Source organism: Ranitomeya variabilis, chromosome 4 (genome assembly GCF_051348905.1).
Source record: "Ranitomeya variabilis isolate aRanVar5 chromosome 4, aRanVar5.hap1, whole genome shotgun sequence".
Lineage (NCBI taxonomy): Eukaryota > Metazoa > Chordata > Amphibia > Anura > Dendrobatidae > Ranitomeya > Ranitomeya variabilis.
In genome coordinates, this window is record NC_135235.1 from 598,063,623 (window position 1) to 598,135,711 (window position 72,089).

Sequence of the window (72,089 nt, forward strand, 5' to 3'; positions counted from 1 at the left end):
ATTCTGAAAAATGTAGTCACAGAAGAGAAATAAAAAACGAAAGGAGTCAAAATGACTCCATCAGTAGTTCTAGTGTTAACTGTTGACAACTCAGCAAGCTCCAGTATACGATTTGATAACTGGACTGTCACTCACAGCGTTCCTTGACCACAGTCAATTTAGAAACCAAGAAAATAATATTATCATGGATGCTCTGACCGCGCAATTGCAGTTTTTGTCTTTGAAAGTGACAGACATCAAGCAGCAACAACAGCTTGCATTTTCTGCCACTCCGCAGGTTCTACTTGACCCTAATCAGTCATCTGAGTCTAAGGTAAAATTACCAGACTGTAAGTTTTTCATCTTTTTTGCTTCATGTAAATTGTATTTCTGTCTACCTTCCTACCTCACCCGTTGGAGAGCGTCAATGTGTGGGTATTTTTTTGTCATTGCTTTGTGGAAATCCTCAGATTTGGGCATTTTCTTTGCCTGAGGATTCTCCAGTGTTTTCCTCTGTTCAATCTTTTTCCTCTGCTCTGGGGCTTATTTATAGCAACCCAGATAAAGTTGCAGTTTTTGAATCAATGATCCGTAGGTTGGTGCTATCAGAGCAGACTCTAAGCAGTGTAAACCTCCTAGTTCTCCACAGTCAATTCTGCCAGGGTCTCACTAGTGAAATACGTGATATGATGGTTTATAGTGCCGCTCCGTTGTCCCTGGATGAGGCCATATCTCTGGCGGTTCGCCAGGACCGATGTTTTAGGGATAAGGACACATTTGAGACTGTTTCTGTGATTATTCCATCTAATGTTTCTGTGATTATTCCATCTAAGAAAGGCCCCGTCACACTTAGCGACGCTGCAGCACCCCGTCACACTTAGCGACGCTGCAGCGATACAGACAACGATGCCGATCGCTGCGGCGTCGCTGTTTAGTCGCTGTGTGGTCGCTGGGGAGCTGTCACACAGACAGCTCTCCAGCGACCAACGATGCCGAGGTCCCCGGGTAACCAGGGTAAACATCGGGTTGCTAAGCGCAGGGCCGCGCTTAGTAACCCGATGTTTACCCTGGTTACCAGTGTAAAATGTAAAAAAACAAACACTACATACTCACCTTCGCGTCCCCCGGCATCCGCTTCCTGCACTGACTGAGCGCCGGCCCTAACAGCAGAGCAGTGACGTCACCGCTGTGCTCTGCTTTCACTTTACGGCCGGCAGTCAGTCAGAGCGGGAAGCAGACGGCAAGGGACCTGACGGACACCGGAATGTGAGTATGTAGTGTTTGGTTTTTTTTACATTTACGATGGTAACCAGGGTAAACATCGGGTTACTAAGCGCGGCCCTGCGCTTAGTAACCCGATGTTTACCCTGGTTACCAGTGAAGACATCGCTGAATCCGTGTCACACACACCGATTCAGCGATGTCAGCGGGACCTCAACGATCAAAAAAAGGTCCAGGCCATTCCGACACGACCAGCGATCTCACAGCAGGGGCCTTGTCGCTGCTACGTGTCAAACATAGCGAGATCGCTACTGAGGTCGCTGTTGCGTCACAAAACTTGTGACTCAGCAGCGATCTCGCTAGCGACCTCGCTTAGTGTGACGGGGGCTTAATCCTATTGATGCAGATGAACCCATGCAAATTGGGGCCTGCACAGAGTCCAAGGAGGGAGTTGTATTTGAAGCTCCTGCTCGTTTCTGTTTATACTGAGGTCAAACTGGTTAGGTAATGATTCAGTGTTTCAAATTCAACAATGAATTTCTTAAAGGTAAAGCGTATTAAAAAGAAAAAAAACATTAAGATGTAAGGACACTGATCCTAATAGTTTGAAGTTATCTCTCATGTATACTACTGGTTGTTTTTACAAGAATCTTTGGTTACCAAATTTGGAGTTATAGTTAATTCTGCATTTCATGGTCTTTCCTTCATTGCCAGCTAAAGTTGTGTTGGGTATGTAAGATGCCCAAGCGAGTTAGCCATGACCGAGCTCTGGTCCCTATTCGATCTGGCATCCTACAGATGAGGGGTGTCTCAGTCCTGGTGTGCTGCTGTGTATGTGGTGCTCTCCACTTACTTCTGGCCAGAGGGCCTTTTCTGAGTCCAGGAACTCTTCTTCTGGGACCAGGACAGCAAACAGTGCAGGGGACACATGGTTCATAAAAAAAAACTTTTACTGAGAGAATAGCAGTTTGTACAATATTTACAAGCAGGTTTAAAGGATAAGACCCAATGAGTTGACATCTTTCCCACAGATACCGGATTCAATTTCAGCCCTGGTTCTTGGGATAGGTGGCATATCCCCTTTTCTGGATTTCCTGGCCCTTGGAGATTTTCCTCACCTCTAGCAGCATTTGTGGATTGTGATACCTTCCCCCATGTAGTCTGAGTCCATCTTTCTATCTTATTTCAAAAACTGTGTGTGCCCTTGGCCCCCAACTCCAATCTCAAGGTTGCCCTTGGCCATCAGATGGAATCACACGGAAGGTATTAATGGCAATCTGCTGTCCCGAATATTGAGCTTGCGTTGTCCTTAGCAGCCTACTATTCCTGCTCCATATGCGCTCCTGCCTTCACATTAACCGAACTGTCACTTCCTGCCTCTGCCTATAGCACTCAATTCCCCCCTCCCATCTGGGTTGGCCACTACAGTTAATCCTGTTCCAGCTAATTGCAGCCCGATGGGGTATTCTACCTGTACCACATACAAGTAAATAAACACGTTTAACTCTTGGGGGTCTGGAAGCAATCCATGAGCTTCCACGACCATTACAGGTATGCAACGTTTTGTAAAACATAATTCTTCCATCAATTGGAAGAGTCACGAGTTTAAGTTTTGGGGGAATTTTGTGCTTTTCCAATTGTTTGTCTAAATCCCTGGCATCTATGAGATCTCTTCTTCCAGATTGTATTCAGGATTTTGAGGATGTTTTTCTAAGACTGAATGTAAAGTTCTTCCCCCATACATGGTCATATGCTTAGGTCATATGATTGTGCTATCATATTTAACCCAGGGGCCAAATTGTCTAAATCTCACCTGTTTAACCTCTCTCTTCTGGAGAGAGAGGACATGAAAGAGTACACGGAGCGCCCCCAAGGGCTAGGGGTACTCGGTACCGGGTCCTTCGGTTCTCAAGGGGGATGTCACGGTGGCTGACCCGGTCCGTGGCCCTCGGGAGGTCCGTGTAAAAGGGGGAAAAGTCTTTAAAGGGGAAATGTTCGTGACGCCACCTGTGGTATTCGGTCAGGGTGACCGATGCTGCTTTAAAGGGGTCCGCTGGGGTGATGTTACGGCAGCTAGATGGCATACCTTCCCACAGGTGAAGTATGTCCACAGGGCTTCACAGTGTGTAGATGGTGGATGGTGTGAGGCGCAGTGAAGAACGAGGACACAAGGTTGCAGTCTCTTTACCTTTTTACTGAAGGCTTCAGCATCCACAGTCCAGAGCACCAGATCACAGGGCAGGTAGAGTCCGGCCGGTTTGGAGGCAAATCCAGAGTACCCTTATCCAAGTGGAAATCAGTAGCCTTCCTCTAGCGCCTGGGTGTTGTAGTGCCTTATTGCTGAGCCTCTCATAAGGTCCTCACAACTGTTGTAGATGTTCTAGATGTTATGTCTCTCTCTCTGTCCCCCAGATGGATAGGACAACCCATATGACCGGTGGCCTGAGGCTTTTTACAGGGACTCTATCATGCCCCAGCCTCTCGTGGGTGCCACCTTGCCTCCTGGGTATGGGGCGGATCAGTAACGTGAAATTAGCTGTCCTGCCAGTCTCTGAAGCAAGGCATAAAGGCGGTTGCTCCCTCGGTGTTCCAGCTACCGGGATCCTGCGCCTCAGAAGGAAGCAGACTGTGCAGGGCAGAACTCTTTCTGGTTTCCACTCCTTTTGCTATGACTTCTTTGCTCACCCTCTCTACAATACAGTTCTCTTTCATGTCCGTTCTTAGGAACTGCCGCACGTGGGGCAGGCGCAGCTCCGTGACCTTCTGTCTAGGCCTCTGACAGGATCCCACCCCTGTCAGGGACCAACTACCTGAGCTGAAGCTCAGCCAGCAACTGCCTAACTTCCTCTCTAGGCCACCAGTTTTACCTAAGTGTGAAGAGTACCCTAATAAATAGGAGCATAGCTTCCCCTGATGGACTGGAGTATGAAAATGTGTTGTATGTTTGTGATACCTGTTAAAGAGATCTCCTTTATTGCCTCCAAACGTAACATCACTTCCCCCTAGAGGAGAATGATATTACTACAACTACCAGGACCCTGGGGCCCTGCACTCATTCAAAAGAGTCTCTTCAAAGGTCACATAAAGCCTTCCACTTCACCAGTCACAGTGGGATTTTTCTTTAAGTAAAAAAAAATGAAGGTTTTACTCCTTGTTTGGATTTTAGAAAGATTATTATTTCTGTATGTCACCCATACCTGTTACCTCTTATTCCTGATCTGTTTAATCTACTAGCGGGGACCAAATGAGTTGTACTCTAAACTGGATCTGAGAGGGGTATATAAGCTTATACAGTTATATGAAAAAGTTTGGGCACCCCTATTAATCTTAAGCTTAATGTTTTATAAAAATTGTTTTTTTTGCAACAGCTATTTCAGTTTCATATATCTAATAACTGTTGGGCACAGTAATGTTTCTGCCTTGACATGAGGTTTATTGTACTAACAGAAAATGTGCAATCTGCATTCAAACAAAATTTGACAGGTGCATAAGTATGGGCACCCTTATCATTTTCTTGTTTTAAATACTCCTACCTACTTTTTACTGACTTACTAAAGCACTTTTTTTTGGTTTTGTAACCTCATTGAGCTTTGAACTTCATAGCCAGGTGTATGCAATCATGAGAAAAGCTACTTAAAGTGGCCACTTGCAAGTTGTTCTCATGTTTGAATCTCCTCTGAAGAGTGGCATCATGGGCTCCTCAAAACAACTGTCAAATGATCTGAAAACAAAGATTATTCAACATAGTTGTTCAGGGGAAGGATACAAAAAGCTGTCTCAGAGATTTAACCTGTCAATTTCCACTGTGAGGAACATAGTAAGGAAATGGAAGAACACAGGTACAGTTCTTGTTAAGGCTAGAAGTGGCAGGCCAAGACAAAACATCAGAAAGGCAGAGAAGAAGAATGGTGAGATCAGTCAAGGACAATCCTCAGACCACCTCCAGAGAGCTGCAGCATCAACTTGCTGCAGATGGTGTCACTGTGCATCGGTCAACTATACAATGTACTTTGCACAAGGAGAAGCTGTATGGGAGAGTGATGCGAAAGAAGCCGTTTCTACAAGCACGCCACAAACAGAGTCGACTGAGGTATGCAAAAGCACATTTGGAGATGCCAATTTCTTTTTGGAAGAAGGTCCTGTGGACTGATGAAACCAAGATTGAGTTGTTTGGTCATACAAAAAGGCGTTATGCATGGCGGCCAAAAAACACAGCATTCCAAGAAAAACACTTGCTACCCACAGTAAAATTTAGTGGAGGTTCCATCATGCTTTGGGGCTGTGTGGTCAATGCCGGCACCGGGAATCTTGTTAAAGTTGAGGGATGCATGGATTCCTCTCAGTATCAGCAGATTCTTGACAATAATGTTCATGAATCAGTGACAAAGTTGAAGTTACGCAGGGGATGGATCTTTCAGCAAGACAATGATCCAAAGCACCGCTCCAAATCTACTCAGGCATTCATGCAGAGGAACAATTACACTGTTCTGGAATGGCCATCCCAGTCCCCAGACCTGAATATCATTAAACATCTGTGGGATCATTTGAAGAGGGCTGTCCATGCTCAGCGTCCATCAAACTTAACCGAACTGGAATTGTTTTGTAAAGAGGAATGGTTAAAAATAACTTCATCCAGGATCCAGGAACTCATTAAAAGCTACAGGAAGCGACTAGAGGCTGTTATTTTTGCAAAAGGAGGATCTACTAAATAGTAATGTCACTTTTCTGGTGAGGTGCCCATACTTATGCACCTGTCAAACTTTGTTTGAATGCAGATTGCACATTTTCTGTTAGTACAATAAACCTCATTTCAAGGCAGAAACATTACTGTGTCCAATAGTTATTAGATATATGAAACTGAAATAGCTGTTGCAAAAAAAACAATTTTTATAAAACATTAAGCTTAAGATTAATAGGGGTGCCCAAACTTTTTCATATAACTGTATGTGTTTCCCAAGGTGATGAGTGGAAGACTGCCTTAAATACTCCCGAAGGTGACTTTGAGAACTTGCTGTTGCCATTCGTGTAAGAGAAGGATTTTTCCTAGTCTGAACAAGGATCTGTCAGATTCAGGTATTTTTTTACCTGGTTTGTAAGTTACCCGTGTGACCCATGGGCCAGGGCGTGCAGGGTTTCCTTCATGTGTATCCTGTTCATACTGATTACATGGCTATTTAGCTGGCTCTCAGCCTCCAATTACTGCCAGGTGTATTTTAACTCAAATGGTATGTGTTTGCTCCTTGTCCTGAGTCCTTACATTCTGATCTTTGTTGCCCGACCTTTGATTTGTCTTTGACCAACCGTTTGCCTAGCCCCTTTGTCTTGATCCGCTACCTTTCTGGAATTCTGACCTAGGACTATGACCTGACTACGCCTCTGTCTTTCCCCTTAGTTTATGATAACCTCTCTTGATATCTGACTCCAGACCTTTTGTCTACCTTGGCCTACGTCACGGCTTGAGTAATAACTAGCATCGCAGTAAGTACAGAATGCTGATCCTTTGTGTTGCCTATCATTTGTGTGTTCTGTTTTGTGGCTCGTTTGTGTAATGTAAAGTCTATATTCTTTGCTTATTATGGCATAATGTAGCAAACATATTGAAAGGCACAAAATAAAGACATTTTTCATGTTATTTGTGCCAGCTCACAGCTGCTCTCCAATACTCTTCATCTACGCCTCCTTGCCAAGCATGATTCCTTGTGGATTGCTGAGGTCCCCATTCTTCTATAATACATATATAACCAGCTTTATGCACTACAGCTTCTGTAAAATACAAATCTGTCAGTTAATCTCAGAAAAGTCAGAACTGAATAATTTCTTCCATTCATTAACGGGCACATTTCTCTTTCCTTGGCACACACTAGAGTGGCACAGCTCTATGTTTGTATGCTTAAGCCACTACATGAAAAGCCAATTGCTTTGCTGTTTAAAGGTCCTGGAAAAAAATATGACACAATCTCTTATGATAGAGAGGGGTGAAGGAAAGTTGCTAAGTAACAGCACTTCCTCAGACCCTACCAGATACGCATATTTGCTTGTCACTTTAGACTATTTTGATCTGCTCACGTCAGCCTCCAATTTAAAGTGAGTCAACAGGGGAGTCAGAGGCTCAATTTGACAGCACATAAGAACCAATTGGTCCAATCTACGAAACAAGCCAAAGTCTATTTAAATTCCTTTTCAAAATAAGACATTTAGAATTTTCTATATATTATGAATAATCAGCACTTCACTCCCATTCAGAGACTCATATTGTACAGCTGAGGGTGCCCAGACCCAGTACCCAAGACAAAAACATCTAGTCTATCACTTATGTAGGCTCCTAATATTGCTGCAAATGATCATTTCAGAGCAAAATCATTCTCTATTTTTCTAGCTTTGTTACAAAAAATACACACAGCATCCATTATATAGGAGTATGCCAGATGGGTGATGATGACTGATCCCAGGTACTATCTATAGAATTGAGACACGTAGTTATTATTCACCAGGGTGAAATCAGAAATATCTTGCCAGTGCAACTGTTTCTTTTTTTGCATACCTCCCCTGTACTTGAAATTATGTTAGAATTATGTGTCATCCTTCTCATTCAGCAACCTGTAGTTTGTATTCCCCTGCCTGCAAGATCCCTGGGAAAACTCACAAATCTCCCAAAGTCACCTAAAATCCATACATTGAATAGAAAACAAGGATGAGGGAGGGTATAGCAGATTATCTTCCTTAAAATGAATCTGTCACCAGGTTTTTGCTACTCGATCTAAGAGCAGAATAAAGTAAGGGTAGATACCAATTTTAGTGATGTGTCACTTACTGGGCAGCTTGCTTTAGTTTTGATAAAATCTGTTACATCTGCTTCAGATTTACCACTTCTCTGAATGCTGAGCCCTGTGTAACCCCACCCACACCACTAATTGGCTGCTTTCTGTGTACACTGTGCATAGGCAGAAATCTACCAATCAGTGGTGGAAGTGGCTATACAGAACTCATAAATATGGAAGGCTTCATGGCAGGTTTACTAGTCCTGTAATGATAATCTCCTGCTGATAAAACTGTGATTTTATCAAAATTACAGAAAGCAGCCCAGTAAGTGATACATTAGTCAATACATTATGCTGTTCCCTTTATGCTATTCTCTTAAAGTTGAAGTGTAATGCATGATGGGAAAAGGAAGGAGCAGCAGGAAGGGGATATCTGATTAGCTCAGCATGCACAACATGGCTATTATAATACACAGGGTATTAAAGCACCACTCCAGCATTTTTCTTTCATTTCACCCCCACAAAGTGGCATCAATAATGCATCTTCCCTGTCCCTAGTTATATACTCACCAGTCGACATCTTCTTCCATTATAGGCGCCGCTTCGGTCTTCATCTATATTAATAGGAAGGATTGCATGGTTTAGTGCTACAACTCCAGTAGCAAAATAAAAAAACACTGGAGTGGTGCTTTAACAGCCGATTCAATAGGCAGGCATGGAAAGAGAGCAAATCTACAAAAAGAGGTGCAACTTTTTTATTTCCAGTACCTCTAAAGCACATCTATAGTGACTAGTGTTGAGCATTCCGATACCGCAAGTATCGGGTATCGGCCGATACTTGCGGGTATCGGAATTCCGATACCGAGATCCGATACTTTTGTGGTATCGGGTATCGGTATCGAAACAACATTAATATAAAAATGTGTAAAAGAGAGAATTAAAATAAAAAATATTGCTATACTCACCTCTCCGACGCAGCCTGCACCTTACCGAGGGAAGCGGCAGCGTTCTTTGTTTAAAATTCGCGCTTTTCTTTCCTTTACGTGAAGTCCCGGCTTGTGATTGGTTGCGTCGCAGTCACATGGGCGACGCAACCAATCACAGCAAGCCGTGACGTAATTTCAGGTCCTTAAGGATTTTAAAATTACGTCCCGGCTTTGTGATTGGTTGCGTCGCAGTCACATGGGCGACGCAACCAATCACAAGCCGTGACGTCACGGGAGGCTGGACAAGCGCGCATTTTAAAATGCGCGCTTGTCCAGCCTCCCGTGACGTCCCGGCTTGTGATTGGTTGCGTCGCGGTCAACCAATCACAAGCCGGGAGGCTGGACACGTGCGCATTTTAAAATGCGCGCTTGTCCAGCCTCCCGTGACGTCACGGCTTGTGATTGGTTGCGTCGCCCATGTGACTGCGATGCAACCAATCACAAAGCCGGGACGTAATTTTAAAATCCTTAAGGGCCTGAAATTACGTCACGGCTTGCTGTGATTGGTTGCGTCGCCCATGTGACTGCGACGCAACCAATCACAAAGCCGGGACGTAATTTTAAAATCCTTAAGGACCTGAAATTACGTCACGGCTTGCTGTGATTGGTTGCGTCGCCCATGTGACTGCGACGCAACCAATCACAAAGCCGGGACTTCACGTAAGGAAAGAAAAGCGCGAATTTTAAGCAAACAACGCTGCCGGTTCCCTCGGAGAGGTGAGTATAGCAATATTTTTTATTTTAATTCTTTCTTTTCCACATTAATATGGTTCCCAGGGCCTGAAGGAGAGTTTCCTCTCCTTCAGACCCTGGGAACCATCAGGAATACCGTCCGATACTTGAGTCCCATTGACTTGTATTGGTATCGGGTATCGGTATCGGATTGGATCCGATACTTTGCCGGTATCGGCCGATACTTTCCGATACCAATACTTTCAAGTATCGGACGGTATCGCTCAACACTAATAGTGACCTACATGATGAGCTGATTCAGGATCTTGCTTTCTCCCAGCCCACACCACCTCTGTATTTTCACATTACACTATGTATAGTCTTTATAGGATTTACATCGCAGTGCAGTAAAGACAAAATGAAACCAAACTGATAGAGTTAATAAACCTCAGTGAAAATAGCCAGGTTTCTGAAGATTTATTGGTCCAGTGGGAAAAATAACAGGATCTGTAGGCTAATAATTCTGCTAGTGGAAGTTACAGGGAACTGTAGGACAGTGTTACAAGCACACATGGAAATGCAAATTAGCAAAGAACTACATAAAACTTGTAATAAGTTTTATAAAAGTAGTTGTAGCATAGTTATTAGTATGTACAGTAGCTATCTAGGTAATTTTATAACTTCCTCTGAAGAATTCTTTAAACAGAAATGACTATTAGGTTTAACCAGCATTTTAAAATATGTAAAGAGCATTTCTAAAAACTAGTGCAGCACAAGCATTGAAGTTAGACTTTATGAAAAGGCACGAGATAAAAAAATAATTATAGAATTAACATTATCGAGTCCTTCCAGTGACTTTTGTAGAATGCATCATACAGTGGCTTGCGAATGTATTGACCCCTTGGCATTTGACATGTTTTGATACTTCGCAACCTGGAATTAAACTGTTTTTTGGAGGGTTTGGAGAGTTAAAAATCCTGCCCACAACAATGAACATTTGGTTTTATTTTTTGAGTGAAGCAAACAACAAATAGGACAAAATAACTGAAAATATCAGTGTGGATAACTATTTATCCTCGTAAAGTCAGTACTTTGTAGAGCCTCCATTAGCAGCAATTACATCTGCAAGTTGCTCTGGATAAGTCTCTATGAGCTTTCCACTGGGATTTGTGTCCATTGCTCCAGGCAAAACTGCTTCAGCTCCTTCAAGTTAGATGGTTTCCTCTGATGAACATCAATCTTCAATTCTGACAACAAATTCTCAATTGGATTAAGGTCGTCTCGGCCACTCCAAAACATTTACACGTTTTCACTAGTGTTGAGCATTCCGATACTGCAAGTATCGGGTATCGGCCGATACTTGCTGTATCGGAATTTCCGATACCGAGATCCGATACTTTTGTGGTATCGGGTATCGGGTATCGCAACAACATTAATGTAATAATGTGTAAAAAAGAGAATTAAAATAAAAAATATCGCTATACTCACCTGTCCGACGCAGCCGGGATCTCAGCGAGGGAACCGGCAGCGTTGTTTGTTTAAATTTCGCGCTTTTACTTGGTTACGTGAAGTCCCGGCTTGTGATTGGTCAGGGCGGCCATGTTGCCGGGACGCGGACCAATCACAGCAAGCCGTGACGAAATTACGTCACGGCTTGCTGTGATTGGTCCGCGTCCCGGCAACATGGCCGCCATTAACCAATCACAAGCCGTGACGTCACGGGAGGCTGGACATGCGCGTATTTTGAAAAGCGCGCGTGTCCAGCCTCCAGTGACGTCCCGGCAACATGGCCGCCATTAACCAATCACAAGCCGGGACGTCACGGGAGGCTGGACATGCGCGTATTTTGAAAAGCGCGCGTGTCCAGCCTCCCGTGACGTCACGGCTTGTGATTGGTTAATGGCGGCCATGTTGCCGGGACGCGGACCAATCACAGCAAGCCGTGACGAAATTACGTCACGGCTTGCTGTGATTGGTCCGCGTCCCGGCAACATGGCCGCCATTAACCAATCACAAGCCGTGACGTCACGGGAGGCTGGACATGCGCGTATTTTGAAAAGCGCGCGTGTCCAGCCTCCCGTGATGTCACGGCTTGTGATTGGTTAATGGCGGCCATGTTGCCGGGACGCGGACCAATCACAGTAAGCCGTGACGTAATTTCGTCACGGCTTGCTGTGATTGGTCCGCGTCCCGGCAACATGGCGCCGTGACCAATCATAAGCCGGGACGTCACTGGAGGCTGGACACACGCGCTTTTCAAAATACGCGCATGTCCAGCCTCCCGTGACGTCACGGCTTGTGATTGGTTAATGGCGGCCATGTTGCCGGGACGCGGACCAATCACAGCAAGCCGTGACGTAATTTCGTCACGGCTTGCTGTGATTGGTCCGCGTCCCGGCAACATGGCCGCCCTGACCAATCACAAGCCGGGACCTCACGTAACCAAGTAAAAGCGCGAATTTTAAACAAACAACGCTGCCGGTTCCCTCGCTGAGGTCCCGGCTGCGTCGGACAGGTGAGTATAGCAATATTTTTTATTTTAATTCTTTCTTTTACACATTAATATGGTTCCCAGGGCCTGAAGGAGAGTTTCCTCTCCTTCAGACCCTGGGAACCATCAGGAATACCGTCCGATACCTGAGTCCCATTGACTTGTATTGGTATCGGGTATCGGTATCGGATTGGATCCGATACTTTGCCGGTATCGGCCGATACTTTCCGATACCGATACTTTCAAGTATCGGACGGTATCGCTCAACACTAGTTTTCACCATTCATCTTCCCCTTGCCTAGGACCATTTTCCCTGTCCCTGCTACTGAAAAACCTTCTCACAGCATGAAGCTGCCACCATCATGTTTCAATGTGGGGATGGTGCTCTTGGGGTGATAAGGTGTGCTGGTTTGGCGCCAAACATAACGTTTACCTTTGTATCCAAAAAGTTTAATGTTGGTCTCATATGACCACAGCACCTACCTCCATACATTTGGGGAGTCTCCTACATGTCTTTTGGCAAACTCAAAATGAGCCTTACATTTTTATGTGTATGTAAAGGCTTTTTTTCTGCCCACTCTTTCATAAAGGCCACCTCTATAGAGTGTACAGCTTATTGAGGTCATATGGACAGATAGTCCAGTCTGTGTTTGGAAACGCTGCAGCTCCTTCAGGGTTATCTTTGGTCTCTATCCCGCCTTTCTGATTAATGCTCGGGCTGAGAGTTTTTGTGGGTGGCCCTGTGTTGGCTGGTTTGTTGTGGTACCATGTTCTTTCTGGAGCGCCCCCATGTGTAGGGCAATGGGGTACACAGTACCGGGTCTATCTCTCTCGGTTCTGGGGATGTCACGGTGGCCCAAACCGGTCCGTGGCCCTTCTGAGGGGCGTCCAATTAAAGGTGAAGTTTGTTGTACGGTGTTCGTGACGCCACCTGTGGTATTCGGTCAGGGTGACCGATGCTGCTAGGGGTCCACTGGGGTGATGGAATGGCAGCTAGATGGTGTACCTTCCCACGGTAAAGTATGTCCCCAGGGCTTCCCAGATGTGTAAGTGGTGATGGTGGACGTCGTAAGGCGCGGTGAATAACGAGGACACAAAGGTTGCAGTCTCTTTACCTTTTACTGAAGACTTCAGAGTCCACAGTCCAGAGTACTGTTCACAGGGCAGGCTGAGTCTGGCCGGTCCGAAGGCACATCCAGAGTTCCCTTATCTAGGTGGAAATCAGTAGCCTTCCTACTAGCGCCTGTGTGCTGTAGTACCTCCCTGCTGAGCACCACGGGATAGTCCTCTCAACTTTCGTGGATGTTTCTGATGTTCTCTCTCTCGCTGTCCCCCAGATGATATGGATAGGACAACCCGTATGACGGTGTAGGCCTGGAGCTATTTTATAGGGACCCTAGAGATGCCCCTCTCCCACAATTTGCCTCCGTGTCTTCATAGGTATTAAGGTCGGGCAGCCAACTTGGAATCGACTGTCCTGCCAGTCTCTTGTTATGGACTGGTGATTTAGGAGCGACATGCGAATAGCTCTGAGCAGGTGGTAACTATACTGACCGCAGTTCCTGATCTTAACACAACACTAGCAGTAGCCGTGGGATGTTCCTGTCACTCCCTGGACACCTCGTCACAGCCGGAGAACTAGCTACCCCTAAAGGTAGAAACAGGAAAGCTATCTTGCCTCAGAGAAAATCCCCAAAGGAAAGACAGCCCCCCACAAATAATGACTGTGAGTGGAGAAGGAAATGACATACATAGAATGAAACAAGATTTAGCAAAGGAGGCCACTACTAGCTAGATAGATAGTACAGGACAGAACACTGTGCAGTCAGTAATAAAAACTAGAAAAAGTCCACCGCAGAGAAATGCAAAAATCTCCACACCTGACTAAAGGTGTGGAGGGCAAAATCTGCTGCCCAGAGCTTCCAGCTTAGCTGAATAGATCCATACTGATAAGCTGGACAAATGAGCAAAACATAGAATGTGCTAAACAATAAAGTCCACAACAAGAGGACTGCAAAAGGACAAGCAAGGACTTATCTTTGCTGAACAGGTCAGAGTGTCAGGGAAATCCAAAAGAGCTGTGACTCCAAGCAGGAACAATTGACAACTGGCATTGATTGAGGGATAAGGCCAGACTAAAATAGCCGAGCCGGAAAGACGATCAGTGGAAGAAGCTGCTGATGCTAAATCCAAGAAGCAGCCATACCACTCAAAACCACCGGAGGGAGCCCAAGAGCAGAACTCACAAAAGTGCTACTTACAACCACCGGATGGAGCCCAAGAGCGGAATTCACAACAGTACCCCCCCTTGAGGAGGGGTCACCGAAATGTCACCAGAGCCCCCAGGCCGATCAGGACGAGCCAAGTGAAAAGCACGAACCAAATCGGCGGCATAAACATCGGAGGCAACCACCCAAGAATTATCCTCCTGGCCATAACCCTTCCACTTGACAAGATACTGAAGCCTCCGCCTCGAAAAACGAGAATCCAATATTTTCTCAACCACATATTCCAACTCCCCCTCAACCAACACCGGGGCAGGAGGATCAACAGAGGGAACAACGGGTACCACATATCTCCGCAACAAAGATCTATGGAAAACATTGTGGATGGCAAAAGAGGCTGGAAGGGCCAAACGAAAAGACACTGGATTGAAAATCTCAGAAATCTTATAAGGACCAATAAACCGAGGCTTGAACTTAGGGGAAGAAACCTTCATAGGAACATGACGAGAAGATAACCAGACTAAATCCCCCACCCGAAGCCGAGGACCAACACACCGACGGCGGTTAGCAAAACGCTGAGCCTTTTCCTGAGACAACGTCAAATTGTCTACCACATGAGTCCAAATCTGCTGTAACCTGTCCATCACAGAATCTACACCAGGACAATCAGAAGGCTCAACCTGCCCTGAAGAAAAACGAGGATGGAAACCAAAATTACAAAAAAAGGCGAAACCAAAGTTGCCGAACTGGCCCGATTATTAAGGGCAAACTTGGCCAACGGCAAGAAAGCCACCCAATCATCCTGATCAGCAGACACAAAGCATCTCAAATAGGTTTCCAAGGTTTGATTAGTTCGCTCAGTTTGGCCATTTGTCTGAGGATGGAACGCCGAAGAAAAAGACAAATTAATGCCCATCCTAGCACAAAAGGCCCGCCAAAACCTGGAAACAAACTGGGAACCTCTGTCAGACACAATACTTTCCGGAATGCCATGCAAACGAACCCCATGCTGAAAAAACAATGGAACCAAATCAGAGGAGGAAGGCAATTTAAACAAAGGTACCAAATGGACCATTTTAGAGAACCGGTCACAAACCACCCAGATAACAGACATCCTCTGGGACACAGGAAGATCCGAAATAAAATCCATGGAAATAAGCGTCCAGGGCCTCTCAGGAACAGGCAAAGGCAAAAGCAACCCACTAGCGCGGGAACAGCAAGGCTTAGCCTGGGCACAAGTCCCACAGGACTGCACAAAAGAACGCACATCCCGCGACAAGGAAGGCCACCAAAAGGACCTAGCAACCAAATCTCTAGTACCAAAAATCCCAGGATGACCGGCCAACACCGAACAATGGACCTCAGAAATTACCTTACTTGTCCATCTATCAGGAACAAACAGCTTCCCCATAGGACAGCGGTCAGGTTTATCAGCCTGAAATTCCTGAAGCACCCGCCGTAAATCAGGGGAGATGGCAGAAAGAACCACCCCTTCCCTAAGAATGCCAACCGGCTCAAGAACTCCAGGAGAATCAGGCAAAAAACTCCTAGAGAGGGCATCCGCTTTAACATTCTTAGATCCCGGAAGATATGAGACCACAAAATCGAAATGGGAGAAAAACAGGGACCGTCGAGCCTGTCTAGGGTTCAGCCGCTTGGCCGACTCGAGGTAAATCAGATTCTTATGATCAGTCAAGACCACAACGCGGTGCCTGGCTCCCTCAAGCCAATGTCGCCACTCCTCAAATGCCCACTTCATAGTCAACAATTCCCGATTGCCGACATCATAATTGCGTTCCGCAGGCGAAAACTTTCGGGAAAAGAAGGCACATGGTTTCATCAAGGAACCATCAGAATTCCTCTGTGACAAAACGGCCCCTGCCCCAATCTCAGAAGCGTCAACCTCAACCTGAAAAGGAAGAGAAACATCCGGCTGACGCAACACAGGGGCAGAAGTAAATTGGCGTTTAAGCTCCTCAACAGCCGCAGAGGACCAATTCGTCACATTAGCGCCTTTCTTCGTCAAATCGGTCAGGGGCTTAACCACACTGGAGAAGTTGGCAATGAAACGGCGATAAAAATTAGCAAAGCCCAAAAATTTCTGAAGGCTCTTCACAGATGTGGGCTGAATCCAGTCATTAATGGCTTGGACCTTAACAGGATCCATTTCTATAGACGAAGGAGAAAAAATAAACCCCAAAAAAGAGACCTTCTGAACTCCAAATAGGCACTTAGACCCCTTCACAAATAGGGCATTATCACGAAGGATCTGGAATACCATCCTGACCTGCTTCACATGAGACTCCCAATCATCGGAAAAAATCAAAATATCATCCAAATACACAATCAAGAATTTATCAAGATAATTGCGGAAAATATCATGCATGAAGGACTGAAATACAGAAGGAGCATTAGAAAGCCCGAAAGGCATCACAAGGTATTCAAAATGGCCTTCGGGCATATTAAATGCAGTTTTCCATTCGTCACCCTGTTTAATACGAACAAGATTATATGCCCCTCGAAGGTCAATCTTGGTAAACCAACTAGCCCCCTTAATCCGAGCAAACAAATCTGAAAGCAAAGGTAAAGGGTATTGGAATTTGACCGTGATCTTATTAAGAAGGCGATAATCAATACAGGGTCTCAAGGAGCCATCCTTCTTGGCAACAAAAAAGAATCCCGCTCCCAATGGTGACGAAGACGGCCGAATATGCCCCTTCTCCAAAGACTCCCTAACATAGCTCCGCATGGCGGCATGCTCTGGCACAGATAGATTGAAAAGTCGGCCCTTAGGGAACTTACAGCCAGGAATCAAGTCAATAGCACAATCACAGTCCCTATGTGGAGGAAGGGAACTGGACTTGGGCTCATCGAATACATCCTGGAAATCTGACAAAAATTCAGGAACATCAGAAGAGGGGGAAGAGGAAATTGACATCAAAGGAACGTCAATATGTACCCCTTGACAACCCCAACTAGTCACAGACATAGATTTCCAATCCAGCACTGGATTGTGTACTTGTAACCATGGAAAACCCAGTACAACAACATCATGTAAATTATGCAACACCAGAAAACGGCAATCTTCCTGATGTGCTGGAGCCATGCACATAGTCAGCTGAGTCCAATACTGAGGTTTATTCTTGGCCAACGGTGTAGAATCAATACCCCTCAAAGGAATAGGGCTCTGCAAAGGCTGCAAAGAAAAACCACAGCGCCTGGCGAATTCTAAGTCCATTAAGTTCAGGGCAGCGCCTGAATCCACAAATGCCATGACAGAAAAGGATGACAATGAGCAAATCTGGGTCACAGACAGGAGAAATTTAGGCTGTACAGTACTGATGGTAACAGATCTAGCTTACCCTCAGAAATAGCATGAGCAGAATCACCACAGTAAAAACACAGCCCATTCTGACGTCTATATCCCCTCTGTTCTGCTCTAGTCAAAATCCTATCACATTGCATAGGCTCAGGACTCTGTTCAGAGGACGCTGCCATATGATGCACCACTTTGCGCTCGCGCAGGCGCCGATCAATCTGAATGGCTAGAGACATAGATTCGCTCAAACCAACAGGCGTGTGGAAGCCCACCATAACATCTTTAAGGGCTTCAGAAAGACCCTTTCTGAAAAATGCTGCCAGAGCGTCCTCATTCCATTTAGTGAGCACAGACCATTTTCTAAATTTCTGGCAGTATAATTCTGCCGCTTCCTGACCCTGACACAGGGCCAACAAGGTTTTTTCCGCATGATCCACAGAGTTAGGTTCGCCATACAATAATCCGAGCGATTGAAAAAATGCATCTACATTAAGCAATGCCGGATCCCCTGACTCAAGGGAGAATGCCCAGTCCTGAGGGTCACCACGCAGCAAAGAAATAACTATTTTAACTTGCTGAATGGGATCACCAGAGGAACGGGGTTTAAAAGCAAAAAACAATTTGCAGTTATTTTTAAAGTTCAAAAACTTGGATCTATCCCCATAAAACAAATCTGGAGTAGGAATTCTAGGCTCTAAAGCTGGAGTCTGAACAACATAATCTTGGATACTCTGTACTCTTGCAGCAAGCTGATCCACACGAGAAAGCAAACCCTGAACATCCATGCCCGCGCCCAAATCCTGAACCACCCAGAGATTAAGAGGAAGGAAAAAGACAAAACAGACTAAAGAAAAAAAAAATGGCTCAGAACTCTTTTTCTTTTCCTTCTTTTGAGATGCATTCAACTCATTTTTGGCCAGTTGTACTGTTATGGACTGGTGATTTAGGAGCGACATGCGACTAGCTCTGAGCAGGTGGTAACTATACTGACCGCAGTTCCTGATCTTAACACAACACTAGCAGTAGCCGTGGGATGTTCCTGTCACTCCCTGGACACCTCGTCACAGCCGGAGAACTAGCTACCCCTAAAGGTAGAAACAGGAAAGCTATCTTGCCTCAGAGAAAATCCCCAAAGGAAAGACAGCCCCCCACAAATAATGACTGTGAGTGGAGAAGGAAATTACATACGTAGAATGAAACAAGATTTAGCAAAGGAGGCCACTACTAGCTAGATAGATAGTACAGGACAGAACATGGCTTGCGGTCAGTAATAAAAACTAGAAAAAGTCCACCGCAGAGAAATGCAAAAATCTCCACACCTGACTAAAGGTGTGGAGGGAAAAATCTGCTGCCCAGAGCTTCCAGCTTAGCTGAATAGATCCATACTGATAAGCTGGACAAATGAGCAAAACATAGAATGTGCTAAACAATAAAGTCCACAACAAGAGGACTGCAAAAGGACAAGCAAGGACTTATCTTTGCTGAACAGGTCAGAGTGTCAGGGAAATCCAAAAGAGCCGTGACTCCAAGCAGGAACAATTGACAACTGGTATTGATTGAGGGATAAGGCCAGACTAAAATAGCCGAGCCGGAAAGACGATCAGTGGAAGCAGCTGCTGATGCTAAATCCAAGAAGCAGCCATACCACTCAAAACCACCGGAGGGAGCCCAAGAGCAGAACTCACAAAAGTGCTACTTACAACCACCGGAGGGAGCCCAAGAGCGGAATTCACAACAGTCTCTGAAGTAATGCGTAGAGCCTATTACTCCCTCGGTGTTCCGGCCACCGGCTACGCGCCTCAGAAGGAGGCTGACGATCTTGGGGCAGGACTCCTATCGGTATTATCTCCTTGTGCAGTGACTTCATTTCTCACTCTCCACAATATACTTCGCTTTGTGTCCTTTCTTAGGATGCTGCCGCAATGAAGTGCAGGCGCAGCTCCGTAACGTTCTATCTCGTGCTTGGCCTCTGTCAGGATCCCACCCCTGACAGGGACCCTCTGTCTGCAGCTCAGATGTTCCGCCTTCTCCCCCTGTCTGCCTGACTGGTCCTCTCTGGGTCTAACCCAGGCAGCTTCTGACTGACTTCCTATCCAACCCACCAGTTTTACCCGTGTGTGAGGAGTGGCCTAGTAAATAGAACCTTTGCTCCCCCTGGTGGACTGAAGTGTGAAGTGTAGTGTGTGACTGTGATACCTGGTCAGGTGAACTCCTTTAGTACCATCAGACGTAACATCACTCCCCCTGGTGGAAGAGCGACATTACTGCAACGACCAGGACTCTGGGGCGCTGCATTTCCATTTGATGATAATGGACTTGATGGCACTCCGGGAGATCATCTATATATCTATAGTCTATAGTCTGTACAATAAAGTTATATAGCTTTTAATAAGCATCTTTTGTGTTTACTCTGCCCTTGGCTATGCTAAATCAGGAGACAGACAGGTGAGAACAATGTATAAATATATGAGAAGACAGTACAGAGATCTTTCTAACGATATTTTTACACCTAACCCTGCAACAGGGACAAAGGGTCATCCTCTACGTCTAAAGGAAAGAAGGTTTAATCATAATCACAGATGCAGATTCTGTGCTGTAAGAGCGGTGAGACTATGGAACTCTGCCACATGTTGAATTGGTTGATTCACTAGTGAAATTAAGAGGGACATGGACGCCCTTCTGAAAAAAATATAATATTATAGATTATGGGTGCTAGATTCTGTGATGGGACTTTGGTACAGGGAACTAAAAGTGAAGCAAGCACTGAAATCTAAGGGCATCTATGCACCGGCTTGTCCACAGTAGGAGCTTCTTTTTATTGCAAATATTGGGGGATCCTGATTTCCCTCTGTTAACTCAATTTGTCCTGAAAGGAAAATAGTTGCACCACCTTGCAAACATCAGCATGGATTTTCCTCTTTTATTTAGATCTTTTTCTGCTCTTGCTCTTTAGTCTGCTCAATTCCGGGTCCAATTAGGAAATACATCAGAAAGATGGGTCTAATTGGCTTAGTTCCAGGGTGATATCAGAGTACACAGTTCACTCCAACTGAACTCATGAAAAGCTGCTCTAATCTATGGAAGATCAAAACAACTCGGGGGATCAATACTATACTGCTTTACTATCTGACCCGTGACCTTGTTGTTGAAGATTGACAGCATCAGCTCTGTTATCTGGTGCCTATCAGCCCCATTTAAATTAATCCAGTGAGTAGAAGCTGCTAATAATGACCACCCAACTATGTAACCGTAAAGTGTCATTGATACATTGTTACCATGGAATGGTACAAAACTCCTCTTATTATTGCATATTACATGTCGCTCACAGATAAACAGCAGAACTATGCTATTCATTGGTGCCCATAATGGGGTTGTACACTACTTTAAAGCCTTCCTGCATCAACCAATTTTTGTATTTGCATTTTTGTTTATTCTTCCCCTTCTTCCAGCGATATACTTACGATCTCGCTGTGTCTGACACGCTACTGCGATCAGGGACCCCGCTGAGAATCGTACGTCGTAGCAGATCGTTTGAAACTTTCTTTTGTCGTCAGATCACCCGCTGTCATCGCTGGATCGTCGTGTGTGACGCCGATCCAGCGATGTGTTCACTTGTAACCAGGGTAAATATTGGGTTACTAAGCGCAGGGCCGCGCTTAGTAACCCGATATTTACCCTGGTTACCATTGCAAAAGTTAAAAGAAAAAACACTACATACTCACCTTCTGATGTCTGTCACGTCCCCCGGCGTCCACAGGGTTACGCGCTGCTGCCGAGAACTTCCTGCACTGACTGTGTCAGCGCCGGCCGTAAAGCAGAGCACAGCGGTGACGTCAGTGCAGGAAGCTCTCGGCAGCAGCGCATAACCCTGTGGACGCCGGGGGATGTGACAGACATCAGAAGGTGAGTATGTAGTGTTTTTTTTTTTTTACTTTTACAATGGTAACCAGGGTAAATATCGGGTTACTAAGCGCGGCCCTGCACTTAGTAACCCGATGTTTACCCTGGTTACCCGGGTGCTGCAGGGGGACTTCGGCATCGTTGAAGACAGTTTCAACGATGCCGAAGTCGTTCCCCTGATCGTTGGTCGCTGGAGAGAGCTGTCTGTGTGACAGCTCCCCAGCGACCACACAACGACTTACCAACGATCACGGCCAGGTCGTATCGCTGGTCGTGATCGTTGGTAAGTCTTTTAGTGTAACGGTACCCTTAGAGGAGATAGCTGTTGGCTGACATGTACAGTGGGATAAATAAGTATTTGATCCCGTACTGATTTTGTAAGTTTGCCCACTGACAAAGATGTGACCAGTCTATAATTTTAAGGGTAGGTTAATTTTAACATTGAGAGATAGAATATCAAAAATAAAATCCATAAAATCACATTGTATAAATGTTTTACATTTATTAGCATTTTGCAGTGAGAAATAAGTATTTGATCCGTCTGGCAAACAAGACTTAATAATTGGTGTCAAAACCCTTGTTGGCAAGCACATCAGTCAGACGTTTTTTGTAGTTGATGATGAGGTTTGCGCACATATCAGGTGGTATTTTGGGCCACTCCTCTTTGCAGATCATCTCTAAATCATGAAGATTTTGAGGCTGACACTTGGCAACTCGGAGCTTCAACTCCCTGCATAAGTTTTCTATGGGATTAAGGTCTGGAGTATGGCTAGGCCACTCCATGACCTTAATGTGCTTCTTTTTTAGCCACTCCTTTGTTGCCTTGGCTGCATGTTTTGAGGGATTGTCTTGCTGGAAGACCTAGCCATGACCCATTTTAAATGTCCTGGAGGCGGGAAGGAGGTTGTCACTCAGAATTTTACGGTGCATAGCTCCATCCATTCTCCCATTGATGCAGTGAAGTAGTCCTGTGCCCTTAGCAGAAAAGCACCCCCAAAATATAATGTTTCCATCTCCATGCTTGACAGTGGGGACACTGTTCTTTGGGTCATAGGCAACATTTCTCTTCCTTCAAACATGGCGAGTTGAGTTAATGCCAAAGAGTTCATTTTTTGTCTCATCTGACCACAGCACATTCTCCCAGTCACTCACAGAATCTTCCAGGTGTTCTCTGGCAGACTTCAGATCGGCCTGTACATGTGCCTTCTTGAGCAGGGAGACCTTGCGGGCACTGCAGGATTTTAATCCTTTATGGCGTAATGTGTTACCAATGGTTTTCTTCGTGACTGTGGTCCCAGCTGCCTTGACTTCATTAACAAGTTCCCCCTGTGTAGTTTTAGGCTGATCTCTCACCTTCCTCATGATCAAAGATACCCCACGAGGTGAGATTTTGCATGGTGCCCCAGATCAATGTCGATTGACAGTCATTTTGTATTTCTTCCATTTTCTTACTATTGCACCAACAGTTGTCTCCTTCTCACCTAGCATCTTAATTATGGTTGTGTAGCCCATTCCAGCTTTGTGCACGTCTATGATCTTGTCCCTGACATTCTTAGGCTGTGTGCACACGTAGCAGATTTTTTGTGTTTTTTTCGCGGTTTTTCGCTATAAAACGCTATAAAACCACGAAAAAAACGCTCACATTAAGCATCCTATTTAGTAGAATGCAATCCGCATTTTTTGTGCACATGCTGCGTTGTTTTCCTGAGCGGAATCACATTCCAGAAAAAAACACAGCATGTTCATTAAATTTGCGGAATCGCGGGAATTCCGCACACCTAGGAATGCATTGATCTGCTTACTTCCCGCATGGGGCTATGCCCACCATGCGGGAAGTAAGCAGATCATATGCGGTTGGTACCCAGGGTGGAGGAGAGGAGACTCTCCTCCACAGACTGGGAACCATATAATTGTTAAAAAAAAGAATTCAAATAAAAAATAGTGATATACTCACCTTCTGATGGCCCCGGAGTCTTCCCGCCTCTCAGCGGTGCACGCGGCCGCTTCCATTCCTATAGATGTTTTGTGTGAAGGACCTGCGATGACGTCGCGGTCACGTGACCGCAATGACATCGCGGTCACGTGACCGCGATGTCATCGAAGGTCCTGCACACAAAGCATCTATAGGAACGGAAGCCGATGAGGAGATCCGGGGCCATCAGAAGGTGAGAATAACCATTTTTTTAATTTTGTTTATTATTTTTAACATTCTATCTTTTACTATTGATGCTGCATAGGCAGCATCAATAGTAAAAAGTTGGTCACACTTGTCAAACACTATGTTTGACAAGTGTGACCAACCTGTCAATCAGTTTCCAAGGGATGCTACAGATCGCTTGGAAAACGCTAGCATTCTGCAAGCTAATTATGCTTGCCAAACGCTAGTTTTTAGCAGGAATATGCATGCCAATTACGCATGCGCTATACCCGCGGCAGGAGTTGCAGAATTGCCGCGTAAATTTCTGTGGCAATTCTGCTACGTGTGCACTTAGCCTTATAAAGCTTTTTGGTCTTGCCTATGTTGTAGAGGTTAGAGTCTGACTGATTAATTGAGACTGTGGACAGGAGTCTTTTATAAAGGTGACTATGTAAGACAGCTGTCTTTAATGCAGGTAACGAGTTCATTAGGAGCGCCTAACTGGTTTGTAGGAGCCAGACCTCTTAATGGTTGGTAGAGGATCAAATACTTATTTCTCACTGCAAAATGCAAATAAATTTATATAATTTATGCAATGTGATTTTCTGGATTTTATTTTTGATACTCTATCTCTCAATGTTAAAACTAATCTACACTTAAAATTGTAGACTGTTCCTGTCTTTGTCAATGAGCAAACTAGTAAAATCAGCAAGGGATCAAATACATATTTCCCCCACTGTATATAGTGGCTTAATATGTTGAATCCTGATTAGTGATGATCAAACATGACCGGATGTCGTGTTATCCGAGTATCTCAGGCATGCTCAAGTAATATGTTTGAGTCCCTGGAACTGCATGAATCGCAGCTGTTAGACAGCTGCTACATATGCGGGAATCGCCTAATAAACAGACAATCCCAGCATGTGTTGTTGCTGTCTAATAGCAACGAATCATCCAGCCACAGGGGCTCGAATCTGTTACTCGAGCACGTCCAAGATACTCGGATAACACCCGAGCATAACACAATATCTGAGCATGTTCGATCATTACTAATCATGATATATTGTACAGTGGGGTAATCCTTATCAGTGGATGGCAAGGCTCAGTAATTTTGTGAAGTTCACTTGGTGAGGTGGATCCACTAAGCCTCAGGTCCAGGTGGGCACATAGACTTCGGGGTTTGGTGCAGCTTCCTTGAGTTTATGTGGGATTGTCAGTACCTGGACAATCAGAAGTCACAGGAGCAGTGGTACAGATGCATTGTTGAAGGCAAGTTGCAGCACAAACTACGCAGATTTTTGGAGCACTCCAAAAATAAGACCCTAAAGTCTCAATCCCAAGACACGGGTGTGTCTTAGTGGATAGTAAATATGCATAGGGAGATTATATCATTGAACCACCCTGGGCAACATGTAAAAACCAACATGGAACACATCAGAGGGCAGCGGACCCAGGGAAAGGAAGCCGAGCCTGGATACCTGTGATAAGTGCACAACAATTGTCCTTGAAACAATACTTCTAACTAGCTTAGACTGATAGGGTTACATAGATTAGTGTAAAGTAACAATTTGTTTATAGCTAGAAATATTACAGAATATGATATGTGAATGTTAGACCCAGCCCGACACCCTCCTGGGTTTCAGAAATCTCATTCCCTTACTCACTGAGGCACAGCAAGTGCTATGGCGTTCTCTCTGTGTGAATTTCAGGCAGTAAACCTGACCTTCATCAGACTAAGACACGGTGTACGAGTGTCAGAATTAAAATCTCTTTGGTAGATTAATTCTAATTAAATTGGAATTGCTTGGTGTCCATGCAGGTCCATCACCAGGCAAAGCAATGCAATGTTCAAACTGCAGCAATCGGAGAACTACTGAAAATCTGAGAGGAACAATGTTCACATAGAGTGAAGAAGGTGTCCGACCTAAATATAGGTATGCATGAAGGAGCGGGTAAGATAATAAATGTGACAATTAATGTCTGCTGTGGGCAGCCAATGAATATGACAGATATTTGATATATTTAGAACCCTGTAACTTTCACGGAGGACAATTATTGCTGTTACAGATTCTTCTTCCCCAACACCAATTAACATTATTTTATAAAAAACAGTTTCACTCTCTGGATATATACAGTAAGTGTCCATCTTGGGACTACACCATTTTCATTTTTTATATAAAACTTTAATGTAGAGATAAAATAAATGAATACAGTGCTATAGGATTGTACAAGAAGAGGGTGCTCAGCGGCAATACCAAAATGTCCTTTTTTTGTTGCTGATTCACACCACAACATTTCTGTGACAGAACAGATTCCATTTTGTGTCTGTATTATCCAACTTAACTCTTATGTCATAGTGATCTAATAACACTGCTGGGCAGAGAAGTTTCACATTTCTATTCAAGCCTCTAAAGTTCCTACTGGTTACATATTTCGGAGGCAGTTTCTTTGTCTGTGACACTACTTAAGTGCTTGCCTTTGCTAATAAAACATACATTTTTCTTAGTACACCATACAAGGTTGCGCTGTCTGATTTGCCGGGCTCTTGTAAAACGAATCCTATTATTTGGAGTTCAAAAGGCATAAAAGAGAGTGGTTTTCGATCATATCTCTACCCAACTGGGAGATCATTCTTACTGACCATTGACCACCTACAGTACTCGCATGCCTCAATTTCTGTGTCCTTAAAGAGAGGAATCCTTTTCCAAATAGAAGTTGCAACCTCCAACTGCAGTGGTCCCCAAAATAGTCATATCTGCTCCGTACAACTATTCTGGAGTTGTAATTACGGAACGAGGTGACTCACCTATAACTAGGTTTTACTTTAATTTACCAGCTTGTTTATTGATTGAATCATTATTCTGATGCGTCTGGACAGAATAATGGTTTTATCAAACTAGAGTCCATTTAGAGGCATTAAGCTTTTACCCTAAGGGTATGTGTACTGGTGTTTTTGGTCTTTTTTTTTAACTCCATGCCACAATGAAAGGCTGCTAATAATTTTTGAAGCAAAAATTCAGATAAAGAGCTTGATTTCTCCCTAGCATCTTTTACATCTTCCTATTGACATATCTTATAAAGTAGAGTATCTTTGGAGCAGAAAATGCCTAAAGAATGGTCAGGTCACTTCTTTTAACGGAAGTCTTTGCAAACCTGAAATTCTTAAAAGATGCTCAAAAGCGTGAACATATGAATGACAAGTCATTTTTAATTAGAAATGCTGATGTTCATTCTTTGGAGTGCTTTTTCAGGCTGTTTACACAGAAGAATCCACCTGAAAAGTATGTCAAGTGTACATACCCAAATACTATCACATGCAAAATATTTTGGCTTTGCTTCTTCATAGTGGATCAATCTGAAAAATCTAGAGAAATCAATTACGTTAAATCATTATTTGGACTGGCTGCTAAGAGTAAGCGAAGACTTAAGAAGCGTTCATCTCTTCACCAAGAGTTTTCACCAATGATGACATAGAAATATACAGAACATTGATTCTGTTTGACAGGTATGTCTTGATCATCATACTAATTGTATGTTTATTGTAAGTTTTCTCCTATTTTTGTCACCTCCATCACTTCCAACTTTGAACTTTGCTTCAATTATGCAGCATAATCTACAAGGAAAAGTCAAGGACAATGCAGGTCATATTATAGTCGCATTCATCTGTGTTTTATTCCATTTGCTCATCAGAGGTACAAGATGCCCCAGGAATAAGTTTGTGTCCTAAAACCATGTTCTTATTATAATAATAAGCTTTGCTCTTTGCTTTCTTTGTTCCAATTTGTAGACGTCTTTTGCTATAGCCTAATTATTGGAGCTGTCATGGATACTGGTTTTGTTCTCACAATTTTTTACAGTCTCCCAATTAAAACCATTGGCTGATTCTCCCCAAGTCTGACTGAGTCTCCTTAACTTACTCTCAGCCACTTGTCACAAAGCTGAAGAGCTGCTAATGTACGAAGCGAGCAGTGCTAAAAGGTCAAGATTTTACTAAAATCCTTTTGCTATTTTTAGACAAATGGTAAAAACAACATGGGCAATCGAGAATCTTAAAAGTCATCTGCTTTATACACTGAGCAATCAATACAAAGAGCAACATTGAAACACACAACACCCCGGGTACAAAAATCATAGCAATAAGAAAAGCCATTCCGCTGCCATAATTACTTCATTCTACTGCACTGGCCAGAGCCAAATAATGCGCAGGAGAAAGGAAATGAGCTTATCCATAACCTGCTGGTGGCTGCATATTTCTACTGCACTTTTTAGAGTGGTTTCACACCATATTTCATCTAAAAAGCCCCACTCCAGTTTTTGCTGAAGTATTTGTAAAGGTCGCACAGGAAACTCTAGGAATCACTTTTATGGGTTCCTCTGGATGTGTGTGATGTTTTTCCCATCTGATTTTTTTTGCTCAGGCCGCAGACCCTCAGTTGACACAGGAACCCCAGATGTAAAGCATTACCAAGGAAGGATTCAGTCTATCAAAATAAAGCGAACTTTATCATTGGACCTAGTGAAACATATATATAGTAGGTAGCATTAAACAAAATATGGTTTTCACATAGGTGACTTAAATACTCCATTTCACTAACCACAGCCAACTTTCAGCGGAAAGTCCAGTATTTCTTTTCTATGACCCCTGGGTCCGGCTTGTACGTTGCCTCTTCAGGCCCACTTTGACTGTGCTGTCACAGCTATGTCTCCATCGGCTGCTGGCTGTACCCACCACAGCAAAGCTCAACTTCTGTCTTTTCCACTTCACAGGATCCAGGACGTTTTATCCCTATCAAGATCCACACTGCAACTTTATCCAGTCTAGTTACATTGATTGCTACCTCAGACAATCTCTTCCTTGAACACCCACCAGGTATGTGACCTAGTCTGTCGCCATACCCGTGACTGGATTCCTTCTCTTTACTTGACTACTCACTGGGACGCCTCTAAACAGGAAGTAACTCTCTTCTTACTCCCAAAATCTCCTCAGAGGGCTGGCTAACTATAAAGGTACCGTCACACTAAGCGACGCTGCAGCGATAGCGACAACGATGCCGATCGCTGCAGCGTCGCTGTTTGATCGCTGGGGAGCTGTCACACAGACCGCTCTCCAGCGACCAACGATGCCGAGGTCCCCGGGTAACCAGGGTAAACATTGGGTTGCTAAGCGCAGGGCCGCGCTTAGTAACCCGATGTTTACCCTGGTTACCAGCGTAAAATGTAAAAAAAACAAACAGTACATACTTACATGCGTCCCCCGGCGTTCACTTCCTGCAATGACTGAGCGCCGGCAGTAGCAGGGCACAGCGGTGACATCACCGCTGTGCTGTGCTTTCAATTTCACTTTGTGGCGCTCAGTCAGTGTGGGAAGCGGACGCCGGGGGACGCATGTGAGCATGTACTGTTTGTTTTTTTTTACTTTTACGCTGGTAACCAGGGTAAACATCGGGTTACTAAGCGCGGCCCTGCGCTTAGTAACCCGATGTTTACCCTGGTTACCAGTGTAAAATATCGCTGGTATCGTTGCTTTTGCTGTCAAACACAACGATACACGGCGATCGGACGACCAAATAAAGTTCTGAACTTTATTCAGCGACCAGCGACATCACAGCAGGATCCTGATCGCTGCTGCGTGTCAAACTAAACGATATCGCTAGCCAGGACGCTGCAACGTCACGGATCGCTAGCGATGTCGTTTAGTGTGACGGTACCTTAACTCTTTACCTTGTGCCTGCAATGATACTTTCACTTTTCTAACACATTTGCAATAGTTGGCAATTATACATTAAATCACCACTCCAACATTTTCCTTTTTATTTAAGCACTAGAGTGGTGCTACAAACATAGGGTCCTTTTCCCTAATATTATACTTACCAGCTGCCCTCTTCAGCTTTTTCTGGCACTACTCCATCTTGTGACAACAACTTCTAACTGACCAGAAGTCAGAGGTAATGGTCGCAACATATCTATGTAAGTCTATGAGGGCTTCATTCTGGTCTCATAGACTTACATTGAGTTGAGTGACTTTCGACTCGCCCAGAAAACACTGGAGTGTCCGGCAGTTTACCAACTACAGAAGATGACCAGAGTGCACTAATAACAGATGTAGAAAGCAGCTGGTATGATATTAGGGGCAGGGAACTTAGAATAGTGGCACCACTCCAACGGTAAAGTAAATAATAAAACTGGAGTGGTGCTTTAAACAATTCCATCTAACATAAAGATATGTGTTATATTGCTGCATTTTCCATTATATTGCTGCATTATAAGGTCTCCACGAGGGTGATTCTTCTCTTTCCATACTCTTACATATTTTGTGCCAAAGAAGTGGATGCTGCAGGAAGAAAAAGTAGATGTTTGCAAGAGGACCAGACAGAGGGCAGTTGACCAGCCAGAGAGGTGAGCTGTGAGGTGAGTGTAAGTTTTTTTTTAATCATTTGTGGGAATTAAATGGTTTGCAAAATGGTGGCTGAGTATTTTTGGGGGGGAATCGAATGTGTTTGACTTAAGGAGGAATGGTGAATTTCAGGAAATTGAACTAGAACATGATTCTCCGTAGATCAATACTCACATCTCTAGTGACTGCTGTATGCGTGTACTAGGATACAGTCTGTAGCTGCAGGCACTTCTGTCTCCTCTATGTTATGTGAAATGCAAAGTGATTGTTCTAGGAAGCGGCCACATTTACAGCTGCTGATTGACACTTCTATTATCACATTCAGAATTTTGTACAGTGTGGTTATGTAATAAAATCAAATAGGAAAATAAATGGCACTTTAATATTTGATTACACAACAGTCTCCAGGATATGAAAAGGTGACATGCAGGAAAAGTCACTTTTCTAGCTGAAATGTTTTTGTTTTTTTTTAAACTTTTTTTTATTAAAGTTTTTGATTTAGATAATATCATGACATATCATTGCATAACTGGTAAAAGATAAAGTTCAGCCACTTAATAAACATTACTTTATTGTGCTTCTATGGGAAAGTAGTAGAAAGAACATGTAAGAGACACAAGGTTTTATATGTAGTTTCTAATGCCAGCACAGATGTGGGACATTTCTTGCTGTGTGCTGGAGAATCATTTAGTTTTAGAGCTTGTTCACAGGAGCAAATCATTTTTCTGCAGCCCCTCATATCAATTCCCCCCGCAGCCTCTTATATCATGGTCCCCTGCAGTCGCTCATATCATGGTCCCCCTGCAGTCCCTCATATCATATCCCCCCGCAGCCCTCCATATCATGTCCACACACAGCCCCTCATATCAGGTTCCCCACCATCCTTCATATCAGGTTCCCACCAGCTTCTTATATCATGTCCCCACACAGTCCCTATTATCAAGTCCCCTCATATTATGTTCCCAGCCGGCCCCTTATGTCATGTCCCCTTGCAGCTCCTCATTTCAGGTTCCTCACAGGCCTCATGTAATGTCCCCTCCCCACGGCCCCTCATATCATGTCCCCCTTCAGTCCCTTATTTCATGCATGTACCCACAGCTCCTCATATCAGGTTCCCCCACAGTCCCTCACATTATGTCCCATACAGCTCCTCATATCAGGTCCCCTACAGCCCCTTTTGTAATGATCCCCATTTAATAGCCAAATAATATAAAGAAAAAGCTTATACTCACCTAATCCACGCTCCCTGTACACTGCGCTCGCCATCTCCTCTTCTGTGAAGCACAGCAGTGGGCGTTGGACAGTGCGATGATATCATTGCATTGCAAAATCCAACATCCTTTTCATGCGCTATCTCCAACAGATCGAAGACTGGAAGTGGTTTGCAATCTGATGGAGTTCCTGGAGGAGAAGGGGGCTGATTACAACTCGTCCCCTCCTGCTTCAGCACAGCTCATATCAATTGTATTTACATCTGACAGACACAAATACAACTCCCTCTGTATTCTTCCTACTCGCTGTATCCTGCTCCTCACTCTCTCCTCCTCCTTGCTCTGTCCTCCTCCTCCTCTCCTTGTCTTCCTTATTCTATTCTCTTCACCCTGTCCTCCTCTCCCTCTGCTCACCCTCCTCCTCACACTGTCCTCCACCTACTCATTCTCGCCATATGCTCCTGACTCTCACTCTGTCCCCCTCCCTCTGTTCTACTCCTGCTTGCTCTGTCCTCCTGCTTCTCTTCCTTGTTTTGTCCTCCTCCTCCTCATCCGGTCCTCCTCAATCTGTCCTCCATGCTTGCTTCTTCTCCTTGCTCTGTCCTTCTCTTCATTGCCCTGTCCTCCTTCTCCTCGCCCTGCGCTCCTCATCCTTGCCCTGCCCTCCTCACACTGTCCCCCTCACACTGCCTGACCTCGCTCATCCCCCTAGCTCTGTCCCTCCCCTTCTCCTCTTTGCACTGTCCCCCTTACTCACGCTGTCCCCGCAACGCTCTGTCGCTCCCGTACTCCTCTTTGCTGTGCCCCCTCGCTGTGTCTCAACCTTTATTCAGTCCCCATCTCACTCTGTCCCCTCTTTTGCACTGTTTGTTCTCAATCTGCAGCCCCTCGCTTTGTCCCTCCCTGAATGGCACCAGGTGTTTATGCAAAAACAAGCAGTATAGGATCCAATTCTTACGGATCCAATAGTAATGGTTGGTAACTGCTACGGGGAGTTGGTGCTCAGCATTATGCAGCCATGATTATGTCCATTTGTATCAGAAAAAGAAATGCGGCACTCCTCCCTTCATTCTGTCACTCATTTTGCTCTGTCCTCGCCCTCACTATACTCTCCTCGCTCTGTCCCCCTCGCTCTCCCTCTTCCTCGCTCTGTCCTCCTCGCTTTATCCTCCTTGCTCTGTCCTTTTCCTCTTCCTTTCTCTGTTTCCCCTGCTTCATTCTCCCCTTGTTCTCCCCTTGCTTTATCCCCCTCTTTGTCCTGTCCCCGCTTGCTGTGCCCCCTTTGTTCTGTTCCCTCTTAGATTGTTCTACACCCTGTTGGCTCTGTGTGTGACCTTTGCTGTGTACCCCCCACACACACGATGTGTCCCCCTTTGCTGTGTCTGCCCTCTTTATTATGGCCCCTCTTTGTTCTGCCCCACCCGCCACTCCTCCGTCATAGAGAAAAATTAAAACCATAAAGAAATCTGCGGAGATGGGACATTTCACCCTCACATTAAATATATGGGATTAATTATAACTGAAAAGTGAGAAAGAACTTACACTTCACCCTCTATTGAAGTAGGACTTCACATTGAACATATGGGACTAATTATAACTGGGGAAGAGATGAACTAATTATAACTGGGATAGTTAAAGAGAGATGACACTTCAACCTCCATTGAAATAGGGACCTCCTGCAGTGACAAGGTAATTACAAAAGATCTATTCTGAGAGCCAGACACTAAGCATGGGAGGCAGAGGCAGAGAAGTGCACTTCCAAGGCAAGAACTTCCTCTGATCAAAGCACTGCTCTGAGACTTTTTGGAGCTAGTGGTCAGTGATGAATATTGGGGTTTGCATTAATCTGATATATATGGGAGATATATTTTCAGTGTCGTAGCAAAGGAACGAACAAAACGCATTCTCTCACACCACAAGGCCATTTTAACCCCTCCCACTTAATATCAGTTTGATGGATGATGCTATAAACACAATGTTTTGCCTGTATAGAAAGGTAAAATTTCAATACGAAACAAGGACAAAAATATTTACCGCCTAGGACCTCCAGGGGCATAGATATGCCGTGAGTTGGGAATCTCATTAATCTGCTAAAAGACCTAGCACATCCAACAACCAGTCCCAATATGAGCTCACCAAGGGGAAGTATGTGGGCGTAATAAAAATGAGAGTTTGGGTGTCTGTCATTGTTCATTCTGGAATACATAGTACACTTTGAGTTCCATTTTCCTAACGATTGCACTTCCCTCCTTAAAGGTAAGAGGCATTCCTGCAACATAAGGTTTAGTACTTTTCTTTTGTTCTTTTTATTTTATGTAATTGTATATACCGTATTGTATTGTTCTCATTTTGTATCATCTTTGTATATTTTTTTTATCAACACTGCCTACCTTTCTGCATTAAATATATGAAATGTAATATCTCTGTTCCTCTTGCTCTGTAAGCTGCACCCCTGAAGACATATGCTACCTACAACAGGTGTGCAATTGGCCTGTATAAACGATTGGTGGTGGCAGCTAGTAGTTCTTTTGTTACTGTGAAGTTGGCAGTGACCGTACCAGGGTTTAACTATATAAATATATGTGTATATATATATATATATATATATATATATATACACTCACTGGCCACTTTATTAGGTACAGCTGTCCAACTTCTTGTTAACACTTAATTTCTAATCAGCCAATCACATGGCGGCAACTCAGTGCATTTAGGCATGTAGACATGGTCAAGACAATCTCCTGCAGTTCAAACCGAGCATCAGTATGGGGAAGAAAGGTGATTTGAGTGCCTTTGAACGTGGCATGGTTGTTGGTGCCAGAAGGGCTGGTCTGAGTATTTCAGAAACTGCTGATCTACTGGGATTTTCACGCACAACCATCTCTAGGGTTTACAGAGAATGGTCCGAAAAAGAAAAAAAATCCAGTGAGCGGCAGTTCTGTGGGCGGAAATGCCTTGTTGATGCCAGAGGTCAGAGGAGAATGGGCAGACTGGTTCGAGCTGATAGAAAGGCAACAGTGACTCAAATCGCCACCCGTTACAACCAAGGTAGGCCTAAGAGCATCTCTGAACGCACAGTGCGTCGAACTTTGAGGCAGATGGGCTACAGCAGCAAAAGACCACACCGGGTACCACTCCTTTCAGCTAAGAACAGGAAACTGAGGCTACAATTTGTACAAGCTCATCGAAATTGGACAGTAGAAGATTGGAAAAACGTTGCTTGGTCTGATGAGTCTCGATTTCTGCTGCGACATTCGGATGGTAGGGTCAGAATTTGGCGTAAACAACATGAAAGCATGGATCCATCCTGCCTTGTATGGAGCATCTTTGGGATGTGCAGCCGACAAATCTGCGGCAACTGTGTGATGCCATCATGTCAATATGGACCAAAATCTCTGAGGAATGCTTCCAGCACCTTGTTGAATCTATGCCATGAAGAATTGAGGCAGTTCTGAAGGCAAAAGGGGGTCCAACCCGTTACTAGCATGGTGTACCTAATAAAGTGGCCGGTGAGTGTATATATATATGTGGAGCGCCCCCACACCGCCGCAGGGCCGAGGGGTACCCGGAGCCGGGCCTCTGAGTCTCAGTCCTGGGGTTGTCACGGTGGCTAGGCCCGGTCCGTGGCCCTGTCTGTCAGTGGGGGACGTCCGATGCAATAAGTGGGGTTAATGGTGGTGTAGCGGTGCAGGTCGCGGCGAATAACGAGGACACCAGGTTGCAGTCTCTTTACCTCTTTACTGGAGATCTCTGAGTCCTCAGTCCAGAATACGGTTCACCAGGCTGCGCAAGTCCGACCGGTCCAATGGCACCTCCAGAGTTCTCCTCACAGGTGGAAATCAGTGCCCTCCCTCTAGCGCTGTGTGTTGTAGTCCTTCCCTGCTGTGCTCACGGAAAGTACCCCACAACGGTTGTGTCTGTTTCTTAAGTTCCCTCACAACTCGATTACTTGATGTTCTTCTCGTATTCCATCCCGCCCTGTTATTCAGGTTGGAACGGCACCCGTTTGTCAGGTAGGCCTGGAGTTCTTCCGGGACCCTAGAGACGCCCCTCTCCCGCAATTGCCCCCCAAGACTTCATAGGTGATATGTGTTAGACAGCCCACCTTAAACTGACTGCCCTGCCGCTGTTTGGAGTATGGCTTGAAGCTGTATGCTATTCCACTCCCTCGGCGTTCCGGCCACCGGTAGTGCGCCTCAGTAGGATGTTGCTCCGGTCTTACAGCATGACCCCTACTGGTATTCTCCTTTCGCTTGATCTCGTTTCTCACTCAGCACAATCTATCTCGCTTCTAGTCCTTTCTTAGGGCACCGCCGCTATGCTGAGCAGGCACGGTCCCGTTACGTTCTTTCCAATGCCAAGCCTCTGTCAGGATCCCACCCCTGACAGAGGCCCTACTGTCTCTTCCTCCACAACACCCTCTGCCACAAGGTGTTGCTTCGTTCAATCCAGTCAGCTTTCTTCTCTAACTTCCTGCCTGACCCCCAGTTTACCCACTATGGTGGGGAGTGGCCTAATGAATAGAACCCTTAGCTCCCCCCGGAGGCCCAGCTGTGAAACATATTGGTGTCTGTGATACCTGCTCAGAGGAACTCCTTCAGTGCCATCGAACGCACCATGGCTCCCCATAGTGGCGGATCCACAGTACTGCAACGACCAGGACTCTGGGGCGCTGCATATATATATATATATATATATATATATATATATATATATATATATATAATTTTTTTTTGGAGGCGCTGTCCATTCTCTTTTTCAGCATATACATAGATAAATTCCGTGAGTTGGAATCCGGGGTGTATATACCATGCACTCACTGTGAGTTCCTCAATAACCGGCCATCCATCATTCGTCAGTCAATTGCATAATTATCCTGATGATTGGAGGCAGCAGAGTTTCATTCCCCTGAAAAACTGACGACAGCGGTGGGATTTGCGTTACCACCTCAGCTGCTTGTGTCCCCATCACTGTATCCCCCTTGCTGAGTCCCCACTTTCATTCTGTGCCCCTTTGCTCTGTATCCCCCTTTGCTCTGTCCCCACCTTTGCTCTGTACACCCTTTGCTCTGTAGCCCCTTGCTCTGTTCTCTTTCGCACTTTCTCCCTCTCACTGAATCACCATTTGTTCTGACCTCCCCTTGCTGTGCCCCCCCTCATTTTGTTCCCCCTTCATTCTGCCCTCCTTGCTGTGTTCCACCATTGTTTTGTCCCCCCTTTGTAATGTCCCCCCTTGCTTTGTCCCCATCGTGTTCCCTCACTTTCTCTAACCATTTGTTCTGTTCTCCCTTTGCTGTGTCCCCCTTGTTCTGTCCCTTCTTTATTCTGCCCGTTCACTCTGCCCCCACTCATTTTTCCCCCCTCTTGTATCCCCCCTTGTTCTGTCCTGCTCTTTGCTCTGTTCCCCTTCGCTGTATCCCCTCTTCGTTCTGCTCCTGATTCTGTCCTTCTTTCATTCAATCCACATTCTTTCTTTTGCACCCTGGTTCTGTCCCCCCTTCATTCTATCCCCCCGTTTGTTCTGTCCCCCTTTTCTGTGTCCCCCTGTCTTTCTCCTCATTGCTCTTCCCTCCTTGTTCTGTCCTCACTGTATCCTCCTCCTCCTTACTGTGTCCTCCTCATCTCTGTATCCTTCTCCTACTTTTCATTTCGTGTTATTCTTCCTCGCTATTTCCCCCCTTTTACTCTGTACTCTCCTTTGCTTTGTCCCCCTTTATTCTGTCTCCTCTTATGCTCTTTCCCCATCCTCTTCCTCCTCGCTCTCTCCTCCCACTCCTCCTTCCTGTTTCCTCTTCGATGTATTCTCTTTATTGCTGTATCCTCCACCTTACTCTGTTTTCCTCCTCCTTGCTATTTCCCCCTTTTGCTCTGTCCCCCCTTTGCTCTTTTCCTACATCATTCTGTCCCTCTTATGCTCTATCCCCCCGTTCTCTTCCTTCTCCTCGTTCTCTCCTAAAACTCTTCCTTGCTGTGACCTCCTCCTTCTTCTTGCTCTCTCCTGTGTCTCTGCCTCATCCTTGCCGTGTTCTCCTCCTCCTCTGTGTCCTCCTTCTCCTCAATCTGCAATCCTCCTCCTCACTGTCCTCCTCTCTCTGTCTTCCTTCTCATCGCTCTGCTCTTCTCATCCTCGCTCTGTCCTCGTCCTTGCTCTGTCCACTTCTTCCTCACTCTGACCTCCTCTTTGGTCTGTCCTCCTTCTCCTCCTCTGTCTCCCATCACTCTATCCCCCTCGCTCTGTCCCCATCGCTTTCCCCTTTCATTCTTTTTCCTCTTCTCTCTATCCATCTTCTTTCTGTCCCCTCTTATGCCTTTTCCCCCATCATCTTCCTCCTCCTTGCTCTCTCCTCCCACTCCACTTTTCTCTGTCCTCTTCCTCCTCTTTGCCCTGTTCCCCTCCTCCTTGTTCTTTCACTTCGCTCTGTACTCAACCTCACTGTGCTGGCCTCCTCCTTGATGTTTTCTCCTCTCTATGTCCTCCTCCTCCTCACTCTGGCATCCTCCTCCTCTCTCTGTCTTCCTCCTACTCACTCTGTTCACCTCATTCTCACTCTGTCCTCTTTGTCCTCACTCTGTCCACTTCTCCCTTGCTCTGTCCTCCTCCTCCTTCTCACTCTGTCCTCCTCCTCTGACTCCCATCAATCTGTCCCTACTGCTTTCCCCCCCCCCATTTTGTGCCCTCCTTCGCTCTGTCCTCCTTCATTCTGCCCCCTCTTCTGCTCTCTTCCTCCTCTTGGCGCTCTCCTCCTACTCCTCCTTGCTGTGCCATCCTTCTCTCTGCTCTGTCCTCCTCCTTGCTCTGTTCTCCTCTTCCTCACTGTTTCCAGCTCCTCCTCTTTGCTCTGTCCTCCTCCTCCTGTTCACTGTGTCCTCCTCCTCATCACTGTGTCCTCCTTTTCCTAGATGTGCCTTACACTTCCTCAGTCTATCCTCCTCCTCCTCCTCACTCTATCCTCCATCTCCTCACGTTGTCCTTCTCTGTCCCCTCTTTCACTCTATCCCGCTTTTGCTCAGTCCCCACTTTGCTCAGTCCCCCCTGTTGTTCTTCTTGTCCTCCTCGCTCTGTCCTCCTTCTTTTCCTCATTGCTCTGTCCTCCTCTTTCTCCTCGATCTGTCCTCTGCCTTGCTCAGTCTTCTTCCATGCTCTGTCCCCCTCGCTGTATCCCTCCTCGTTTCTTCTCCCTCCTCCTTGCTTTGTCCCCCCTGCTCCTTGCTCTGTCCTCCTCGCTCAATTCTCCTTCTCACTTTGTTATCCTCGCTCTAGCCCTCATCATTTTGGCCCCTCTTGCTCTGCCACCCCCTCACTTTGTCTCCCTTGTTCTGTCCCTTCTTTGCTCGTTTGGTCCTCTATTGCTCTGCCCCCTCGTTCTCTCCTCCTTTGTTCTGTCCCACAGATCTGTCCCCTTACTCTGGTCTCCCCCGCTTTGTTCCCCCCTCACTTTGTACTCCCACTTTATCCATTCGCTCTGTCCCCTCGCTGTCCCCCCTTCTTTCTTCCCCCCTTCGATGTGTCCTCTCGCTTTTCCCCTCTTTGTACTGTACCCCACTTCATTCTTTCCCCTCCTCTTTCCCTCCCTCACTCTGTCCCCCCTTTGCTCTGTCACACCTTTCATTCTCTCACCCCATTTGTTCTGTCCCCCCATTTGCTCTTTCCCTCCCTTTGCGCCGTCCCCTCTTTTGCTCTGTCCCTCCTTTTTCTGTGTCCCTCCTCTCCACCTCTTCACTCTGTCCCTTCTCCTTTGTCCTGCCTCCTTCCCTAGGCAGCCAGAGAGGCGCAGGTAGAGAAAGGGGTGAGCAGTGTTACTGACTGACAGTGTTCCCTGTGAGTGTGCTGAATGTCTGCGGCCAGAGGAAGGTGCATAGCGGCAGCAGGCATTCTACAATGTAATTTGCTCCAAGATATACTCGTAGGGAATTTAGATTGTGAGCCCCAATGGGGACAGTGATGATAAGGATGTCTGTAAAGCACTATGGAATATGATGGTGTAAAATAAATGCATTTATGGACCAGAATAAAGCATGGATTGTACTACTTGTAAGGCTACAGTCAAACAGCTGTAGATTCTCTCATCCAAGAGAATAAAGACAATGAAACAAATAACACTCTGATCAAACTCTGATCACAGTTTGTTCCGAGTGCCAGAATAGTGTGATCCAATTCTCTCTCATGAGGAGAAGATGGAGAAAAAAATGTCTCCATCTTCTCCATTCTGTAAGTCTGCAGAAACCAGATTGCACTAAGATGACATCTAAGTGCAGTCCAATGTTTTCCATGCACCCATAGACTTGAATGGGTAAGCAGCATCCGATTTCAAAGTAAAATTGCCACATGATATGGTTTTTTTCACTAACAGATTCTGTCAGTGAAAAAATTGTGCGCCATTGAATAACATTGGTCTGACTGCTATCAGATAAAAAAATCAGATATCACTCTTCCAATGTATACGCTGGTGTGAGCGAGTTCTAAGAGAGAGAATATTTGAATAAAATTTTAAAAAAAAAGACTTCACACAAGAGGAAGATTCAGAGTTGAGATTTCAGTTAAGGGGAAATGCTGTAGGAGACAGTGAGGGGAGAAGGAGCACAGGAGGAGAGAGAAACTGGAGTGGAGCTGCGAGTGGGCTCCCTTCAGGATTAAGTGCAAAAAACTGGAGGCCGGAATTCCGAGGTTGTGGGGGGAATTGTATGCCCCTCAGCAGAAACCTCCGGGCAGGAGATTCAAAGTCTCCTGGCCACAATTACACCCGAAGGCACAGCAGCAGATTATAGCCCAGAGTCACCACAAGAAGGGACACCTGTAAAAAGGCTCAAGTTGCCTGCCATGCCGGTAGTGTCCACCTAAGAGGACAGAGTAAGAGAGGACCTTGTATGAAGCCTAGGGCAGCAAGGTACTTAGAACACAGCGCAGAAAAGAAGGATTCCAACCCCACCCGGCTAGGGGAATTCTGAATCGCTTCCAGGCTGCCCGGATTCCAAGGATCACCTGTAAAACGTACATGAACGTCATCAGTAAAAGGTAAAGAAACTGTAAACCTGTGTCCTTTAATTCTTTCCTGCACTTCACCATCTATCATCCAGACCAACCACAGCGGGAGCCTTGGGGACTAAGCTCCACCTGTGGGGAGCTATACCACCTCTGCTGCAATACCATCAACCCCAGAAAACCCCTTTAAGCAGTGTCGGCCATCCCTGGCCGAGTACCACAGGTGGCACACGAATATACCACTCTAGACTTTATTCCCATTTTCATTAACCCCCTTTTACTGGACGCCCAGAGCCACGGACCGGGTCACTGCCACCTTGACCACCCCTTTAAGAACAGAACCGGCCCGGTACCGAGTACCCCACAGTCCTAGCGGGCGCTCCAGTACCACAGACTTTTTCTTTTTTTAGTTAGCGTAGCAGACATTACAGTGTAAGCGACGTTGAATTGTTTTTCTAGAAAGAAAATAATAGTAGTTAGTATAGCATAGATTTAGAGGTAGTGGATCGCCCCCAGGCGCAGGGCAATGGGGTACCTGGCACCGGGTCCCTCGGTCTCGGTTCTGGGGGATGTCACGGTGGCCCGACCCGGTCCGTGGCCCTGCTGAGGGGCGCCCAATTAAAGGTGTAAGTTTGTACGGTGTTCGTGATGCCACCTGTGGTATTCGGTCAGGGTGACCGACGCTGCTGGGGGTCCGCTGGGGTGATGGAATGGCAGCTAGATGGTATACCTTCCCACAGGTGAAGTATGTCCCCAGGGCTTCCCGAAGTGTGTGGATGATGATAGTTGTCGTTGTAAGGCGCGATGAATAACGACGAGGACACAAAGGTTGCAGTCTCTTTACCTTTTACTGAAGGCTTCAGCGTCCACAGTCCAGAGTACCGCTCACAAGGCTGGCTGAGTCCGGCTGGTCCGAAGGCACATCCAGAGTTCCCTTAGCCAGGAGGAAATCAGTAGCCTTCCTACTAGCGCCTGTGTGTTGTAGTACCTCCCTGCTGAGCACCATGGGAAAGTCCTCACAACCTTGGTAGATATTTCTGATGTTCTCTCTCTCTGTCCCCCAGATGATATGGATAGGACAACCCGTATGACGGGGTAGGCCTGGAGTTAATTTATAGGGACCCTAGAGACACCCCTCTCACACAATTGCCTCCGTGTCTTCTTAGGTATTTAGGTCGGGCAGCCAACTTGGAATTAACTGTCCTGCTGTTGTTTGGAGTAATGCGTAGAGTCAGTATTCCCTCGGTGTTTCAGCCACCGGCTACGCGCCTCGGAAGGAGGCTGCCTACCTCGGGACAAAGGACAAAAGGGATGTCTTATCTTGACTACCATAGATCGTGACCACTGTTTGTGGTACGAAGGAACAAGAAACAAGACACTACTGTAATATGCACACCACCACAATAATAATAATATGAAAAAATCCACTTTATTGACACACAATTAAAACATAATTAAAATTAACACACAACTGTTACCATCCCTGGTACATAGCATAAGCCTCAATACATGACGCACATAAGGGGTGACGCCCGCAGACCATTCCATCAAAGTCTGCAATCCAAAACATCACCCCTTCCCTTCCGAGCCCTGCCATGCACCCAAACAGTGATTTTCCTCCACATATGGGGTATCAGCGTACTCAGGAGAAATTGCACAACAACTTTTTCAGTCCATTTTCTTCTGTTACCCTTGGGAAAATAAAAAAACTAAGGCTAAAATATCATTTTTGCGGAAACAATTTGATTTTTTATTTTCACGGCTCTACGTTATAAACTTCTGTGAAGCACCTGGGGGTTCAAAGTGCTCACCACACAGCTTGATAAGTTGATAAGGGTTTCGTTTTCCAAAAGGGGTCACTTGTGCGGATTTTCCACTTTTTAGGCACATCAGGGGCCATTCAAACGTGACATGGCACCCAGCTCTCAATTCCAGACAATCTTGCGTTACAAAAATCAAAAGGTGATCCTTCCCTTCCGAACCCTGCCATGTGCCCAAACAATGGTTTTACCACGCATATAGGGTATCGGCGTACTCAGGAGAAATTGCACAACAACCCTTGTGGTCCATTTTTTCCTGTTACCCTTGCTAAAATGTAAAAAAAATATCGGAGCTGGAAGATCATTTTTGTGACTAAAAAGTTAAATGTTCATTTTTTTCCCACATTGCTCCAGCTCCTGTGAAGCACCTGAATGTAGTTTGAGCACGTTGAGGGGTGTAGTTTTTAAAATGGTGTCACTTTTGGGTATTTTCTGTCATGTAGACCCCTCAAAGTAACTTCAAATATGATGTGGTCCTTAAAAAATATGGTTTTGTAAATTTTAACCCTTATAACTTCCTAACAAAAAATAATTTTGGTTCCAAAATTGTTCTGATCTAAAGAAGACGTGGGAAATGTTATTTATGAACTATTTTGTGTGATATAACTGTCTGATTTAAGGGCATAAAAATTCAAAGTTTGAAAATTGCTAAATTTTCAAAATGTTAGCCAAATTTCCGTTTTTTTTCACAAATAAACGCAAGTTACATCAAAGAAATTTTACAACTATCATGAAGTACAAAATGTCCTGAAAAAGCAGTCTCAGAATCAGAGTGATCCATTGAAGCGTTCCAGAGTTATGACCTCATAAAGTGACAGTGGTCAGAATTGCAAAAATTGGCCTGGTCAGGAGGGTGAAAACAGGCTTCTGGGCGAGGGGATTAATATAAAGCCAGTGACGCACCCTATGTGCTCCCCCAGCTGGAAATAAGTCTCTTGGAAAGCAACTTTTCTATATGAAAATCACATCCTTCACTTATTGACATTCTTGCTTATATTACTGCCATATTCCCTCATATATCAGGATAGCATTCATTCATTTCCGGCACCATCTGCAACCAAGACAAAAATAATAACAGTAAGACTGATAACTGTAGATACACATGACGCCTTATCAGCCTCAGCTTCTAGAAATAGACATCTGGGAACACATATGTATAATGTGAGAGGTAAAGAGAAGCTCCGAGGATCTCCAGCAGTTACCAGTACAATGGGATCAGGTCCTAAAAATCCACAAAAAAATATATACTGGTAAGCCTCCGAGAAATTGCATTGACTTTGGTTTTTTGTGATGCAGAAATATAAACGCTCGCTCCATAAATACTGGCATATCCCGGGCGCTATTCATCACCAAAAACAGATTTACATTTTAACTGCATTTATGCAGAAAACTCATGTGACTACAAGGAGGAAACAAAGAAATAACACTGTAGTAATCACGGCTCTCGGGAAGAAAGAATCACAACATGCAACAGAAGAGATAAAAATGTAAAAACAGCCACAATGGAAGAGTGGCAGCGCCCTTGTGTAATTGCATCTGCCGCTCCACAAGCAAACATCTCTTTGTGGCGTCTTTTGTAGCATTTCAATATCTCTGTAAATGTTCTGTAAATGTTCTGTTCTTGCCAGGGTCTGGAAAATGCTGTAATTCCCTCTCTCTGCTATTAAATGCCTTATACTTTTGTATGACCTTACCTGAATGGCTTCTTGCTCTGGACTTTTATTTAATGATAGATTTATTTTTTTAGTGTTTTCCTTCAAGTGAAAAAGAAAGACAAGAAAAAAACAAATGATTTTGTTCTTACAATAGTTGTTCATAGATTTAAAGAGCTCATGTATTGATTAACTCATTTTCCAATGTGGGGGCCAAAAACTCAGTGTGAACATATTTAATATTTTGACACTGCCATACATCACAAAAATAGCATATAACACATCAGGATCTTTTTTATATTTCTTTATCCAGAAAATAGCTTATATTTCCATCCTTACATTTTATAAGTATAATCAACTCATAGGTAATAAATCAGCATATTCACCACAGTGCAGAAGAAGAGTTATATAATATTAAAATAAAGTGTACACTTTATTACAAATTAACACACACTATAAAAAACATGAATCAAAAAATAAAACTGACACATGTTAGAGTAACTAAAAAAGAACCACAGAAGAAAGCCGACCATATAGTGCCATATATTATGATGAAAAAATGTATAATTCATTATATAAACAGGTACAATAACAGAAGAAATATCAATGATATTAATGAAGTAAAATTACTTATGAACTAGGACGCACACCCAGGAGAGTAAAAACCAGAAAAACTGGGTAAAAAATGGCAAGGTAATATGCAAGGACCAAGTATTGATAAAAAGTGTAAAAACCAATTATATACACAAAATAAACAAAGTATAAATAAATAAAGTGCTTGTGCAAAAAAGGGGTTAAAAATTTTTTAGTCAGTGTATGGTATACACAGGAACGTGTAGATAGATTCAAAGCACCAGCTTTAAATATGTATAAACCGTGTTTCTATTGTAACACAAGGTAAAGTGTATAGATGCACATAAGGATAATAATAACAATGCATGAGTAAATACCAAGTGGAGGGTGACTTACAATGACAATAAGAATCCCTGGCACCCGGATGGCATCCTCCCCAATGCGCGTTTCGGCACACTGCCTTTGTCAGCAAACGATTTATCCCGTTAGCTGATTATATAGGTTGGGGATAAGTGGAAGCGGGTAAGTATTCTTAACTGAAATTTTGTTTAGTTCACGGAAATGGAAGCAAGGACAGAGGCCACCATCTTTCTTTTTCACAAAAAAGAACCCCGCAGCTATAGGTGAGGAGGAAGGATGGATATGACCCTTCCCTTAACTTTCATTTACATATTCTTTCTATAGCGGTTCGTTCAGGTCCCGACAAATTATACAGGCGAGCTATAGGCAATTTGGCATTAGGAAAAAGATTTATAGCACAATCATAAGGACAATAGTGGGGTAGTATCTCAGCCTCTTTCTCCAAGAATGCATCTCCGAAGTCTTGCTGGTAAGCCGGCAGACCCTCCAAACTAGCAGAGCAAATTTGTACAGAGCTAAGGCATTTTTTATGACAGTAGGAACTTCATTTAACAATATCCTTCTGACCCAAATCAATAACAGGATTATGGATATGCAGCCATGGAAATCCCAACGCCAACCCAGCAGGTAACTTATCCAACACATAACAGTAGATGGACTCAGAGTGATGAGTTCCCACTCTAAGCATGAATTCCACAGTTACCAGCTGGACAAAGTTCTGAAGAAACGATATCCCGTTAATGGCAACAGTTTGAATGGGACTACTCAATCTAGCTGTCCCTAATCCTAATTTAAGAACCAGTCCAGAATCAATAAAATTGGCAGCGGATCCACAGTCAATGAAAGCAAGAGCAGATAGCCAAAGGTTCTGAAAGCAAAGTTCCACTTTCAGCAATACTTTATCTGAGGAGTAAAAGGGTACCTGGCTGGGTGACCTTATCGAATATCACCCAGACTTAGACATTTCCCAACGGCATGCTGGCTTGAGGGCGTATAGAGTAGTCTTTGAGAAAATGTCCAGCATGACCACAATAAATCCAAGATCACGCCGACGTCTCCTCTCCACGACCCAAGTGCGGGCTGCTTCAACCTCCATTGGTTCTGTCTCTGGCAAGTGAACAGACTTGGAAAGATGACTGAAACCTCCTGTCATTCACTACGTCTCTCACGAATTTGGCGATCCATTCAAATGGCCTGGTTCACGGCCTCCCCCAGGGAAAAGGGAGGAGTATACAAAGTCAGAGCATCCTTTAGAGTATCCGAAAGACCATGGTAAAACTGACACCTGAGAGCAGTATCATTCCACAAAAACTCAGATGACCATTTCCCGGAACTCAGAGCTAAAGTCCTCTGCGGTGTGGCCCACCTGTGTGAAGTTCATGATCATAGCCTCTGCGACCTGGCCCCTGTCAGGTTCATCATATATCATCCCTAAGGTGTCAAAAAAGGCATCAATGGAAGACCGCTCTGTGACTAGTGGGAACAAAGAGAATGCCCAAGTCTGAGGACCCTTTGTAATAGGGACATGATTACTCCCATCCGCTGGGACTCATCCCCTGAAGACTGGGGTCCTAAGGTAAAAAATAGATTGTAGCTCTCCTTTAACACCCTAAACTGATTCTTCTCCCCTGCAAATTTGTCAGTTAGTGGCACTGGAGGTTCAGTGAATATCAACTTGCATGTTATTGCTGTGGAGAGCTTTGGGAAGCATCCATAGTTCTAGAAAACTGACCCTACAGCTGAGACTGTGAAAATCCTAGTTTTTGGTGTTCCTTGCCAGATCCTGAACCTTCTGAGTTAGATTCACCACCTGATCACAGAGTGAACGAATCGGATCCAATGGTGGAGAAAAAAAGTGCTTTTGTGGCCAGTCATAATGTGATGCTAGTCACAACCCATGGACAGGCTGTGAGACAGCGAAGTGAGATGTTCCAGGGTCAATACCAAAAGAGCATGTAGTAAACCAAGGGAAAATACAAAGTCATAAGTCAGGTCACATTCCAGGGTCAGAATACCAGAGAAATAGCAGATAAGTAAAGGGGCAATAACAAATGATTAGTCAGAACAGGGTCCAAAAGTCAGCAGCAGAATATCAGATGCAAAGGGGCAATAACAAACGTGTAGTCAGAACACAGTCCAAAGGACAGCAGCAGAAGATCAGAACTTACAGCACAGAGATCAGGGGAACACACACCAGTGAGCACAAACTTAGAACAAGCTTTTGACTGGCAGTGATCTGGGACAGACAGCTTACCCAAATAGCAGAGCAAAAACCAAGAACAGGGAGCACCTGTGAAAATCTTTCACCTCACAGTCTCAGATAGGTCAACCGAGCTCTCAATCAAAGCACTGACAGCTCAGTACGCCAAACACAGGATAGGATGACATAGCTGTCCATCACTGAGTCCCAGATACTCTGAGCAGAGGAATCGTGACACAAGTATGGAGACAGAGACGCTGCTTGACGATCAGAGGGTCTGCACCTGCGGAGATGTTTGCTTCACCGTGGTGAATATGGTGATTTATTACATAAAAATTGATTACAGTTATAAAATGTAAGGATGGAAATGACTGGTAGCAGCCTACTGATCTAATCAGGTCCAGTGGATGCTTGATAGCTCCATAGGTTGTCTCTAGAGTTTATAGGTCTGTGGATATCTCTTAGTAGAGGTTGTCTATACACTTGCGCTTGGGCCTCATATTACTGTATTGGCACCTAGGTGCTACAATGGCAACAACTTTGTGCAAACAACCCTGTGATCCTTTTATAAACTGATAATCAGTATTTGCGGTCAATATGAAAGACACTTCGTTGTAACCTAAATCTTTCCTTGTGGCCTGAAAGAAAGCTCTGCTGACCCATGTGTCAGTTCATTTGAAATATTCCAGACTTGAGTGCCATAGCAGAGAAGTTGACATTGTGCATGGCTGCATGGTTGTCATGTAAATCAACCAGAAGCTTATAATTGCATTTAGTCTGAGGATCACCGTGTGTGTGGCTCTGGATTCTTGGTACTGTTATATAGCAGCAAGTGATTCACCTAATTGGAATCTGGCACCTCGGAGCAGTAAAGCAGAGTTTTATCTGAAACCAATCTCACATATACAGGAGGCATTGATGCTGAAGGGACATCTAGCTTTGAACCTCAATCATTAAGACACACAGAGCGGAGGCTTTGGAAATATGTCAAGCGCAAGGAACGTCTAATACAATTCTGCTGGCATGATGGCTTTATTTATCTGGGGTGGTTTATGCTTCATTTTACAAGTACTTTCCTGTGTCCGTGACAGAGAAAAAATCAACTTCAGTCAAGAGTGAAAGAAACCACACACAAGAACAATGTGAGACGTCTCACTTTAGAGAGGATATCAAGCTGTTGTTACTGATGTGGGAGCAGATCTGTACAATGGGCAGGTGTTCATCTCTGTGGGGCCAGTATACTGTATGCACATCACATACTCAGAGAGCTAAAAGGTGATATTTTCTTATCCTGTAGCCATATGTCATGCACTTGTAAGGGGGTTACCTTCTCTGCTCCATGCCTGGAACCGCTTAGCTGTGCAGCAGGTTTCCCTGGGGGCAGACTTAGAGACCTGGACAGGAAGGAAGCCAGTCTGAGAGAGGAAAAAGGCTCACGTTCCAGGGCTAGAGCAGCATGTTTTGGAGAGAGAGCAGTGGATACAGCGGACAGAACAGCATGCAGCTGCGCTCCAGGGAACATAGAGAGAGAGCTCCCGGTCGGAGGACTGAGACAGGGAGATTGTCCAGAAAGACTGCATCTTGTGAGTACATGAAAACGGACTCTGCTGTGACTGGAGAGGTGCACCCTGACGCCCGTGCAGAGACAGTGACCCGTGCAGAGACAGTGGCCCCTAGTACCTAGTACCCTAGTACCCACGGTATTAGTGCAGAGCCCCTGATTCCTGTTGGGAGACCCAATAATATACTGAGCATCGTTCTCCCGGGATAGGCTGCACTGTTGAAGCAAAAGACTCAGAGCACAGGGGACCCTGTTTGCCTAGCATCCCCTCTGCTCACCACAGTAACCCCTTAAACCCCAGGCTGTGGGTTTCTAGAGGCTACACAGTCCACGGATAACAGAGGGATGACAAGTGCCGCCGTTTCTCGGCACCTACGGAGCCTACAAGCAAGTCCTCATCAAACTGATAAGTGTTTTCCCAAGAGATTCCGTTTACTACTGTTATACTGTTTGACTGTCTGGGAACTTATACTGCTTCCCATATATTTTGCACCATTATTTTATCAGTTTATATTCTACTATTTTCTCCCTGCGAGAATATTGCCCCTGTTAATAAACCTCCCTCAACAGTTGGTCTGTCTGTTCCATGGTGACATACTCTACCCTGCACTCTATTACATACTCATAAAGAGACAGAACTGTAGAATACATTGTTTAGGACAAGAGTATGTGACACCCCCACAATTTCAATCTTCAATTTCAATCTTGAAATGCATTGTGAATGAAGAAACTTTTTATGATCATCATTGTTGAATAATCTGTTTCCTTCAGTAGTGCAGCCCACCCTATATGTTTTATCCAACTGGATCTAATATTTCCTGAAGGATCTATCCACCAAACACAGGGCAGCAGTAGTTGTTTTTCTTCATAACTGCATAGTAGTTGTGCCTGTTACAACTCACCCAAGTGAGTGTATCCTGCACTTACCCACTCTCCCTGCATAGGACATGACACAATTGTGTGCTTTGTTTTCCATATCTAGATTTATTCATCTAATATATAAAGCTGAATGTGTGTATGTATGTATGTGTGTTTGTATGTCCGGGATTGGCATCTGAACCGTTGCAGCTACAGCCACAAAATTTTGCACAGTCACACGTCTGGACCCCGAGCGCGTCATAGGCTATATTGTGAGGTGAAATTTTAACCCCGCGCTTTCCAATTCACCAAACAATTTTGCCCCTATCTACATAATGGGGAAAAAGTGAAAGGAAAAGTGTTGGAGGCGTCGCAGCTACAGGCACAAAATTTTGCACAGTCACACGTCTGGACCCCGAGAGCGTCAAAGCTATGTTGTGAGGTGAAATTTTAACCCCGCGCTTTCCAATTCACCAAACAATTTTGTCCCTATCTACATAATGGGGAAAAAGTGAAAGGAAAAGTGTTGGAGGCGTCGCAGCTACAGGCACAAAATTTTGCACAGTCACACGTCTGGACCCTGACAGCGTCAAAGCTATGTTGTGAGGTGAAATTTTAACCCCGCGCTTTCCAATTCACCAAACAATTTTGCCCCTATCTACATAATGGGGAAAAAATGAAAGGAAAAGTGTTGGAGGCAAATTAACAGCTGCCAGATGTGAACAAGGGGGACTTAAAGAATGAGAGCGATGGCGCCAAAGAGTATATACTGTACAGTTGCTAAGGTGGGGCCCCGACATGGGATAATCACCACACCACCACGGGGATATGAACACACACACAAAATGCGCCACACACTACCACGTGCTCGAACACATATACCACCCTCAGCGCACATTTCACCACACATACACCAACCTCGCCACATAAAAGTTGAAACACAAAAGTCGCTGCTCAAAACTCGCCACGCGCAAAACTCTCCACATGCAAAACTCGCCACACGTGCAAAACTCACCTCATGGAAAACTCACCACACGCAAAACTTGCACACGCGGAAAAATTGCCACATGCACAAAAGTTGCAACACATGCAAAAGTTGCCTCACACAAAACTTGCACATACTCAAAAGGCACCACACATAAAACTCGCCACGCGCAAAACTCGCCATGCGCAAAACTTGCTGCACACAACTTGCTACACTAACCTGTCACATGCAACTCGACACACAAAAAGTTGCTACACGCATGTCGCCACACAAAACTCATCTCACAAAAGTCGCTACATGCATGTCGCCACACGCAGCTCAACACACACAACTTGACACACGAAACTCGCCCTAAAACACACACAAGTCTGGTATTATCCTTCAAAAATAAAAATCTGATTAATAAGCTGACAAACTACAAGAGCAACAAATGTACCATATAGGAATCCGGCAGCTGTCAGTCACATGACCAGTCTATTATGTGTATGTGTGAGCTAATATATACTGCCAGGGGGTGGGCTTACTGTTGGCTGGGGATTTATCAGGCTGCCAATTTAGCTTACAAATACTGAGGTAAAAATACTGACCAAATAACGTGTGAACGAGGTCTAATACAGGAGGAGATGACATACAGATATATACTATATACAGGAGGAGATGACACACAGGTATATACTATTTACAGGGGAGATGACACAGGTATATACTTTATGCAGGAGGAGATGACACACAGATATATACTATATACAGGAGAGATGACACACAGGTATATACTATATAGAGGAGGAGATGACATACAGGTACATACTACATACAGCAGGAGATGACATACAGGTATATACTATATACAGAAGGAGATGACACACAGGTATATACTATATACAGGAGCAGATTACCTACAGGTATATAGTATATACAGGAGGAGATGACATACAGGTATATGCTATGTATAGGAGGAGATGACATACAGGTATATACTATATACAGGAGGAGATGACACACAGATATATACTATATATAGGTGAGATGACACACAGGTATATACTATATACAGGAGGAGATTACATACAGGTATATACTATATACAGGGGAGATGACACACAGCAGGTATATACTATATACAGGGGAGATGACACACAGGTATATACTATATATAGGAGGAGATGACATACAGGTATATACTATATACAGGGGAGATGACACACAGCAGGTATATACTATATACAGGGGAGATGACATACAGGTATATACTATATACAGGAGATGACATACAGGTGTATACTATATATAAGGGAGATGACAAACATGTATATACTGAGGTGAAAATGAGAGGTGTGAGGTGAAAATGAAAAGGTGTGAGTGCAAAATGAGAGGAGTAAGGGAAAATAGTGGAGTGATCGGAAAATGACAGATGTGAGGTCGAAATGACAAGTGTTAGGGGGGAATGAGAGGAGTGAGGGGGAAATAAGAGGAGTGAGGGGGAAAATGAGAGGTGTGAGGGAGAAAATGAGAGATGTGAGGGGGAAAATGAAAGATGTGATGGGGAAAATGAGAGGCGTGATGGGAAAATAAGAGAAGTGAGGTGCTATAACTAACCACAGATATTTACTATGCCCAGGCAACGCCGGGCTCTTCAGCTAGCTTAGATTTACAATCTCCATGCTTTTCTCATGGTCAACTTTATGTGGCCTGTTCAAGAGTTGGAACAGCCAAAAATCTGTTTGTCTTTGCACCTGAAGGAAAAACTAAGAATGTCGTTTATCAAAAGGCTCTCGAATAAGTAGTAGAAGATTTCTTCACATTACTTGGCCAATTTAGTTAAATCTGTGTGGAATATCTCTGGTGTTGAAATATATGTTGTAAAATGCTTCTATTAGCTTAGTTTTTGCCTTTTAATAATTACATTTCTATCTATTTGTTTTGTGGGTTTTTTGTGCAGAATAAATTTTTGTTAACACATTCTATTTTGCTAACAGCAGTTATTACCCCGGGCGAAGCCGGGTAGTACAGCTAGTGTATTAATAAATGAGACAGGACCATGAAATTGATCATGTAGGACAAGAGCATGCTGCATCTCCACAATTTCAATCAACACCAAAACAAATTTGGTGGGAATTGAAAGTTTTATAAGCAGTATCATATTCATGCTTTTCCTCTAAAGGTGTCCTAGAATAGTTTTCTCGGAGGTGATGTGCAGCGCCCCAGAGACCTGGTCGTTGCAGTAACGTCGCTCTACCGCTAAGGGGAGTAATGGTACGTCTGTTGGCACTAAAGGAGCTCACCTGACCAGGTATCACAGTCACATATTACACTTCACACTCCGGCCACCAGGGGGAGCAAAAGGTTCTATGTATTAGGCCACTCCTCACACTCTGGTAAAACTGGGGGTTGGATAGGAAGTTAGGGAGAAGCTGACTGGGTTTTGCCCAGGTAACATCTAGTGAGAGAAGAGGTTGCTTGGGAAGATTCAGAGGGGTCCCTGTCAGGGGTGGGATCCTGACAGTGGCCTAGCAAAAGGACAGATCGTTACGGAGCCGTGCCTGCACCTCATTGCGGCGGCATCTTAAGAAAGGACACAAAGTGAAGGATATTGTGGAGAAGTGAGAAACGAGATCACAGCACAAAGGCGATAGAACCAGTAGGAGTCGTGCCCCGAGATCGACAACATCCTACTGAGGCGCATAGCCGGCGGCCGGAACGCCAAGGAAGTAATAGACTCTACGCATTACTTTGAACCAATGGCAGGGCAGTTAACTTTAGGTTGGCTGTCTCACCTTTTTCACCTAATGAAGACAACAGAGGCAATTGTGAGAGAGGGGCGTCTCTAGGGTCCCTATAAAATAACTCCAGGCCTACCCCGTCATACGGGTGCGTCCTATCCATATCATCTGGGGGACGGAGAGAGAAAGAACAGAAACAAACATGACAGTTGTGAGGACTATCCCGTGGTGCTCAGCAGGGAAGTACTACAACACCCAGGCGCTAGTAGGTAGGCTACTGATTTCCACCTGCAAAGGGAACTCTGGATGTGCCGGTCTCAGCCAGCCCTGTTAACAGTGCTCTGGATTGCGGATGCTGAAGCCTTCAGTAAAGAGGTAAAGAGACTGCAACCCTGTGTACTCGTTATTTACTGCGACCTACACCGTCACCTACATCTTTAATTGGGCGCCCCTTAGCAGGGCCACGGACCGGGTCAGGCCACGGTGACATCTCCAGAACCGAGAGAGACCCGGTACCGAGTACCCCGCTGCCCTGCGCTTGGGGGCCGCTCCAAACTTGGCGTCACGAACAGGATCTACTTAAGCCTGAAGAATCAGGTCATGTGTGCCTTGGAACTGTGACTGAATTGTGCTTGAATCGTGATTTATTGCAAAGACTGTGTATTGCTATTTGCCGCCAAAAATTCCCACCAAAACCACCGCCATTACAGCGCCACGAGGAGCGCAGGAGAAGAAGGGCGTGGATTTCTGGGCATGGACAAACTGAAGAGCGCGAAGAACAATGGCCACCCAGTCTAAGTATTGCTGTATCCTGAGGACATGTCCGTCAGCACCTGAGGTCCGCCTTCTCATTTTCTATGGAGGGTGGAGACCATGGAGACGGGGCCGCCCACGAAAGAGAGCGTGGGAAGGAGATCGAGAGGAGGAACCAGATAACAACATGGCGACCCCCAGGCATCCACGTGGGAGCGCTTCGGTCCAGCACCAGTCCCCGACGGGGAAAGAAGATTCTGACCCACAACCGCTGAGGGGAGTGACCTCACCGGAGCCCCACGCGAGGGGGCCCGACGACCAGCCACGGGATGACTGGCTGGGTTTGGCTGAGGCCCATCGGCTGGTGTCCTCCTGGAGACGTGCTCAGAGGGAGACTCAGCCCACATCGTTGCAGGCAGCGGCGTTCACACCTGCAAAGTGGACCGACAGAGGTGAAGCTGGCTCCTGGACGGATCCTGGACCTGGTCGTGCCACGGAGATCCGGCTGACCCCTGCGTCTGCCCCGTCGTCTGCTGCGGAGGACCCGGCTGCTGTGTTGCCCGGCCATGGGTCGTGGGAAACGGGCCTCAGGGTTCTCCCGTGGACGGAGTATTGGCGGCACTGGAGGATGGAGCGAAAGGAGGCTTGATGCGGGATTTCGATCAACCTGCGGGACGACTCTCCACCGAAATGGGGTGTCGTCATGGCCTTTCAACCCCAGGAGGGACGGGGGATGATCCAGGAGATCGGGTCGCCGGTGTTGTGATTCGGTTCGTGGGCTCCCCCGGTGGTCTCTTGTGGTACTGGTGTCCTGCAAGCTTTGCCTTCTCAGTTCACCTGTTCCTATCAGGATGTGGGAGTATCCTATTTAACCTTGCTCCTCAGTCATTCTAATGCTGGCCATCAATGTATCCAGAGTGATTCTGTTGCATGTTCCTGCTCCCAGTTTTCTGCTCAGCTAAGTTGGACACTTTAGTCCTTAAGTCTATTTTTGTATGTTTTGTCCAGTTTGCACTTATGTGAATCTCTGCAGCTGGAAGCTCTTGTTGGGCTGAAATTACCACTCCAGTGGCATGAGTTGTCACATGAGTTAAGGTAATTTCAGGATGGTGTTTTGAAGGGTTTTGCAGCTGACCGCGAAGTCCTCTGTTGTAACTTTCTGCTATTTAGTTAGCGGACCTCTCTGTGCTAAATCTGCTTTCATACTATGTGTGTCTTTTCATCTGCTCTCACCGTTATTATATGTGGGGGGCTGCTATCTCCTGTGGGGACATTCTCTGGAGGCAAGCCAGGACTGTGTTTTCTTCTACCAGGGGTAGTTAGTTCTCCGGCTGGCGCGCGGCATCTAGAGACAACGCAGGAATGCCCCCTGGCTACTTCTAGTGTGGTGTGTAGGTTTAGCATCGCGGTCAGCTCTAGTTTCCATCACCCGAGAGCTTGTCCGTTTATTCTGTGCTTCTGATGTTTCCTTGCCATTGGAAACCATAACAGTATGGCCAGCCTGAATGTTTAATCTATAGGCTGAAGCAGGAGAGAAAAGGAACTGTGAAACCTTTTTTTTTTTTTTTTTTTCCTCTGAAGTTGCACTCCAGCTCTAATTGCAGTCTCCTGTTTTCCTCTCCTCTTAACCCCTGAATGGCTCAGACTTTATCTGTTGAAATATGGATCCCCAGAGTCTGGCTACCAATTTGTATAATCTTGCCTCTAAAGTTCAGAATATACAAGATTTTTTGTTACATGCTCCTCGGTCTGAACCTAAAATTCCTATACCGGAGTTTTTTTCTGGAGATCGATCTTGTTTTCTAAATTTTAAATACAATTGTAAATTGTTTCTTTTGCTGAGATCTCATTCTGCTGGAGATCCTGCCCAGCAAGTAAAAATTGTTATTTCTTTACTGCGGGGTGACCCCCAAAATTGGGCATTTTCATTGGCACCAGGGGATCCTGCGTTGCTCAATGTGGATGCGTTTTTTCTGGCTTTGGGGTTGCTTTATGAGGAACCAAATTTGGAGATTCAGGCTGAGAAAGCCCTAATAGCCCTCTCTCAGGGGCAAGATGAAGCCGAAATATATTGCCAAAAATTTTGAAAATGGTCTGTGCTTACTCAGTGGAATGAGTGCGCTCTGGCGGCAATTTTCAGAGAAGGTCTCTCTGATGCTGTAAAAGACGTCATGGTGGGGTTTCCTGCGCCTACTGGTCTGAATGAGTCCATGACAATGGCAATTCAGATTGATCGGCGTTTACGGGAACGCAAACCTGTGCACCAGTTGGCGGTGTCTTCTGAAGAGGCACCACAGAGTATGCAATGTGATAGCTTTCTGTCCAGAAGCGAACGACAGATTTATAGGCGCAAAAATCATTTGTGCTTCTATTGTGGAAATTCTACTCATGTTATATCAGCATGCTCTAAACGAACAAAGAAAGTTGATAAATCCTCTGCTATTGGCACTTTGCAGTCCAAGTTTATTTTGTCTGTAACTCTAATTTGTTCGTTATCTTCTATTGTTGCGGATGCGTATGTGGATTCTGGCGCCGCTTTGAGTCTTATGGATTGGTCCTTTGCCAGGCGCTGTGGGTTTGATCTAGAGCCTCTGGAAGTTCCTATACCTTTAAAGGGTATTGATTCTACACCATTGGCTAGTAATAAACCACAATACTGGACACAAGTGACTATGCGTATGACTCCAGACCATCAAGAGGTGATTCGCTTCCTTGTACTGTATAATCTACATGATGTGTTGGTGCTGGGTTTGCCATGGTTGCAAACTCATAACCCAGTCCTTGACTGGAAAACAATGTCTGTACTAAGCTGGGGATGTCAGGGAAATCATGGGGACACATCTTTGGTCTCCATTGCTTCATCTATTCCCTCTGAAATTCCTGAGTTTTTGTCTGATTATCGTGAGGTTTTTGAGGAATCTACTCTTAATTCTCTTCCTCCTCACAGAGATTGCGATTGCGCCATAGATTTGATCCCTGGCAGTAAATTTCCTAAGGGTCATCTATTCAATCTGTCTGTACCTGAACATGCTGCCATGCGAGAGTATATTAGGGAGTCCTTGGAAAAGGGACATATTCGTCCTTCTTCGTCTCCTCTTGGAGCGGGGTTCTTTTTCGTAGCTAAAAGCGAAGGTTCTTTGAGACCTTGTATTGATTATAGACTCTTGAATAAGATCACAGTCAAGTATCAGTATCCTTTGCCATTGCTGACAGATTTATTTGCTCGCATTGAGGGGGCGAAGTGGTTCTCTAAGATTGATCTTCGCGGTGCGTATAATTTGGTGCGAATTAAGCAGGGGGATGAGTGGAAAACCGCATTTAATACGCCCGAGGGCCATTTTGAGTATTTGGTGATGCCTTTTGGTCTGTCAAATGCCCCTTCGGTCTTTCAGTCTTTTATGCACAATATTTTCCGTGAATATCTGGATAAATTTATGATTGTGTATTTGGACGATATCTTGATTTTTTCGGATGACTGGGAATCTCATGTTCAACAAGTTAGGAGGGTTTTTCAGGTTTTGCGGACCAATTCTCTGTTTGTTAAAGGTTCAAAGTGTGTTTTTGGGGTTCAGAAAATTTCTTTTTTGGGGTACATTTTTTCCCCCTCTTCTATTGAGATGGATCCTGTGAAGGTTCGGGCTATTTGTGACTGGACGCAACCGACTTCTCTTAAGGGCCTTCAGAAATTTTTGGGCTTTGCTAACTTTTATCGTCGATTCATAACTGGTTTTTCTAGCGTTGTCAGGCCTTTGACTGATTTGACTAAAAAGGGTGCTGATGTTGCAGATTGGTCTCCTGCTGCTGTGGAGGCCTTTCGGGAGCTTAAGCGCCGTTTTTCTTCTGCTCCGGTGTTGTGCCAGCCTGATGTTTCTCTTCCTTTTCAGGTGGAAGTTGATGCTTCCGAGATCGGAGCGGGGGCGGTTTTGTCGCAGAAAAGTTCAGATTGTTCAGTGATGAGACCTTGTGCGTTCTTTTCTCGAAAATTTTCGCCCGCCGAGCGAAATTATGACGTCGGTAATCGGGAGCTTTTGGCGATGAAGTGGGCATTCGAGGAGTGGCGTCATTGGCTTGAGGGTGCTAAACATCAGGTGGTGGTCTTGACTGATCACAAAAATTTGATTTATCTTGAGTCGGCCAGACGTCTGAATCCTAGACAGGCGCGCTGGTCGTTGTTTTTCTCCCGGTTTAATTTTGTGGTTTCGTATCTGCCAGGTACTAAGAATGTGAAGGCGGATGCCCTTTCTAGGAGTTTTGAAACTGATTCCCCTGGTGATTCTAAACCTACGGGTATACTTAAGGATGGGGTGATATTGTCTGCTGTCTTCCCAGACCTGCGACGTGCTTTACAAGAGTTTCAGGCGGATCGGCCTGATCGTTGTCCGCCTGGTAGATTGTTTGTGCCGGATGAGTGGACCAATAGAGTCATCTCGGAGGTTCATTCTTCTGCGTTGGCAGGTCATCCGGGAATTTTTGGTACCAGAGATTTGGTGGCTAGGTCCTTCTGGTGGCCTTCCCTGTCTCGGGACGTGCGTACTTTTGTGCAGTCTTGCGATGTTTGTGCTCGGGCCAAGCCTTGTTGTTCTCGGGCTAGTGGGTTGTTGTTGCCCTTGCCTGTTCCTAAGAGGCCTTGGACACACATCTCTATGGATTTTATTTCTGATCTCCCTGTTTCTCAGAAGATGTCCGTCATTTGGGTGGTGTGTGACCGCTTTTCTAAGATGGTTCATTTGGTGCCCTTGCCCAAGCTGCCTTCCTCATCTGAGTTGGTGCCCCTGTTTTTTCAGAATGTGGTTCGGCTGCATGGTATTCCGGAGAATATCGTTTCCGACAGGGGATCCCAGTTTGTGTCCAGATTTTGGCGGGCGTTTTGTGCCAGGATGGGCATTGATTTGTCTTTTTCGTCTGCATTTCATCCCCAGACAAATGGCCAGACGGAACGTACTAATCAGACCTTGGAGACTTATTTGAGGTGTTTCGTGTCTGCTGATCAGGATGACTGGGTCTCCTTTTTGCCGTTGGCTGAGTTTGCCCTTAATAATCGGGCCAGTTCTGCCACTTTGGTCTCCCCTTTCTTTTGCAATTCAGGGTGCCATCCTCGTTTTTCATCTGGTCAGGTGGAGTCTTCGGATTGTCCTGGAGTGGATACCATGGTGGATAGGTTGCATCGTATTTGGGGGCAGGTGGTGGACTGTCATGAATCCCCAATGGCTAGGGATAGCACAGGACAAGCAAAGTACAAATAAATAACGGACGAGCTCTAGGGTGATGGAACCTGGGCTGACCGCTGCCCTACGCCTGACAAACGCAACTAGAGATAGCCAGGGAGCGTGCCTACGTTGGTTCTAGACGCCACGCACCAGCCTAAGAACTAACTAGTACTGCAGAGAAAATAAAGACCTCACTTGCCTCCAGAGGAATGAACCCCAAAAGATATAGTTGCCTCCTCACATGTATTGACGGTGAAATGAGAGGAAGGCACACACATAGAGATGATATATATAGATTTAGCAAATTGAGGCCCGCTGTAAACTAGAAAGCAGAACGATACAAAAGGGGACTGAGCGGTCAGCAAAAAACCCTAATCAAAAAACCATCCTGAGATTACAAGAACCCATGTGCCAACTCATGGCACATGGGGAGAACCTCAGTCCACTAGAGCTACCAGCTAGCATAGAGACATAATAAGCAAGCTGGACAAAAAACCAAACAACTGAAAATCAGCACTTAGCTTATCCTGAAAGATCTGGGAGCAGGTAGGCAGGAACCAAACAGAGCACATCTGAATACATTGATAGCCGGCAAGGAAATGACAGAAAGGCCAGGTAAAATAGGAAACACCCAGCCTCTGATGGACAGGTGGAAACCAAAGGCCCCAACCCACCAAAGTCACCCAGTACCAGCAGTAACCACCAGAGGGAGCCCACAAACAGAATCCACAACAGTACCCCCCCCTTGAGGAGGGGTCACCGAACCCTCACGAGAACCCCCAGGGCGATCAGGGTGAGCTCTATGGAAGGCGCGAACCAAATCAGTCGCATGAACATCGGAGGCGATCACCCAGGAATTATCCTCCTGACCATAACCCTTCCACTTAACCAAATACTGGAGTTTGCGTCTGGAAACACGAGAATCCAAGATCTTCTCAACAACATACTCCAATTCTCCCTCCACCAGCACCGGAGCAGGAGGCTCAACCGAAGGAACAACGGGCACCTCATACCTCCGCAACAACGACCGATGGAACACATTATGAATAGCAAACGATGCTGGGAGATCCAAACGAAAAGATACAGGGTTAAGAATCTCCGAGATCCTATAAGGACCGATGAACCGAGGCTTGAACTTAGGAGAAGAGACCTTCATAGGGACAAAACGAGAAGACAACCACACCAAATCCCCAACAAGAAGTCGGGGACCCACGCGGCGACGGCGATTAGCAAACTGCTGAGTCTTCTCCTGAGATAACTTCAAATTGTCCACCACCTGATTCCAAATCTGATGTAGCCTGTCCACCACCATGTCCACTCCAGGACAATCCGAAGACTCCACCTGACCAGAGGAAAAACGAGGATGAAACCCCGAATTACAAAAAAAAGGAGAGACCAACGTGGCAGAACTAGCCCGATTATTAAGAGCAAATTCGGCCAGTGGCAAAAAAGCAACCCAGTCATCTTGGTCAGCAGAAACAAAACACCTCAAATAAGTTTCCAAGGTCTGATTAGTTCGCTCCGTCTGGCCATTCGTCTGAGGATGGAATGCAGACGAGAAAGACAAATCAATGCCCATCTTGGCACAAAACGTCCGCCAAAATCTAGACACAAACTGGGATCCCCTGTCAGAAACGATATTCTCCGGAATCCCATGCAAACGAACCATGTTCTGAAAAAATAAAGGGACCAACTCAGAGGAGGAAGGCAACTTAGGCAAGGGCACCAAATGAACCATCTTAGAAAAGCGGTCACACACAACCCAGATAACGGACATTTTCTGTGAAACCGGGAGATCAGAAATAAAATCCATGGAAATGTGCATCCAAGGCCTCTTCGGGATGGGCAAGGATAACAACAACCCACTGGCCCGAGAACAGCAAGGCTTAGCTCGAGCACACACTTCACAAGACTGCACAAAGGTACGCACATCCCTAGACAAGGAAGGCCACCAAAAAGACCTGGCCACCAAGTCTCTAGTACCAAATATTCCAGGATGACCAGCCAACACAGAAGAATGGACCTCGGAGATGACTCTACTGGTCCAATCATCCGGAACAAACAGTCTTTCTGGTGGACAACGATCCGGTTTATCCACCTGAAACTCCTGCAATGCACGTCGCAAGTCTGGGGATACGGCGGACAATATTACCCCATCCCTAAGGATACCAGTAGGCCCAGAGTCTCCAGGAGAGTCAGGCACAAAACTCCTGGAAAGAGCATCTGCCTTCACATTCTTTGAACCTGGCAGGTATGAAACCACGAAATTGAAACGAGAAAAAAACAACGACCAACGAGCCTGTGTAGGATTCAAACGCCTGGCAGACTCAAGGTAAATGAGATTCTTGTGATCAGTCAAGACCACCACACGATGTTTAGCACCCTCAAGCCAATGACGCCACTCCTCAAATGCCCACTTCATGGCCAAAAGCTCCCGATTACCCACATCATAATTGCGCTCGGCGGGCGAGAATTTTCTAGAGAAGAATGCACATGGCTTCATCACCGAGCCATCAGAACTTCTCTGTGACAAAACCGCCCCCGCTCCAATCTCGGAAGCATCAACCTCAACCTGAAAAGGAAGTGAAACATCTGGTTGACACAACACAGGAGCAGAAGAAAACCGGCGCTTAAGTTCCTGAAAGGCCCCCACAGCCGCAGGAGACCAATTAGCAACATCAGCACCCTTTTTAGTTAAATCAGTCAAAGGTTTAACAATACTGGAAAAATTTGCAATGAACCGACGATAAAAATTAGCAAACCCCAAGAACTTCTGTAGGCTCTTAACAGATGTAGGTTGTGTCCAGTCACAAATTGCCTGAACCTTAACGGGATCCATCTCAATAGTAGAAGGAGAAAAAATGTACCCCAAAAAAGAAATCTTCTGGACTCCGAAGAGACACTTTGAGCCCTTCACAAACAGAGAATTGGCCCGCAGAACCTGAAACACCTTCCTGACCTGTAGAACATGAGACTCCCAGTCATCAGAAAACACCAAAATATCATCCAAATACACAATCATAAACTTATCCAGATATTCACGGAAAATATTGTGCATAAAGGACTGAAAGACTGACGGAGCATTGGAGAGTCCAAAAGGCATTACCAAATACTCAAAATGGCCCTCAGGCGTATTAAATGCAGTTTTCCACTCATCACCTTGTTTTATCCGCACCAGATTATATGCACCGCGAAGATCTATCTTAGTGAACCACCTAGCCCCCTTAATGCGAGCAAACAAGTCAGTCAATAATGGCAATGGATACTGATATTTGACTGTAATCTTATTCAGAAGGCGATAATCTATACAAGGCCTCAGGGAGCCATCTTTTTTTGCCACGAAAAAAAAACCTGCTCCCAGAGGGGACGAAGATGGACGAATATGTCCCTTTTCCAAGGACTCCTTAATATAATTCCGCATAGCAGTATGCTCTGGCAGTGACAGATTAAATAAACGACCCTTAGGGAACTTACTGCCAGGAATCAATTCTATAGCACAGTCACACTCTCTATGAGGAGGGAGCGAATTGAGCTTAGGCTCCTCAAAAACATCCCTATAGTCAGACAAAAACTCAGGGATCTCAGAAGGAGTAGATGAAGCGATAGAAATCGGAGGTGCATCATCATGAACCCCCTGACATCCCCAGCTTAACACAGACATTGTTTTCCAGTCCAGGACAGGATTATGAGTTTGTAACCATGGCAGACCCAGCACTAGTACATCATGTAAATTATACAGTACAAGGAAGCGAATCACCTCCTGATGAACGGGAGTCATGCGCATGGTCACTTGTGTCCAATACTGCGGTTTATTCATAGCCAATGGTGTAGAGTCAATTCCCTTCAGAGGAATAGGGACTTCCAGAGGCTCCAGACTAAAACCGCAGCGTTTAGCAAATGACCAATCCATAAGACTCAGGGCAGCGCCCGAATCCACAAAGGCATCAACGGAAATGGAAGACAGTGAAAAAATCAGTCACAGACAAAATGAACTTAGGCTGCAGAGTACCAATGGCAAAAGATTTATCAAGCTTTTTTGTGCGTTTAGAGCATGCTGATATAACATGAGCTGAATCACCACAATAAAAACACAATCCATTTTTCCGCCTATAATTTTGCCGTTCACTTCTGGACTGAATTCTATCACATTGCATAGTCTCAGGTGCCTGTTCATAAGACACCGCCAACTGGTGCACGGGTTTGCGCTCCCGCAAACGCCGATCAATCTGAATGGCCATAGCCATAGACTCATTCAGACCTGTAGGCGTAGGGAACCCCACCATAATATCCTTAATGGCCTCAGAAAGACCATTTCTGAAGTTTGCAGCCAGGGCGCACTCATTCCACTGAGTAAGCACCGACCATTTCCGAAATTTTTGACAATATATTTCCGCTTCATCATGCCCCTGAGAGAGGGCCAATAAAGCCTTTTCAGCCTGAATCTCCAGGTTGGGTTCCTCATAGAGCAATCCCAATGCCAGAAAAAACGCATCCACACTGAGCAATGCAGGATCCCCTGGTGCCAATGCAAATGCCCAATTCTGAGGGTCGCCCCGCAGGAAAGATATTACAATCCTGACCTGTTGAGCAGGGTCTCCAGAGGAGCGAGATTTTAAAGAAAGAAACAATTTACAATTGTTCCTGAAATTCAGGATCTATCTCCAGAGAAGAACTCTGGAATAGGAATTCTAGGTTCAGACATGGGAGTGTGAACAACAAAATCCTGTATGTTTTGAACTTTTGCCACGAGATTACTCAGGCTGGAAGCCAAACTCTGGACATCCATGTTAAACAGCTAAGATCAGAGCCATTCAAGGGTTAAGAGGAGGTAAGAAGCAGCTAGAAGCAGCTAGACAGCAATTAAGGGCTAGGCAGCAAAACTCTGAAGGGAAAAAAAAAAAAAATTTCTCTTAAACACTTCTATTTCTCCTGCTTCAGCCCAAACAATTAACACTTTGTGGCCGGCTATACTGTCATGAATCCCCAATGGCTATGGATAGCACAGAACAAGCAAAGTACAAATAAATAACGGACGAGCTCTAGGGTGATGGAACCTGGGCTGACCGCTGCCCTACGCCTGACAAACGCAACTAGAGATAGCCAGGGAGCGTGCCTACGTTGGTTCTAGACGCCACGCACCAGCCTAAGAGCTAACTAGTACTGCAGAGAAAATAAAGACCTCACTTGCCTCCAGAGGAATGAACCCCAAAAGATATAGTTGCCCCCTCACATGTATTGACGGTGAAATGAGAGGAAGGCACACACATAGAGATGATATATATAGATTTAGCAAATTGAGGCCCGCTGTAAACTAGAAAGCAGAACGATACAAAAGGGGACTGAGCGGTCAGCAAAAAACCCTAATCAAAAAACCATCCTGAGATTACAAGAACCCATGTGCCAACTCATGGCACATGGGGAGAACCTCAGTCCACTAGAGCTACCAGCTAGCATAGAGACATAATAAGCAAGCTGGACAAAAAACCAAACAACTGAAAATCAGCACTTAGCTTATCCTGAAAGATCTGGGAGCAGGTAGGCAGGAACCAAACAGAGCACATCTGAATACATTGATAGCCGGCAAGGAAATGACAGAAAGGCCAGGTAAAATAGGAAACACCCAGCCTCTGATGGACAGGTGGAAACCAAAGGCCGCAACCCACCAAAGTCACCCAGTACCAGCAGTAACCACCAGAGGGAGCCCACAAACAGAATCCACAACAGTGGACAATTTGGAGTTGTCCCAGGAGAGGACTCAATGTTTTGCTAATCGCCATCGTCGTGTTGGTCCTCGTCTTCGTGTTGGGGACTTGGTGTGGTTGTCCTCCCGTTTTGTCCCTATGAGGGTCTCTTCTCCTAAGTTTAAGCCTCGGTTCATCGGTCCTTATAAGATTTTGGAAATTCTTAACCCTGTGTCTTTTCATTTGGACCTCCCAGCATCCTTTGCTATCCATAATGTCTTCCATCGGTCATTATTGCGGAGGTATGAGGTACCACTTGTGCCTTCTGTTGAGCCTCCTGCTCCTGTGCTGGTTGAGGGTGAATTGGAGTACGTGGTGGAGAAAATCTTGGACTCCCGTGTTTCCAGACGGAGACTTCAATATCTGGTGAAATGGAAGGGCTACGGTCAAGAGGATAATTCTTGGGTTACAGCTTCTGATGTTCATGCTTCTGATTTGGTCCGTGCCTTTCATAGGGCTCATCCAGATCGCCCTGGTGGTTCTTGTGAGGGTTTGGTGCCCCCTCCTTAAGGGGGGGGGTACTGTTGTGATTCGGTTCGTGGGCTCCCCCGGTGGTCTCTTGTGGTACTGGTGTCCTGCAAGCTTTGCCTTCTCAGTTCACCTGTTCCTATCAGGATGTGGGAGTATCCTATTTAACCTTGCTCCTCAGTCATTCTAATGCTGGCCATCAATGTATCCAGAGTGATTCTGTTGCATGTTCCTGCTCCCAGTTTTCTGCTCAGCTAAGTTGGACACTTTAGTCCTTAAGTCTATTTTTGTATGTTTTGTCCATTTTGCACTTATGTGAATCTCTGCAGCTGGAAGCTCTTGTTGGGCTGAAATTACCACTCCAGTGGCATGAGTTGTCACATGAGTTAAGGTAATTTCAGGATGGTGTTTTGAAGGGTTTTGCAGCTGACCGCGAAGTCCTCTGTTGTAACTTTCTGCTATTTAGTTAGCGGGCCTCTCTGTGCTAAATCTGCTTTCATACTATGTGTGTCTTTTCATCTGCTCTCACCGTTATTATATGTGGGGGGCTGCTATCTCCTGTGGGGACATTCTCTGGAGGCAAGCCAGGACTGTGTTTTCTTCTACCAGGGGTAGTTAGTTCTCCGGCTGGCGCGCGGCATCTAGAGACAACGCAGGAATGCCCCCTGGCTACTTCTAGTGTGGTGTGTAGGTTTAGCATCGCGGTCAGCTCTAGTTTCCATCACCCGAGAGCTTGTCCATTTATTCTGTGCTTCTGATGTTTCCTTGCCATTGGAAACCATAACAGCCGGTGACGGTGCTTGTTGCTCGGGACGAGGTGGAGCCCTGCCCGGGGATGTTGATGCTGATCGCGACCTGCAACCTGAGGATGCCGTCACCTATACCCGGTGGCAGCGAGGAAAAGGCTGGTGGGCATGGGACGTCCGGCGATGTGCAGCTCTCCTGGCGGCGCCGGAGGACCCAGGAGCTGAGTCCGTTGCAGGAACGGAGGTGGCGGCTCCCGCTGCCCAGGAGCAAACGGCACGGGCCCAGGATGTGACCCTGGGTCTCACCCTTTCCCGGCTGAAGGGGATGGTGTGCAGGGTAAAACCACTACAGCCACGAAAGTAAACCTGGGAGAACCGGAACAACTGTATATAGTTCTTTCAAACTGTTTTTCCTATTTTTGCTGCTAAAACCCGACCAGGGTTAGTTCTTAAAGGGACCCCTTCGTTTACCCGGGATCCCTATTGTTTTATGTTTGTTTTTGCACAAGTTGTCTACTTTTATCAAAGACTGCCAAATCATGGATGGTGAATGATTCACAAACTGTTGCTGTATATGGCACCTTCTTAAAGGTGCCCCCTACTGGTTTTACAAAGAAAAGAGCTTTTTGAAGAGACTGTTCCTGGATACAGCGCAGAAGTTCTTGTTTACCGCAGACTTGTAAATTGGTAGTTTGCACTACCTCAAGGAGACTTGAGATGTCCCTCTTGAAGGGGATGTTCATTGTTGCAATAAGCCGAAATATAATGTTGCCTTAAGAAAGTTAAATGGTAATAATGTTTTACATAGTAGTAGTATGTACATAGAAAGATAGTGATAAGAAATAGAAATGTTGATAATGATATGTGTTGTGAATTCTGCTCTTGGGTTCCCTCCGGTGGTTGTTGGTAGTAATGCAGTTGTCCCTGGGTTGCAATCCTGGGCAGGGGTCCCTGCTGATTGCAGCTCTGACTGGGATATTTAGGTGTGCAGGATTCATTAGCCCTTGCCAGTTGTCCATTGTTCTTGGAGGTTTTGCATCTCTGTCTGGTTCCTCCAGCCCTGCTGCCAAATCAGCAAAGATAAGTGTCTGGTTTTGTTTCTACAGCACACATGCTGTGTGCTTTACAATTCAGTACTATTTAATGTTTTTTCTTGTCCAGCTTAGACTGTGTTTGGATATTTCAGTCAAGTTGGATTCTCAGGAGATGCAGATATACATTCCATGTCTTTAGTTAGATGGTGGAATTTTTGTATTATCTGCTGTGGATATTTTTAGGGTTTTAATACTGACCGCTTAGTATTCTGTCCTATCCTTTCCTATTTAGCTAGCGTGGCCTCTTTTGCTAAATCCTGATCTCTGCCTGCGTGTGTCTTTCCTCTAATACTCACAGTCAATATTTGTGGGGGGCTGCCTATCCTTTGGGGTTCTGCTCTGAGGCAAGATAGAATTCCCATTTCCATCTATAGGGGTATTTAGTCCTCCGGCTGTGTCGAGGTGTCTAGGATGTGTTAGGTACACCCCACGGCTACTTCTAGTTGCAGTGACAGTTTAGGGTTTGCGGTCAGTACAGGTTCCACCTACTCCTGAGAAAGTCTCATGCGGCTCCAAGGTCACCGGATCATAACAGATATGTGAATAAAATTGAAGTTAAAGTGATTATCCGAACTAATGATAGAGAGCCAAGGAAAGATGCAGTAGGCCCATGGGGGGTAGACAAGAGAGTCCTGCATATGAGAAAGAGAGCTCAGGAAAATGTTGATTTGCACGTTTAGTCTTGTAGCATGCCTTTAGTGGGTACCTGCCCTTACGCCCTTAAAGGAAAATTTAAATTATTGTTCGAGAAAAGTTTGCACTTAGTAGATAGAATGCCCGGCTGGGTAATGATAGTTATTTATAGTCAGTTATTTAATAAGTATTATTTAAAATCTTAAGCACAATGTAAATATGTTTCTGTTTGTAACGTTCAAGTGTCCTCACCTCCCATAAAGGAAAGCACTGTTAAAATTTACTTGTTCATAGCATTTTCAAAATTTTGTATGTCTTTTACTAACATGTATTATTGTTCTTCTTTCCCAGTCCGGGAGTACTGGATTTAACGGGGGGGGGGGGGGGGAGTGCAGCGCCCCAGAGACCTGGTCATTGCAGTAACGTCGCTCTGCCGCTAAGGGGAGTGATGGTACGTCTGTTGGCACTAATGGAGCTCACCTGACCAGGTATCACAGTCACACATTACACTTCACACTCTGGCCCCCAGGGGGAGCAAAAGGTTCTATGTATTAGGCCACTCCTCACACTCTGGTAAAACTGGGGGTTGGATAGGAAGTTAGGGAGAAGCTGACTGGGTTTTGCCCAGGCAAAACCTAGTGAGAGAAGAGGTTGCTTGGGAAGATTCAGGGGGGTCCCTGTCATGGGTGGGATCCTGACAGAGGCCTAGCAAAAGGACAGATCGTTACGGAGCCGTGCCTGCACCTCATTGCTGCGGCATCTTAAGAAAGGACACGAAGCGAAGTATATTGTGGAGAAGTGAGAAACGAGATCACAGCACAAAGGCAATAGAACCAGTAGGAGTCGTGCCCGAGATCGGCAACATCCTACTGAGGCGCGTAGCCGGCGGCCGGGTGCGTCCTATCCATATCATCTTGGGGACGGAGAGAGAAAGAACAGAAACAAACATGACAGTTGTAAGGACTATCCCGTGGTGCTCAGCAGGGAAGTACTACAACACCCAGGCGCTAGTAGGTAGGCTACTGATTTCCACCTGCAAAGGGAACTCTGGATGTGCCTTCAGACCGGCCGGTCTCAGCCAACCCTGTTAACAGTGCTCTGGATTGCGGATGCTGAAGCCTTCAGTAAAGAGACTGCAACCCTGTGTCCTCGTTATTTACTGCGACCTACACCGTCACCTACATCTTTAATTGGGCGCCCCTTAGCAGGGCCACGGACCAGGTCAGGCCACCGTGACATCCCCAGAACCGAGAGAGACCCGGTACTGAGTACCCCGCTGCCCTGCACTTAGGGGGCCGCTCCAGATGCATTAAAAATACATACGCTAACTAACTTCTTGTCACGGTGTGACCCGACCCAATGGGTGGTCGGTCAACGGACGGCACAACTTACAAACAATGGGATGGAAAAGGTGAGAGGAAGGCCCTATCCAGAGAGAATGGGGAATGGTCACCACCTGAGCTCAAACCTGAGCCTGTCCCTGCACTCACCTAATGCCCTATGCGGGTCCTTCCCCCCCACCGCCGAAGGATACTTCACCCCTAGTAGTCACCTATTACTGCCCTGGCTAGTGCACTGGCCAGCAAGGAGCACTAGCCTCACCTCTACAAATGATACACACAGGGGGAAGTGACAAACACCAAAGGGACACGGTAAAAAACCCACACACTTTTAGCTTATGAACACCGCTGTTAAGCTCCACATCACAGATAACAACAGCAACTGGACTCCAATCACCAGCCATGCTTGACCCCAGAGAGCTGCTCTTGCTTGGCTGGGATCCAGAAAGAAACTGTATCACCAACAGTCAGCTGATGCATCAGGTGACCTGTTAAAATATGGTGGGAGTGGTCACCACCTGCATCAGCTGACCCAGCAACACTGAAGTAACATCAGATTGCCAGCAGGGGGAATGAAACTAACATTAACCCCCAATAGACCAAAAGGAAAAAAGTTTTAAAGTGCGCTTGGGCCTCAAGCTGTGCTGATGCGCGCGCAGCTGCCGCCATCTTCCGTTCCCAGGATGCATTGCGAAATTACCCAGATGACTTAGCAGTCTCGCAAGACCGCTAAGTCTTCTGGGTAATTTCGCAATGCATATCTGGAAACGGAAGATGGCGGCAGCCATGCGCGCCTCGGCGGACTACGGAAGGTGAGAATAGCAGGTTTTTCGTTTTTTTAATTATTTTTAACATTACATCTTTTTACTATTGATGCTGCATAGGCAGCATAAATAGTAAAAAGTTGGGGACACACAGGGTTAATAGCAGCGTTAACAGAGTACGTTACCCGTGGCATAACGCGGTCCGTTAACGCTGGCATTAACCCTGTGTGAGCGCTGACTGGGGGGGAGTATAGAGCGGGCGCCGGGCACTGACTGGACTGAAGTAGGGAGTGACTAATCGGACTGTGCCCATCGCTGATTGGTCGCGGCAGCCAGGACAGGCAGCTGGCGAGACCAATCAGCGACGCGGGATTTCCGGGACAGACAGACAGACAGACAGACGGAAGTACCCCTTAGACAATTATATAGTAGATTTAAAGTAAAAGTAAAACGTAAATTGTTCTTTTAGTCTATAAACTTCTGACAACATGTCTCCAAATTTCCAAGCAATACATTTTGTATTTTTTTTTCTGTAAAGGAGAAATGGTCAAAATTTTAAAAAAACAGTGCTTTCAGACCTCAAATAATGCAAAGAAAACAAGTTCATAATCATTTAGAAACAACAATACTAATGTTTTAACTCAGGAAGTGTTCAGAAATCAATATTTTGTGGCATGTTGGCATGCTTTCCACCAGTCTTTGACACTTCTTCTGGCGCAAAAAATGTAAGCAGTTCTTCTTTGTTTGATGGCTTGTGATCCATCATCCTCTTGATTACATTCCAGAGGTTTTCAATGGGGTTCAGGTCTGGAGATTGGGCTGCCCATGACAGTGTTTTGATGTGGTGATCTCTTAATTTTTGCCAGAGCTGTATGAGAGCAGTAATGATTTTGGTTGCTGCAATTTGTATCTTTAACCCTGTCATTATTTTCAACCCATCCATAAGAACCTGCCTTTTGGCTCTTTATAAGTGCACTTTGTCCCCCTCAGTTCACAAGACAACAGAGAGAGGAGCAAAGAACAAATTTGCACTGGCTGCTAGAATTAATAATTTACCTATAGAGCTCAGAGGCAACCAGGCTGCAAATCAAACTTATTTGCAGATAGCTTTTCTTTGCCCCTACTGTCTCCAGCAAGAAGAAAAACTGATTCTTGTCCCATGATGATTCCATCCGCACGATAAAATACTTAACTCAGTCTGTACTGCCATATGTACTTGGACATGAACATTTAATATAGTCTTGTTGAAATGCAATACTTGATACTATAAGCCTCCATCGTCTTGTCTTAACATTAGTTTATAGGGCAGAAACCTATAAAGGTGCTCAGTGGTATCTGGCACCAAGACATCAGCAGCAGATCCTGTAAATTGTGAGATGAAGTCTCCATGGATGGAACTTGTTTTTCCAGCATAGATTGAGATCTTGGGAGTTTAGAGGCCAAGTGATAACTTTAAGGGCTTGTGCAGACGAGTGAATAAATCGGATGTGTGCTGTCTGATTTCTGACCAGATCGCACACAGACAAGCACACTGGCCCATATTATTCAATAGGGGTGTTCAGTTGAACAACTTTTTGGGGGTCCAAATGTCCATGAGAAAAAAAATCACAGCATGCACTAATATTCAGATGAAACCCATTCAAGTCTATGGTTGTGTAAAAAATATTGTATGCCATACTGAACATCTGGGAGACATCTGATTTACACAGATGCATTTCTATTCTTGACCTAGAAAACTGTATTTGATCATGTACATTTTGTAATATGGCTCATATAAAAACACAGATGGCGCACAGAGAAAAATTAGATGAAAATCATCTGAGTTTTTCTGTATCATATTCTCGTCTGTATTTGGTCTAAGGACCCCTGTAGAGGAGCGAATTAGAAATTATCCAAGTTTCATCCAGAAAACTTGGACTATTTTTTCTAATTTGTCATCCGATTTTCATACATCTATCCATATGTTCATTTTTTCATCTGTGTAACATTCTTGTGATGACCCTGTGACATCCGTGTGCAATCCATTTTCATACATCTCCATTAAAAAATGAATGTGATCAATACAATTTCCTAGGCCTATAATAGAAATGCGTCCATAAAAATCAGATGCCACACAGATGTTTTGCCTGGGGTCTGATTTTTTGGAGTTGAAAGGCTGAGTTTCATGTGATATTTGCAACACAAGAGATCATGCTGCAATTTTTTTCTTTTGAACAGTCGGACCGATAGAAAAATCATTCACCTGTTGAAGAACTTGGGTCAGGATGCTGTCCGAGTGCTAACCGAACAGACAATACACGCCTGATTAATACTCTCGTCTGCGTGAGCCCTTATGGGCAGCA